This window comes from Mobula birostris, chromosome 15 (genome assembly GCF_030028105.1).
Source record: "Mobula birostris isolate sMobBir1 chromosome 15, sMobBir1.hap1, whole genome shotgun sequence".
In the NCBI taxonomy this organism is placed as follows: Eukaryota; Metazoa; Chordata; class Chondrichthyes; order Myliobatiformes; family Myliobatidae; genus Mobula; species Mobula birostris.
The window spans coordinates 27,353,081-27,425,169 of NC_092384.1; the positions used below are offsets into that span (position 1 = coordinate 27,353,081).

The 72,089-nt window shown below is 41.7% G+C and overlaps 1 protein-coding gene across 4 annotated transcripts; it reads left to right on the plus strand.

Moving 5' to 3' along the window:
- Positions 1-5,212: 5,212 nt before the first annotated feature.
- Positions 5,213-58,903, plus strand: acd (ACD shelterin complex subunit and telomerase recruitment factor). Of its 4 annotated transcripts, none has more exons than XM_072279506.1 (13): positions 5,213-5,400; positions 7,526-7,650; positions 8,840-8,930; positions 16,609-16,688; positions 16,773-16,817; positions 17,861-17,904; positions 24,432-24,613; positions 30,942-31,020; positions 32,799-32,879; positions 45,014-45,094; positions 47,695-48,695; positions 52,522-52,601; positions 58,289-58,903. In XM_072279506.1, exons 1-13 carry the CDS (start codon positions 5,293-5,295, stop codon positions 58,353-58,355), a joined length of 2,064 nt encoding a protein of 687 aa, XP_072135607.1. In that variant the 5' UTR covers positions 5,213-5,292; the 3' UTR covers positions 58,356-58,903. The 4 variants fall into 4 exon arrangements, with proteins under 4 accessions (XP_072135607.1, XP_072135609.1, XP_072135608.1 ...); XM_072279508.1 differs by having other exon boundaries at positions 47,719-48,695; XM_072279507.1 differs by having other exon boundaries at positions 45,017-45,094.
- The last annotated feature ends 13,186 nt before the right edge of the window (positions 58,904-72,089 follow it).

The window sequence follows — 72,089 nt, forward strand, 5'->3', positions numbered from 1 at the left end:
CACTATGTATCTGAAGGTGTGTTTCCCCAAGGCGAGCTGGAGGTGGTGTCTATTGAAAAACCTGCCGGAGACGCGGTACAGGTGCAGCTTGAAAAACTGAGACTCGAGCACGAGTTCTGGGTACGGCAGTTGGAGTGAGAAGAGAAGGAGAGAGAGATAGAAAGGCAAGAGAAAGAGAAAGAGATAGAAAGGCAGGAGAGAGAGAGAGAGAGAGACAGTGGGAGCGAGAGGAGAAACAGAGGGAAAGGGAATTCGAGCTGGAGAAGTTAAGGATAAGGGCAGAGCAGGGGCCCGTGCCGAACCAAGGTGGAGGGTTCCGGGCGACCCAGGAGGTTAGGCTGGTTCCCCCATTTGACGATATCGACGTGGATCGGTACTTTCTCCATTTCAAAAAAGTTGCTACAAGTCAGGACTGGCCGAGGGATAAGTGGGCTGTTTTGCTTCAGAGTGTACTGAAAGGGAAAGCCCAAGAAGCTTACTCAGCTTTGTCCGTGGAAGATGCCTAGAAGTATGAGGTAGTGAAAGAGGCCATCCTCAGGATTTATGAGTTGGTCCCGGAGGCATACCGGCAGAGGTTCCGGAATGCGAGGAAGCAGTGGGACCGCACGTATTTAGAGTTTGCCCGTGAGATGCAGACATATTGTGAGCGTTGGTGCGCCTCGAAGGGGGTAGAGGGGAATTATGACAGACTGCTACAGCTGATCCCGATTGAGCAGTTTAAAGGTTGTGTCCCTGAGGGTATGAGACCCTACCTAGATGAGAAAGAGGCAGCCACGTTAGCTGCAACTGCTAAGTTAGCAGATGAGTATGCGTTGACGCATAAAATGAAGTTTGCTCCGAGTAAAGGCTACCAGAAGGGTAGTCAGGACGGCGGGGAGAGTCCGCCAGAAAAATCAGAAAGTAAGCCGGGGACTAGTGAGAAGGATAAGGTAGACCGGGAGCAGTCTGGTAGGAAGTCTCCTGGGATCGTCTGTTATAATTGCGGGAAAGTTGGACACTTTGCGTCCAGGTGCTTTGCCCCAAAGAAGGAGATGGGAAAAGGAAAAACGGTGATTTTGACTGGCTGTATCGAGCTGGTAAACGAACCGCTAGGAGAGGACAGGTCTGCCAAAGTTCAGGAAGGGCGCGAGAGGTTTATCTCGGCCGGATTGGTGTCAGTGAAGGAGGGGTTAAAACCAGTTCCAGTGTGGATCTGGAGAGACATGGGAGCGTGTCAGTCACTGATACTGAAGAGTGTATTAGAGTTTAGCTCAGAGACCCAGACTGGGGAGGTAAAGGTCAAAGGTGTTGGGGAAGGGACAGAGTCAGTCCCTTTGCACCAGACACACTTACAAAGCAACCTGGTCTCTGGACTAGTCACGATCGGGGTGAGGTCCAAATTACCGATGAAAGGCGTGAAAGTCTCGGTAATGACCTCGCCGGGGGAATCGTGTTCGAAGCGGTGAGATTGACAGGTCAGCCTGCCAGCATTGAGGCCCCACCCATGGACTCACAGGTTCATCATGTGTCTGCGGTAGTAAATTTAGCTGAGACGTTTTTGCCAGCCTTGTACGAGAAGGGGGTAGAAAGTGAAAAGAAGTAGTGAAACAAGAGGTAGTGAGGGAGCTGAGACAGACTTAGCATTAGCCAGGAAAGAAATTGTGCAGGCGCAGGAGCGAGACGAGGGGCTGATGGTTTTGGCAGAGACAGCTCTCTCTGACACAGAATTAACAAGGGAACCAGTAGGCTATTGTGTGGAGGAGGAAGTGCTAAGGAAGAAAGGGAGACCAAGTACAGTACCCGCAGATGAGGAATGGGGGGTGGTGCAAAAGAGTTATGGGGATGAGATTTTTAACCTGGCCCACAAGGTGGACATTTTGCGGTGCTGGAGGGAACAGTTGGTGGAATCATGAAAGAGGTTTACCGGCTGAACCGGAGGAAGGATGTTATTGATCATGGCAGACGCGAACTGAGACGGTCACAGACTTTTGATATGCTAACAAACCTAGTCGGTGTTAGCGCGGAAATCAATGAAGCTAGGGTCCCCCTGATAAGAGAAAAAAACCATTTTGAAAAGATGAGTATGGTATCGACCAGATGGGAGAAGGCTATTGTTTTGGCCAGCTCTGCTGATAAGGTCTCTCCCTTAATCCCCGAACAAAGCGACTCTTTAGGAGAAGTAATTAAACGACTCGCACACGTGTGTTTGATTGTCCCGAGGCGATGCAAAGAACTGGGACGTTGGGTGGTGTCTGTTATAATAGGTCAGCCTAGTGAGCAACATCCATATAGAATGAGTAATTCAGTGACTAAAGGGCTGACGAACACAGAGGTGTGTATTGGCGATGTAATACGGCTGTCTGAAGCCAGCTTGATAGTGAACCTTGAAAGAAATGAGTTCAGCCACACGAAGGTCACTTACCTGGGAATTGTGGTGACACAGGGACAGCTGGCAGCGATGCAAGCTAAAGTGCGGGCTATCTCTGACATCCCAACCCCGACAGACAAGAGGGCCCTCAGAAGGCTCTTGGAGATGGTGGGGTACTGTAGGAAGTTTTGCAATAACTCTGTGGTCACTACCCCTCCCCCTCCTACTAAGCCCTTGCGAAAGAAAACTAAGTCGGAATGGGACGACCCTTGTTATTGTGGTCCGGGACAAAACCAAATGAGAGGTTACATTGATCGCAATTCATCAGTGTTTTTGGCCACTATGAAGTTTGCTAAGTTGGAGCCTGGTCTAAGGGATTATTAATAACATATAAAAGGAACAGGAAATGTGATGGCTGACTGTCTGTCAGGTGTTGACAACTTCAAACTTGCTGTATTAGCCAAATAGCTGATAAAGATGTACATTTGTGGGTATCAAATAATGTATTCATGTTTGTAATTTTTACCCCCGGTAAAAATTCTTAAAGGGGGGAAGTGTGACAAGAATATACATAGATTAAGATGTAGCTGTCCTGTGCTGGCACCAGTGGGATCAGCAGTTGGTCTGCCACTTGTCTTCAGGAGAGAGAGAGATAAGGAAAACAATGGAGCAGCATTTGGAGATGTTAATGAAGGGACGGGAGAGAGTAACGGAAGGAGAGAGCTGTCAAGATCAGCTCCCCCTTTGAACCCTGAACTGTTTGAAGTGATGGACAGGTGATACCCCAGCAGGGGGATAAAAAGGGACAGGTTCGCTAAGGCAAGACACACACGACACCCGAGGTAACGAGACCCTGGAAGCGGTGCGTCTCTCACAAGTCGGTGGGAAGTTTTGGAAGGCCGGTTGCGGGACCAGGCCATAGACGCACAGGGTGGAAAGGCATGATCGGCGGGAACCTGGTGTGTGTCCACCCTTGCCTGGGTGCCAGGTTCACCGCAGGGAAACGATCGTATCTGGAAACGGAGGGGTCACGGTCAGTGACCTCAGATGACATCTCAAAGGACTCGCCCGAAAGCTGACTGCTAAGGTCTGTGTGGAAGCCTTGAATATTCATTCGTTTTGCTCTCTCTCTCCTTCCCCCCACTGTCCATCGCCACGGCAGCGATTACTGCGAACTGAACTGAACTAAATTGAACTGAACCTTGCGTCACTTTGAAACTGGTCGTTTACCCCTAGATAACGATAGAGCTTGATTGATCCTGTTATCTTAATTCTGTGTACATGTATGTTTATCATTGCTGAACTGTTGCATTCATGATCTTTTTGATTAGAGTACTGTGTTGCTTGTTTCTTTAATAAAACTTTCTTAGTTCTAGTAATCCAGACTCCAACTGACTGATCCATTTCTGCTGGTTTGGCAACCCAGTTACGGGGTACGTAACATTCTAAAGAAAAGTGCTTGGTTTGATAAATTTGGATGCATTGGTTAAGTTATTGAAGCAGAAGTCCAGCTGCCCAAGTGTAAACCCCACCATCACGGCTGTGAAATTTAAACCCAGTTAAAATTTGCAAAGAGAAAATCAGGCACTAGTATGGCGACCACAAAATTACTGGTTTGTAGTAGAAACTGATCTACTTTAATAATGTGCTTCAGGGAAGGAAAGGTTCCAAAGTTGTCAAGCTGAGGAGTGGTAATGGGGACAAGCTCCCACTACCTAAAAATGCTCCTCACGGCATGCGCCTCAAATAGCCTCTGACAACCAAGTCCACCTCCTGGCCTTCCCATGTGGTTTAGCCTCTAAGTCCTGTGGAACTGTTTCTACTGACAGGAGAAGGGGCGAAGGTGGGTCCTGGCGCCTTAAAACCAGTGCTTCGGGTAGATGGAGCTCGTCAGCCTGGGAAGGCAGTCCATCTAAGAGAGGGAAAACTCTGATTTCAACCCTCCGCTGCCTTGTGGCCATACTCACTCATGGGAAAGGCTTTGGGAGTAAACCCTGAGGACAAATCCAGAGCTGGAGTCCCTAAGGCAGTCCAACGTTGTTTTCAACCTCGCTCTGGCAACTCCTGCGATGTCACCGGTGCCAAACTGTTTTAACCCTTGCCCTTCCCTTGGCCAACATCAGTGTCATGCAGAGGGGAGACTTGCTGCTTGGGCAACTGCCGTTCTTCCATACAACCTTGCCCAGGCCTGCGTCGTGGAGAGACTGAAGCAAGACTTTCCAGGCGCAGATCCATGGTCTTGTGAGACTAACAGATGCCATTCAGGGAAGGAAATCTGTCACTCTTGTCTAAATGTTACTCCAGAACCATCAATGTTGTGAACTCTTAATACCCTCTGAAATGGCATGCCTCTGAATTCAAGGGCAACTCAGGACGGATAATAAATGCCTTGCAGTCAATCTCATTTCTGATAAATGATTTTTTTTTAAAGTCTTCTCTCGCGTCAACATTGAGCTCAACAAATTGAAAATGCGTCCTGACGAAGGGTCTCGGCCTGAAATGTCGACTGCACCTCTTCCTAGAGATGCTGCCTGGCCTGCAGCGTTCACCAGCAACTTTTATGTGTGTTGTTTCAATAAATTGAAAATGTTTTTTTAAAAAAACCCTGCAGATACTTGACATCTGAAATAAAATAGAAAATGCCTGAAACTGTCATTGGGTACTTTCTCACTCATTTTCTCTTTTCAAAGATGTTGTCAGATTTGTTACTAGGCTTAAGTTATCCTGAATCCTTTATATTCAGTGGAATCTTACAGGTGAAACACAATAAAACTTGTCTGGAAGTTCGTTTTCCGACCTGCAAAATGTTCATCTGAGAGTCAGGAACACGCATGCGTACTAGCTCGGCTAGCTGCGCATGCGCAGTGGAGGTGGGGGCCTGGTGGTGAGGCGTGAACGAGCGGCCTGAGGCAGGGTTCCTGTGGAGACGATGTCTTTTGTTGAGTATGACATCTCACAGAGAGCACGTCCGCGGGCCTTGGATTGCAGAGCTGCTGCTCGAACAGAGATCCGGCTGGAGTTGCTATAAGTCGGCCCCGGTTCAAGTCACAGAGGTAAAGCAGCCGAGACTTGCAAGGGGAACCCTCTTTGTGGCCTCAGTTTCTAACAAGCAACTGATTATAAATGCTACACAGCAGATATCTCGCCCGTTAACAAGATGTGTTTAAAATAATCGGAATTTCACCTGAATGTTTTAAAATTCTACGCACTGTTTGCTTAGAATACATCCTTGGGTGCTGTGTTAGGTCCGGAGTGCAGTGCGAAGCGACATTAGCAGAAGAACGGACTGGACCGCATTAGATTGAATCTTATGTATTGTTACGTGGGACTTAACGATCCTTTTGGATTGATTTAATGAAACTGGTATAAAGTTGTTGAGAAATTGACTTCTCCGGCAAAAATTGCTAGTTTCCTGATTATGATGTGATTTTTTAGAGTATTTGTTTAAGTCATGCCTTCCTGGGTTTAGCAACGTTTCCAGCAATGTTCCTGTGAGCGAACAATGCTTGAGATACCAAGCAATCAAGACTTGTGCAGAATATACAGACTTATTGATTTTAGTCATAAATTGTGGCAAAAAGATAAAAGGCATAAGTTACATTTTAAAATGTATCTTTTTTTCTATTGGATTAAATAATTGAGTGTGATTCCGTTTTGAGATGTAGTGCTCGAAATACATGTATGCAAATTTTGCTTGTCTCAATCATTTATTTGACAATTTGGCTCTCGTTTGGAGATCAAGGTGAGTTAAGGTTGTTTGAGAAAATGTCACTGCTCTTTTAAAAAAATGTCAATTTGATTATTGCAATGTGAATTTTACCAAAATGATTTTTTGGTAATTTATTTTTTTATTGAAGTTCACCATCAAACAAACATTTCCATAAGATGTATTTCAGATACTGTACATATATATCATATCATTTATCACAAATCTCCACATAATATTTATCTGAGGTACTGTATACACTTATAGAAAGGAGAGGAAAGAAAGAACAATTGAAAGAAAAATCTGTGTACAAAGTAGGGAGTGTTTTTTTTAACAACGTACTCATTGACTTGTGAGAATAAAATCAGGCCTATGAGGTGTTATGTAGTTAAACCAATTTTCCCCAGTATGAATAAAATTGTTCCAACTTATGATTAACAGATGCTGTTATCTTCTCCATTTTGTAAATGTCCACTGGAATTTCCATCCATACATTTAACGTTGGGCTCTCCTGTGATAACCATTTCCTGGTAAGGGTCTTTTTACCAGCCACCAGCAGTATATGAGGCCCCATGTGCCACCTAGGCACTAAGGGTTCAGACGACGACAACCAGCAGTATATTCATTAAATATTTATCTCTTTTCAACCATTCTTGAGGTATATACCCAAAATATATGGTCTTACTCTCTAAGGGAATTTCACACTTAAAGATGTCTTGTAGGGCATTATGTATCCCACTCCAATAGTCTTTGATAATAGGGCATTTCCAGAAAATATGATAATGGTTTGCATTTTGATTTCCACAATTTCTCCAGCAAACAGGGGGGTTACTATCATAATGGGATTTTTGAGAGGGTGTAATAAAATATCTTATCAAGTTTTTCCACCCGAACTCCCTCCATTTCTGTGAACTGGTACACTTCCATTGATACCTCCATATTATTATCAGTCTTCCTCAGATATTATTATCTGTCTTTCCTTCTCCCATTTTGTTTTAATGTATGAAGTTGAATGTTTTTTAAGATTTGACAAACGTTATACATGCTTGAAATGATTCTACTAACGTCTGAATTATATGCTTTTCTAAATAACACTATCAGACATATACTTGCCTTGGTTACATTTTTAACCGTCCTATTAACATACTGTCGCATCTGTAAGTACTGGTAAAAGTCTTGTTTTTCTAATAAGTGTTTCTCTTTGAGCATTTCAAAACTGAACAGTGTTCCTTCTTTCATTATATTGCAAATAGCTGCTTTTTCTTTAGCTGTTCAGTCCTTAAATCAAGCATCCAGTTTATTCGGCGTAAAATCCGAGTCATATGCACACCATTTAAGAACTGCAATGTCTCTCTCTAGTTTATATTCTTTTATAATAGTTTTCCATATTTTAAGAGTCCATTTCACCCACGGATTATCAATAGTATTTATATAACTTTACCAAAATGCTGATATAAGGAATTCTTTTACAGCTTATTCCACTTGAGAACTGGATTAAAGAAGCTGGATATGAATCTGCTGTTGTTGTCTACATATCTGATTTAAAGTACAGAATTAAGGCTGTGCTGACAGCAGAAGCGGGATATAACCTTCAGCAGTAAGTAAAAGTGAAAAAGTCTAATTTGTACGTCGTAATTGCATTTTTGGTAATCCCAGAAAGAGCAAATCCTTGGCCCATGGCCATACAGAAACACCTAGGGACAAACCTAGTTATCTTCTTGTTAGAATGTATCTGAAATATTAAAGTGTTATTTCAATTTCTACATAAAATTGTAGGTTAAAGTAGTACTTGATTGAAATACCATATTCAAGGCAACAATTAACAATGGTTATCAACCAAGAAGCAGAAGGATTTTTTCTATTAAAAAAAAAGGAAATAATAAAAACGCTTAGTTGACGTCAATATTACTTTCATTGATAACATGTCCAGTAATGAAATGTCTTTTTATATGAATTTGGAATATTCCTTTAATGGGACTTGTGAATGTAACATTTTTGCCACTTTTATGACTGGTAAATAAAAATGATCCAAGAGATAATTGTGTAATCTGGCTTCAGAACACAAGTGCTTTAATTAGGCTCATGGTCTAATGTTGCACCTGGGCAATGATGTGCAATTGGGAATACTGTATTTTGAACCCGTGATGAATCAAGGCCTCTTTTGCTTTTCAGGTGACTGTTAAAAATATTAACATCATGCTTTGACATTCTTTTGATATTGTTCTATCAATTAATGTCAGAGTAAATATCATAATTATTTTTGGGTGGATGTCATATCTATGGGTGATTTTTGAATCAGGACAGCCTGCAGATAATGAACACTGAGTTGGACTGTGCTGAAATATGCCTTTTGATTTTGTGTTTTAAATTCTGTGTTTTTGCTTGAGATTTGTGCTTTTTTTTGGTTGTGTTTTGATGTTTGATATTTTCCTTTGACTGGGATGCTTCCATGGTTCTTTGTTTTGTGACTGTGGGGAAGCTGGATTGCAGGGTTGTATACTGCATACTTTGAATCTTAGATAATTGCTACATGTAAAGTGTTCATGATGTTAAGGTGCTTTGATATGTTTGATGTGATAAAGGCATGTAATGCATATGTAAATTCTGGAAAATTATCTGATTTGTGCAAGCTTTTTAAAAAAATTGTCCTATAATTCTGATAGATTAGTTTACAAATTAATAGGGATTTTTGTTGTGGACTGTTTTGCCAAAACTGCACTCGTTGAATATACCTTTAGAGAAAATTTGTAGATCAGCTTCTCTTATTTCTATTTTTTAATTTTTAGGGAAGAGGAGAACTATACACTCAGTCAACTCAAAAGCAAAGTTATTATTTTGAAAAAATTCAATATTCAGGTCAGATTGGAGCTGGAATTGGTAAGTATTTAGAGTTGTAGAACACTACAGCACAGAAATAGGCCTTTTGGCCATCTAGTTTGTGCCAAACCATTAATGTGCCTGGTCCCATCAATCTGTACCTGGACTATAGCCCTTCATATGCCTCCCATCCATGTATTCCCAGATCATTAGTGCCCTACCACTCACTGAGTAAGACCTACTCTGGCTGGTCCTCTGAAAGTGCAACGCCTTGCACTTGTCTGCTTTAAATTCCATCTGCCATTTTTCCAGCCAGTCTAGATCCAACTGCAAGCTTTGATAGTCTTCTTCGCTAATCTCTACAGCCCCCAGTATTGGTGTCATCCATAAATATGCTAATCTAGTTTATCACATTATCATCCAAATCGTTGATATAGATGACAAACAACAATGGACCCTGCACTGATCCCTGTGGCATGTCGCTAGTCACAAGCCTCCAGTCAGAAAGACAACCACTCTCTGGCTTCTTTCATGACGCCATTGTTTAATCCAATTTACTACATTATCTTGAATGCCAAGTGAGTGATTCTTGACCAGCTTTTCATGCGAGACTTTGTCAAAGGCCTTGCTAAAGTCCATGTAAGTAACAGTCTCACCCTTGCCTTCATCAACTCTCCTGGTAACTTCTTCAAAAAACTGGTTAGATGGGACTTGCCACTCACAAAGCCATGCTGATCAGTCCCTGTCTATCCAAATATTTGTATATCCAGTCCCTTAGAATACCAACCAAAAAATTCCCACGACTGATGTCAGGCTCACTGGCTTATTCTTAAAGCAACAACATTAGCTATCCTCCAATCCTTGCACACCTCATCTGTGGCTAGGGATGTTTTAAATATTTCTGCTAGGGTCTTTGCAATTTCTACACTTGCTTCCCACAGGGTCCAAGGGAACAGCTTGTCAGGTCCTCCTAAACACCACCTCCTGTAATCTGTATAGGATCCATGACTTAGCTGCGCATTTCCATATATCAATAAACTCTGTATCCCAAGTAAATACAGATGCAAAAAATCCAATTAAGATCTCCCTCATCTCTTTCAGTTCCATGTATAGATTAACACTCTGATCTTCCAGTGGATCAGTTTTGTCCCTTGCTATCTTTTTGCTCTTAATTTATCTGTAGAAGTCCTCAGGATTCTACTTCACCTTGTCTGCTAGAACACCCTCATGTTTTCTTGTGGCCCTCCTGATTCCTTAAGTGTTATCTTGTATTCCTCATTTGTTCCTGCCTGCCGATACCTGCTATGCACCTCCTTCTTTTTCTTAACCAGGGCCTCGATCTCTCTTGAAAATGAAGGTTCCATAAACCTGTTATGCTTGCCTTTTTATTCTGATAGGAGCATACAAACTCAGTGCACTCAAGATTTCACCTTTGCAGGCCTTCCATTTAGCAAGTACACCTTTGCTTGAAAAAGATCTACCGTGATCCACACTTGCCAGATCCTTTCTGCTACCATCAACATTGGCCTTTCTCCAATTTAGAATCTCAACCCAAGGACCAGACCTAATCTTTTCCATAGTCATCTTGAAACTAATGGCATCATGATCACTAGATGCAACGTGTTCCTCTACACAAACTTCTTCACCTGCCTTGTCTCTTTCCCTAGCAGGAGATCTAGAATCACACTCTAGCTGGGACTTCTATATACTGATTAAGGAGACTTTCTAGAGCACATTTGACAAACTCCCATCCGGCTCTTTTACAATATGGGAGTTCCAGTTAATATGTGGAAAGTTAAATCACCTACTATCACAACCTTGTGTTTCTTGCAGCAGTCTGTGATCTCTATACAAATTTACTCCTCTAAATCTTGTGGATTGTTGAGTGGTCTATAATATAATCCCATTAACATGGTAGTATTTTTCATATTCCTCACTTCTACCCATAATACCTCACTAGTTTGACATGACTGAGCACTGCCATGTCATTTTCCCTGACTAGTAATGCCACCCTTTAGCCTTTAGTCCTTCCTACTCTATCATGCGTAGAGCAACAGAACTTGAGCTGTCGGTCCTGCCCCTCCTGCAAGCAAGTCGCACTAATGGTTACAATGTCATAATTCTTGGTGCTGATCCATGCCTTAAGCTCATCTGCCTTTCCTACAATACCCCTTACATTGAAATATACACAACTCAGAACATTAGTCCCTAATCGTTGAAAATGTGTCAGTAATGTTTTAGCATTGCTACTGTAGTAAAAGTAAAATGATATTGGAGTGTTTGAAACTTACCAAAGTTTTTTTTTCATTGTGTGCATGTAATGATTGTTAAAGAAAAATAAATGAAAATAAGTCAAGCAACATTTCTGGAAGTCATTGCAGAAAATGGTTAAGCCATAATATTGGGAACTCTAATAACAGCAATCACAGGTTCAAGATGCCATTGATATAATAAGTGCCCCAAAATGATAAGATGCAAAGTACAAACAAAATTAATAGGCCATACTATTTTTGATACTTATTTTGCTGTTCAGAACTTCTATTACAAAATCAATGGCATTCCAAAACTATGCATCTCTCCTTGAATATAATTAATAATTTATGCGAGAGACTTCTGAAGTTTTACAACTTTCTGAAAGAAGAAATTCCTTTTTATCTTGTTGTTATCGTGTCTAGGACACGACCCACCCAGCCAACACACTTTTCGTCCCTCTTCCCTCCAGGAGAAGGCTCAGGAGCTTGAAGACTCGTATGGCCAGATTTAGGAACAGCTTTCCAACTGTGATAAGACTGCTGAACAGATCCTGACCCGGATCTGGGCCATACCCTCCAAATATCCGGACCTGCCTCTTGGTTTTTTTGCACTACCTTACTTTCCATTTTTCTATTTTCCATTTATGATTTATAATTTAAATTTTTAATATTTACTATGGATTTGTAATCCAGGGAGCAGAAAGTGCAGAATCAAATATCGCTGTGATGATTGTACGTTCTAGTATCAATTGTTTGGCGACACTAAACTATAAAGTAAAGTAAAGTTAAGTGGTTGAGCCTTTTTTTTTCAGTTGTCACTAATCCATCTAATTGGTTAGAAATTCCAATAATTCCACATCTGCCCTTCTAGAACTCCATTTCCTGCACTCCCCTCGAACTTTGTGTTCACCAACATAATTATTATACAACATAGGGTCTAAAAATTTAATTAAAAGTCTGTTGGTATATTAATTGGAGTAATATTCATTAGGCCAGGATATCTACTAGTTTAACACTACCAAGTATGCCAAATTACTGGAAGTTTAATGTAATTCATCAATTCCTCACCATGGGAAATATCTTTAGAGTCTACTGTCTTTTCCTCACAGAATCCTGTTTTCATAAACTAGGCTTGTATTATTCTAATTCCTAAAGTGGTACCGGCCGATTTGACTTTATCCTTCTGAATGAGACAGTTCACTCACTCCAGGAATCGACCTAGTAAACCTTTGCTGTGTTGACTTCTGATAATTGTATCCTTTAAAACATGGAGACCAAATCTGCAAACTATCGCCATGTGTGGTCTGCCACAAGTTCTGTGAAGTTTTAGCAGAATTTCCTTACTTTTGTGCTCAGTCTCCTTCGTGTTCAGGATCTGTATTCTTTTTGCTATTTTAATTATTTGACATAACCTACTGATATTCTAATTTTTATATGAACTTCTACAGAACAGAGAGTTTAATAAAGGAGGTGCTGCAGATGTTACCTATATAGAGCATAGGACAGTCCAAGCCCTTCAGCCCATGGGTTGTGCTGACTCTTTAACCTACTCCAAGATCAATCTAACCCTTCACTCTTTAAATATTCCAAATGTATGTGCCTCTGCCACCACCCTTGACAGCAAATTTCTCACACCTACCATTAAACCATAGAAACCATAGAAACTACAGCACAGAAACAGGCCTTTTGGCCCTTCTTGGCTGTGCCGAACCATTTTCTGCCTAGTCCCACTGACCTGCACACGGACTATATCCCTCCATACACCTCCCATCCATGTATCTGTCCAATTTATTCTTAAATGTTAAAAAAGAACCCACATTTACCACCTCGTCTGGCAGCTCATTCCATACTCCCACCACTCTGTGTGAAGGAGCCCCCCCTAATGTTCCCTTTAAACTTTTCCCCCCTCACGCTTAACCCATGTCCTCTAGTTTTTTTCTCCCCTTGCCTCAGTGGAAAAAGCCTGCTTGCATTCACTCTATCTATACCCATCATAATTTTATATACCTCTATCAAATCTCCCCTCATTCTTCTACGCTCCAGGGAATGAAGTCCTAACCTATTCAACCTTTCTCTGTAGCTGAGTTTCTCAAGTCCTGGCAACATCCTTGTAAACCTTCTCTGCACTCTTTCAACCTTATTAATATCCTTCCTGTAATTTGGTGACCAAAACTGAACACAATACTCCAGATTCGGCCTCACCAATGCCTTATACAACCTCATCATAACATTCCAGCTCTTATACTCAATACTTTGATTAATAAAGGCCAATGTACCAAAAGCTCTCTTTACAACCCTATCTACCTGTGACGCCACTTTTGGGGAATTTTGTATCTGTATTCCCAGATCCCTCTGTTCCACTGCACTTCTCAGTGCCTTACCATTAACCCTGTATGTTCTTCCTTGGTTTGTCCTTCCAACATGCAATACCTCACACTTGTCTGTATTAAACTCCATCTGCCATTTTTCAAACTATTTTTCCAGCTGGTCCAAGTCCCTCTGCAGGCTCTGAAAACCTTCCTTGCTGTCTACTACACCTCCAATCTTTGTATCATCAGCAAATTTGCTGATCCAATTTACCACATTATCATCCAGATCATTGATGTAGATGACAAATAACAATGGACTCAGCACTGATCCCTGTGGCACACCACTAGTCACAGGCCTCCACTCGGAGAAGCAATTCTCTACTACCACTCTTTGGCTTCTTCCATTGAGCCAATGTCTAATCCAATTTACCACCTCTCCATGTGTACCTAGCGACTGAATTTTCCTAACTATCCTCCCATGCGGGACCTTGTCAAAGGCCTTCCTGAAGTCCATGTAGACAACATCCACTGCCTTCCCTTCATCCACTTTCCTGGTAACCTCCTCGAAAAACTCCAATAGATTGGTCAAACATGACCTACCACGCACAAAGCCATGTTGACTCTCTCTAATAAGTCCCTGTCTATCCAAATGCTTGTAGATTCTGTCTCTTAGTACTCCCTCCAATAACTTACCTACTACTGACGTTAAACTTACTGGCCTATAATTTCCCAGATTACTTTTCGATCCTTTTTTAAACAACGGAACAACATGAGCCACTCTCCAATCCTCCGGCACCTCACCTGTAGACAGCGACATTTTAAATATTTCTGCCAGGGCCCCTGCAATTTCAATAGTCTCTGTCAAGGTCTGAGGGAACACCCTGTCAGGTCCCGGGGATTTATCCACTTTAATTTTCCTCAAGACAGCAAGGACCTCCTCCTTTTCGATCTGTACAGTTTCCATGATCTCACTACTTGTTTCCCTTAGTTCCATAGACTTCATGCCAGTTTCCTTAGTAAATACAGACGCAAAAAACCTATTTAAGATCTCCCCCATTTCCTTCGGTTCTGCACATAGCCGACCACTCTGATCTTCAAGAGGACCAATTTTATCCCTTACAATCCTTTTGCTCTTAATATACCTGTAAAAGCTCTTTGGATTATCCTTCACTTTGACTGCCAAGGCAACCTCATGTCCTCTTTTAGCCCTCCTGATTTCTTCCTTAAGTATTTTCTTGCACTTCTTATACTCCTCAAACACCTTATTTACTCCCTGCTTCCTATACATGTCATACAACTCCCTCTTCTTCTTTATCAGAGTTGCAATATCCCTTGAGAACCAAGGTTCCTTATTCCTATTCACTTTGCCTTTAATCCTGACAGGAACATACAAATTCTGCACTCTCAAAATTTCTCCTTTGAAGGCTTCCCACCTACCGATCACATCCTTGCCAGAGAACAACCTGTCCCAATCCACGCTTTTTAGATCCTTTCTCATTTTTTCAAATCTGGCCTTCTTCCAGTTAAGAACCTCAACCCTAGGACCAGATCTATCCTTGTCCATGATCAAGTTGAAACTAATGGTGTTATGATCACTGGAACCAATGTGCTCCCCTACACAGACTTCCGTCACTTGTCCTAACTCGTTTCCTAACAGGAGATCCAATATTGCATCCCGTCTAGTTGGTCCCTCTATATATTGATTTAGAAAACTTTCCTGAACACATTTTACAAACTCTAAACCATCTAGACCCCTAACAGTATGGGAGTCCCAATCAATATATGGAAAATTAAAATCCCCTACCACCACAACTTCATGTTTCCTGCAGTTGCCTGCTATCTCTCTGCAGATTTGCTCTTCCAATTCTCATTGACTATTGGGTGGTCTGTAATACAATCCCACTAATGTGGCCATACCTTTCCTGTTTCTCAGCTCCACCCAGAAGGACTCAGTAGACAAGCCCTCCAATCTGTCCTGCCTGAGCACTGCTGTAATATTTTCCCTAACAAGCAATGCTACTCCCCCACCTTTCATTCCTCTGCCTCGATCACATCTGAAACATCGGAACCCTGGAATATTAAGCTGCCAGTCCTGCCCCTCCTGTTGCCAAGTTTCACTAATTGCTATAACATCATAATTCCACGTGTCAATCCACGCCCTCAACTCATCTGCCTTCCCCGCAATACTCCTAGCATTGAAATATATACACCTCAGAAGATTTTTACCACCACTCACAACCTTTCTATTAGCAGATTTGCTTGAACTTTTAACATCATTTATTTTCACCCCAGCCACACTGTCAGCTCTAGCACTCTGGTTCCCATCCCCCTGCAAATCTAGTTTAAAGCCTCCCCAATAGCATTAATAAAGCTTCCTGAAAGGATATTGGTCCCCCTGTAGTTCAAGTGTAACCCGTCTCTCTTGTACAGGTCCCACCTGCCCCAGAAGAGGTCCCAATTATCCTGAAAATCTGAAACCCTGTCCCCTACACCAGTTCCTCATCCACTTGTGCATCCTCCAGAGCATTCTATTCCTACCGTCACTGGCATGTGGCACAGGTAGCAATCCTGAGATTACCACCCTATGTAAAAATAAAAGCTGCTTCTGACATCTCCCCCTATACTTTCCTCCCAACACCTTAAAGGTATACCCTACTTGTATTAGCCATTTCTGCCCTGGGAAAAAGTCTCTGGCTAATCCAATCAATCTATGCCTCTTATCTTGTACACCTCTATCAAGTCACTTCTCCTCCTCTCCAAAGAGAAAAGCCCTAGCTCACTCGACGTATTTTCATAAGACATATGGGTTTAAGAACTATCTATGGGAAACAGGAATATCTGCCTTAAAATAAACTGGCAACCATAGTCATTTCGTGCTCAAGGGTAAAGTGATCACAGATTGAAAGGCTTAGCACTGTGATATATCTAATGAAGGATCCAGATGCAAGGTCTTGACCTAAAATGCCGACTGTTCATTCCTTTTTCACGGATGCTGCCTGACCAAGTTCCTCCAGTAGTTGTTTTTTGCTCCAGATTCTAGCATCTGCAGTCTCTTGTGTCACCATGCTTTATTTGTTATCTTTGTGACTGTCAAAGGGATCCAGGCATTGCACTACCATTAATGTCACTACAGTCTTTTGCAGCAGGTGTTATTATTTATTCTCTTTTCACTTTCAGAAAGATTGTGAATTCTATCTTGTTGTTCAAGATTTGAAGATTCTACCAGGAGACATGGGTTTCTATGATGTATACTCCTGGTAGGAAGAATTTTATGTCCTAAGTTTATCGATTTTACTATTGTTTTTGCTGAATATCTAAAATTTCAAACCTCTTTATTTCAGTAACAAGGATCTTGCTGTGCAGAAGAAGTTGAGAGAACTCTGGGAGTAGGTGCACATTATTTTTTAAGCTTGTGAACTTTTTTTTAAAAGTTGAAAAATTAGCAGACCCATTTATTGCTTTGAGTTGCTGAGGTTAGTTCCATACCCACTGGGATGAGTGACATCTAAGTTTTCTTTGGAATTCTTCCCCCCCCCCCCCCCCATTGTCCCAAATTTTTTTCCTTGCCTTCAAAAGGTTCCTCACAAATTAACTCTGACCCACCCTTAAATCACCAGTCTTTATCATAGGACTTTGAAAGTATGTTTGTACTTTTTTTTAAAGCCACTTTGGCCGTTTTGTCCCATTAATGTGGTATGAAAGTACATAGTGTGTCACCATCAGTATGCTTCCCATTTTTTTCTTAAATGGCCAGGCTGGACTGAATAAATGAGTCATACGTCGGAACATTGTGAAAAGATACAAAACCTTTTATCACTGGAATTGATCGATGGCACTATGTAATTGAAATATATTGATTGTTATTCGATTGCCTCACTTTTGGCAATCCTCTAAGGAGAGAATTAATGTTTTACTGTGAGCATAGATTATGCTTTTAAAATCTTAGCACTTTTATTCTTTTATCTCCTTTGTATTTTATTTCCTGATTCGGGGCAAAGATCAACTGATTTTAATGTCCTAGTAAGGAGATGTGTTCCCGGGGCACAGTATACTGATGTGCAGTGTACCTTGCAACACTTGGCACCATATTTTTAAATGTGGTACCACATGTGCAAGATGTACAGATACACGTTGCAAGCTATTACTTGAGACTGAGATTTCTATTTTTGAATTGAATACCAAAATTAAGGGATAAACAGTCCCGGAGTATTCCTGCATTGTGTCTGTTGATCTTTTATTAAATGTGATTGACAATTGTCCTTGAAGTTGGAGGAACCCTGAATAGCAGAAATGTAAGGCTACTAATATTGTTAAATCCTGGCCATTCTATTTCTGACATCAAATTTAGTGTCTTTATTTTCATATAAGATAATTTAAAGAAATTAAGATTATGGATGAATTGTAACAATGTTCTCGTACTATTTTACAGAAATTATTTAAATAACATGATAACACAAGAGAAGACATTTTCTGGTAAACTTTCCCTTGATTTTTACTCTTGTATATGCACCTGTGATCTTTGTAAATTTTAAAATATGTCGCTAATGACAAAAAGATTAAATATGTCAATAACAACAAAAACGCTAGTGTCAAAATCCACATCAAGTAGTGATCAGTTTAATCGTTGAACCTAGAAATATGATCTCAATTCCTTCATCATTACTGGTTCAAAATTGCAGAATTTTCTCATGGTTGGTTTACCTTCAGTGCCAAAGTTACATGGTTTTAATGAGGGCTTCCCAGAAAAATCGTAGGGGGGCATTTGACCTAGCTAGTGATCATATTGTCTCATAAAGTAATTAAATAGAACACATAAAAAGACTAGTTCTTAACCAAGAACTAAGCAAGTAACTTGCATCTTGTAACTGATTCTAAAACAACTTTGCCAGAAATCTTGTAGTAAGCCACAAACACCCTTATAACCAGCAAAAATATATAATAGCTTGGCAATATAATTTTGTTTTGCAATGTCATGATGTATTCTGTATAGTCCGAAGGGTATAGCCCGTGAGCCCTGTTAGTATCATAAGGTTCATAGAGTAAGGTATTTGGCAAGGTCCCTCATTGTTGGTTCATTCAGAAGGTTAAGATACGTGGTAACTTTATCATTTGGATACAAGATTGGTTTGAAGATAGAGAGTAGCGGTAGATGGGAATTATTCTGGATGGAGGTTTTAGACAGTGTGTTTCACAGGAATCCATACTTGAGCATCTGTTGCTTATGATTTTATATATACATGTTTGTGAGTTTGCAGATGATACAAAGATTATGGATGGTGTGGATAGTGTAGAAGTTTGTCAAAGGTACAGCAGGATATAGGTCAATTGCAGATATGGTTGGAGAAATGGCAGAAGGAGTTTAATCCAGACAACTGTGGGCTGTTGTATTTTGGAAGATCAAATGTAAAGAGTGCACAGTTAATGACAAGGCCCATATGTACATCAATGTACAGAGGCAACTTGGGATCCAAGTCCATAGCTCACTGAAAGTGGTTATACAAGTTGATAGGGTGATAATAAAGCCACTAGGCATTCTTGCTTTTACTAGTTGAGGCATTGAGTTCAAGAGTGAGGAAGTTTTTATAAAACAATGGTTAAGATGCATCCAGAGGATTGCATTCAATTCTGGACCCTCCCTATTAGAGGAAGGATGTGGAGGCATTGGAAAGGGTGCTGAAGAGGTTTACTAGGACACTGCCTGGATTAAAGAAGCTAAAGGGAAATCTGATATAAAATTTATATGATGACAAGAGGCATAGATAGACAGTTGATATATTTTTCCCAGGGACAAGATGTTTAATACTGGAGAGCATCCATTTGAGGGGAGAAGGGATGTTCAAACAAGTATTTTGCAGGGTGACGGATGCCTGGAATTCACTGTCATTATTGGTAGTAGAGACAAATAAGATGGAGGCGTTAAAAAGGCCCTTAGGTAGGCATGATTGTGCAATGAACGGAAGGATATGGACATTGTGTAGGCAGAAGTATGGTTATTTATGTGTTTACTTATTTGTTTAATTAGTTTGGCACAACATTGTGGGCTGAAGGGCCTATCCTGTGCTGTACTATTCAGTATTATGTGTTTGGTAGATACATTGAACAGGAGAAGAGAGGAGAAATCTCTGATGCTTTTACTCCTGAGTTTATGTGACTTGGACTAAGGAGCCCTGAGCTCAAATTTGTTGCCAGCAGTGAGCTGTCCATATTTGCCACCGACTTTGTGGTGTGTTCTGATTCAACTTTTCTGCATTCATTGATAAGGTTCTACACCATGAACACAAATAGATAGGTTTTTTCTGAACCACCTATGAGATGGCATTCAGGAACAGCTTCAGGAAGCAGGGCCATCAACGGATCTGCAGAAAATTTGAAAGCAGGCAAAGCCACACCTCAAGCCTTAACTGACTGTCTTAACATGTCGTGAATTCTGAATGAATAGCTCTGACAAAAAAATGTTGAGAAACTATCAGAATCATGTTTAATATGACATGTATTGTGAAATTTGTTGTGGATGAATCAATACAGTGCAAGGTGTAAAATTACAGGTTACGCTAAAAAGTAAAAGTAATACAGAAGGGGAATCATGAGGTAGTGTTCATGGACTATGAAGAAATTTTGATGTTGGAGGGGAAGTAGCTGTTCCTAAAGTGTTAAGAGTATGTTTTTAGGCTTCTATACCTTCTCCCCAATGGTAGTAATGCAAAGAGAGCATGTCCCAGATGATGAAGGTTCTTAGTCGGTGTCCTTGAGGCACTGCATTTTGAAGATGTCCTCGGTGGTGTGGAGGCTTATGCCTGTGTTGGAGTTGGCTGAGTCAATGATTCTTTCAATCCTGTGCATTGGAGCCTCCATGCCAGGCGGCGATGCAAGTAGTCAGCGTGCTCTCCAAGGTACATCTGCAGAACTATTAACAATCTAGAAAATAGTTAAACATATTTCAAAGATTATTAAACAGTATATTTGTTTACCTATGACTCTTGTTAGTTTGTTTAAAAATATTTAAGGAAACTCAGTTTGTTCCAAAAAACATCAAAATTGCCGTATGATTCCCAACATCACATTCCTATCCATTCAAATCAATAAACGTTCTCTTCCTTTATCAGTATAACTTGGAACATTGCAGAGAGTTGACATTCTTCATGAAGGCAGTAGAGGAATTTTCAGCAAGAGAAGACCAGCAAATTTGCAACTTGGTGAATGCACCATCTTAAGTGTTGGCACTTAGGGTGACACATGCTGTCAGTTCATCATGGAAATGCCAATGTTTCCAATCAAGTGTTTCTTTAGCACTTGCTACTTCATGATGCTCTTATAAATAAGCTGAATAAAACTCAATAATGAGTATACAGTTTTAGATACTGTTGTGGGGATGACCTCCCAGAGAATGCCACGGAGATCACATTACTGGCACTGAACATGGGTCCTGGTGCAGAAGGGAAAGAGGGTGTAGAGGGAAGCAGTAGTGATAGACTTGGTAGGGGAACAGAAAGGAGATTCTGTGGATGTGAATAGGATACCCGAATGCTGTGTTGCCTTTCAGGTGCCAAGTCAGGGACATCTCGGATTGCATCCATAACATTTTGGAGAGGGAGGGAGTGCAACCAGATGTCTTGGCACATATCAGTACTAATGATGTAGGAAGGAAAAGCAAAGAGGTCCTGAAAAGAGAATTTAGAGATCTAGATAGAAAGCTGAGAAGCAGGACCTCCCGGATAGTAATTTCTGCGTTGCTGCTTGTACCACACACAATTGAGGGTAGAAACAGGATGATTTGGCAAGTTAATGCATGGCTGAGAAGCTGGTGCAGGGGGCAGGGCTTCAGGTTCTTGAATCATTGAGATCTCCTCTTGGGGAGGTATGACCTGTTTAAAAGTGACATGTTGCACCTGAACCTGAGGGAAACTAATATTATGGCTGCCAGGTTTGTTAGAGCTGTTGGGATGAGTTTAAACTAATTTGGCAGAGGGGTGCGAACTAGAGTGAAGGGACTCAAGATGAGACAGGTGGTAAAAAAGCAAAGATAGTGTGCAGTTATACTGTCAGGGAGGACAGGCAGATGACAGGACATAACTGCAGCCAGCAGGGTGAGTATCAGTGCAATAGTGATGCATAATCAAAAGGGGTAGCAAATGCAGCACTCAAGTGTTATATCTCAATGCTCAGAGTATAAGAAGTAAGGTGGATGGTTTTGTTTTACTAATACAGATTGTCAGTTATGATGTAGCCATCACTGAATTGTAGCTGAAGTATGGTTGTAGTTGGAGCTGAATGTCCAAGGTTACATGTTATATCAAAGGGATAGGAAGGTCGGCAGAGGGAGAGGCATGACTCCGCTGGTAAAGAATGGTATCAAATCAATAGAAAGATGTGACATATGATAGGAAGGTGTTGAATCCTTATGGGTTGAGTTAAACTGCAAGGGTTAAGGGACCCTGATGGTAGTTATATACAGGCATTTTAACAATAGCTGGGATGTGGACCACAGATTACAACAGGAAATAGAAAAGGTGTGTCAAAAGGGCAATACTATGATAGTCATGGGAGATTTTCACATGCACGTCGTTTGGGAAAATCAGGTTGGAAATGGATCTCAAAGGAGTGAGTTTGTTGAATACCTAGGAGATGGCTTTTTGTTGTTGAGCCTACTTGGAGATCAGCTATACTGAATTCGGTATTACGTAATGAACTCTAAGTGATTGGGGAGCTTAAGGTAAAAGAACCCTTGGGAGACAGTGATCACAGTATGATTAAGTTCAACTTGAAATTTGATAGGGAGGAAGTAAATACTGACGTAGCAGTATTTCAGTGGAGCAAAGGAAACTACAGTAGTATGAGGGGGGGAGTTGGCCAAAGTAAATTGGAAGGAGATGCTGGGAGAGATGACAGCAGAGCAGCAATGATGTGAGTTTATAGGAAAAATGAGGAAGGTGCAGAATAGAAGTATTCTAAAAACAAAGAAATTTTCAAATGGCAAAATAGTACAACTGTAGCATACAAGGGAAGTCAAAGCTAATGTAAAAGCAAATGAGAGGGCAAACAACAAAGCAAAAATTAGTGGGAAGATGGGATTGAGAAGCTTTTAAAACCTTACAGACAGCAACTAAAAGAATCATTAGGAGGGAAAAGATGAAATGTGAAAGCAAGCTAGCAAACAATAGCAAAGTGGATAGTAAAAGCGTTTTCAAGTATGTAAAAATAAACGAGAGATGAGAGTGGATATAGGACCACTAGAAAATGAGGCTGGAGAAATAATAACAGGGGCCAAGGTGATGGCAGATGAACTAAATGACAATTTTGCATCAGTCTTCACTGTGGAAGACACTGGCAGTGTGCCAGATGTTGAAAGGTGTGAGGGAAGAGAAGTGAGTGCAGCTACTATTACAAGGGAGAAGGTGCTCAAAAAGCTGAAAGACCTAAATCACCTGAGCCAGATGAACTGCACCCTTGGGTTCTGAAAAGTAGCATTAGAGACTGTAGTGGCATTAGTAAGGATCTTTCAAAAATCATTGGACTCTGGCATAGTGCCAGAGGACTAGAAAATTGCAAATGTCACTCAACTCTTTAAGAAAGGAGGAAGGCAGTAGAAAGGAAATTATAGACCAGTTAGCCTGACCTCAGGGGTTGGGAATATTTTGGAGTCTATTGTTAAGGATGAGGTGATGGAGTACTTGGTGACACAGGACAAGATGACTTCAACATGGTTTCCTTAAGGGAAAATCTTGCCTGACGAACCTGTTAGAATTCTTTGAGGAGATTACAGTTAGGATAGATAAAAGGATAGATAAAGGGGATGCAGTGGATGTTGCTTATTTGGACTTTCAGAAGGCCTTTGACAAGGTGCCACACATGAGGCTGCTTACCAAGTTAAGAGCCCATGGCATTACAGGAAAGTTACTGGCATAGTTAGAGCATTAGCTGATTGGTAGAAGGTAATGAGGAATAAAAGGATACTTTTCTGGTTGACTGCCAGTGACTAGCGGTGTTCCACAGGGGTTGGTGTTAGGACCACTCCTTTTTATGCTATATATCAATGATTTAGATGATGGAATAGATAGCTTTGTCACCAAGTTTGTAGGTGATACAAAGATGGGTGGCGGGGCAAGTAGTGTTGTGGAAACGAGAGTGACAAACGAAACGCAGTGTTGGAAAATGCATGGTCATGGACTTTGGTAGTAGAAATAAATGAGCAGACTATTTTCTAAGTGAGGAGAAAACCCAAAAATCTGAGGTGCAAAGGTACTTGGGACTCCTTGTGCAGAACACCCTAAAGGTTAACTTGCAGATAGAGTCAGTGATGAGAAAGGCAAATACAATATTAGCATTATTTTCAAGAGGTCTAAACTACAAGAGCAGGGATGTGATGCTGAGGCTTTATAAGGCACTGGTGAGCCCTCACCTTGAGTATTGTGAACATTTTTGGGCTCCTCATCTAAGAAAAGATGTGCTGGCATTGGAGAGGGTTCAGAAGAGGTTCACAATGAAGGTTCTGGGAAAGAAAAGGTTGTCATATGAGGAACATTTGATAACTCTGGGTCTGCACTTGCTGGAATTTAGAAGGATGGTGGGGGGGAAATCTCACTGAAACTTTTTGAATGTTGAAAGGCTTAGACAATAGGTGTTTCCCATGATGGGGAAGACTAGGACAGGAGGGCACAGCCTCTGGATAGAGGGGCATGCATTTAAAACTGAGACGTGGAGAAATTTACTTAGCTGGGGGTATTGAATTTGTAGAATTATTATCACGAGCAGCTGTGGAGGCCAGGTCATTTAAGGCAGAGCTTGATCTGTTCTTGATTAGACTCAGCATCAAAGGTTATGGGGAGAAGGCTGGGGAGTGGGGCTGAGGAGGGGGGGAGAAAAAGGATCAGTCATAGTTGAATGGCAAAGCAGACTCACTTGTCCAAATGGCCTAATTCTGCTCCTATGTGTTAAAGTCTTATAGAAATTCATCATTTTATTGGTAAACAATGACAAAATTAATCTTTGTTTTAAATCTTTAGATCTCGGTTTATCAAATATGATTAATGCAGCAGAGGAAGACGAAATTAGAGTGCTGAAACATGCTGCTGAACTTTGCCTTGATCCAAATGTTGATTCCAAAGCTTCAACATCCACAACACCGTTTTTGTTAACATCACTGAATCAACCTTCAGGATGGAAAGCTATGAGAAGGCAAAATAAGGTACCATGGGTTTAATTGTTTTCTCAGGTATTTGCAGTTAATGCTGTCATTTGTATTGTGTGAGGAGGATTAAAGTTCATTATGCTTTCAGTAAGTTATAAAGCTTACTGTAACCTTCATGGTTTATCTGAGTTGATAAAAATGAACATTTTTTCTAGGACTCTTAGAATGGGGTTTTCAAGTGAGATCCATGTTGCGTTTCCTATCTTCATGCTGCGCCACAGTCCAAAAACACGTCGACTCCAACACATACCCAGACGGTACTCAGTCGGCTGCCCACTGTCACAATCTAGAGCGTGTATCAACCTCTGTTTAATGGTTCAAATGATTTTACAATTGGGCAAAGCTTGTGGAAAACTTCCAGCTGCGCCATGCAGAACTGCTGACATTTTCCCACATCAGTGGCAGAAATAGAAAGATTTATGCACATGTGACATACAGGCAGAATTAGAGCAATCAACTCATCAAGTCTGTTCTTCCATCACGGCTGATTTATTATCCCTCTCAACCCCATTCTTCTGCCTTTATTTCTGTAAACGTTGATGTCCTTACTAATCAAGAAACTATCAATATTTGCTTTAAATATACCCAATAACTTAGTCTTCACAGGCAAATGTGGCAATGAATTCCACAGATTCACCACCCTCTGGCTAAAGAAATTCCTCATCTCTGTTCTAAAGGGACTTCCTTCTATTTTGAAGTTGTGCCCTCTAGTTCCAGACTTCCTCACTTTGGGAAACGTCCTTTCCACGTGTACTCCAGCAAGTACAGGCCCAGAGCCATCAAATGCTCCTCGTACTGTAACTCTTTCATTCCTGGGTTCATTCTCATGAATAACCTCTGGATCTTCTCTCATGCCAGCACATCCTTCCGGAGATAAGGGGTCCAAAACTGCTCACAATATCCCAAATGCGGTAAGACCGATGCCTAATAAAGCCTCAGCATTTCATCCCTGCTTTTATATTCTAGTCCTCTTGAAATGAATGCTAACATTGCATTTACCTTCCTTACTACCAACTTGACTTGTAAGTTAACCTTTAGCGAATCCTGCACGAGGACTCCCAAATTCTTTTGCACTTCTGATTTATGATTTTCTTCCTTGTTTAGAAAATAGTATACACCTTTATTCCTTCTACCACAGTGTTTGACCATGCACTTCCCTACATTATATTCCGTCTGCCACTTGTTTGTCCATTCTCCTGATCTGCCTAAGCCCTCTGCAGACTCTCCCCACTCCTTCGACACTTTTCCTCCAACTATCTTTGTATCATCTGCAATCATGGCCACTATGACATCAATTCCATCATACAAATCACTGACATTGTGAAGAGAAGCAGTCCCAACACTGACCCTTGCGGGACACCATTAATCACCTACAGCCAACCAGAAAAGGCCTCCTTTGTTCCCACTCTTTGCCTCCTGCCAATTAGCCAATCGTTTATTCATGCTTGTATCTTTCCTGTAATACTGTGGCTTCTCATCTTGTTTAGCAGCCCTATGCGTGACACCTTGCCAAAGACAACCTTGGCATTCTCTCTGAATATTCACAACTATTCCTGGTTTTTTGGAAACCTCTTGAGATATTACAGATATTAGATTGAGTCTTTTCTATAGGTTTCTATGTAAGTCTATTATCATTATCTATTCACTTGATATACTGATCTATTATTTATTTCTGAAAGATTTGCAACAATCTCTCAGAAACAAATAATAGATTTGCTATTTGATCCATGGTCAGACTGACACACTGCTCAATGAATTATTTATATATGTTTGCTCATTGTTAATTGTTGCAAACTGCTTGATTATCTCCCCAGTATGATGTTGGCAGAGCCACCTGATAGATGGGTGCATTTTAGTTATAGCACATTTAAAATGCCAGATCATCATTATTGCTAATGAATTAAATCAAAGAAATGTTTATGGATGGTGCTATATATAATCAGTTTGTGGGGAAAAATGTTGAATATTTGATGATATAAAATCATATCATGGAAAGCGGCCAGTGCGTGAGTGGGCCAGTGAAGGAGTGGAGCTTTGAGGCTTTGAATCAAGAGATTCTGGCAGTTTTGGCAGTTGGTTTGTGCAATCAAGTCAATCAAGATTTGAATAGATCAGCAGAAAGCTGTTGATTAGACAATCAAGATTTGAGTAGCTCAGACTCAGCAGAAAGCAGCTGATTGGGCAGTCGAGGTCAGGTGACCAAACATTTTGAAAAGCTCAAGCAGATAAATAGAGGGATAGCTCAAGCGAAGCGGCCAGTGCGTGAGTGGGCCAGTGAAGGAGTGGAGCTTTGAGGCTTTGACTCGAGAGATTTCGACGAGAAGAGGCGGAGGACAAGCTAGCTCGCAGTTAGTTTTTACAATGTCTGCTGAGATGGTGATGTGCCTCTCATGTGAAATGTGGTAGTCTTGGGAGAACGCCCCTCTCCCGCAGAGTCACATCTGCCAGAAGTGCATACGGCTGGGCGATCTGGAAGACCATGTAAGGAATCTGGAGCAGCAGCTGGATGACCTTTGACTCATAAGGGAGAATGAGGCAGTCATAGATGAGAGCTACACGGAGGTAGTCACACCTAGGCTGTCGGAAGCAGGTCGTTGGGTGACGGTCAGAGGGGGGAAGGCGAAGGTGAGCAGACAGGTAGTGCAGAGCACCCCTGTAGCCATTCCCCTGAATAATAAGTTTACCATCCTGGATACTGTTGGCGGGGACGACCGACCAGGTGTGAGCCACGGTGGCAGAGCCTCCGGCACTGAGTCTGACCCTGTGGTGCAGAAGGGTGGGACGGAGAAGAGGAGAGCTGTCGTCATTGGAGACTCTATAGTCAGGGGAGCAGACAGGAGATTTTGTGGACGTGAGAGGGGCACCTGCATGGTTTGTTGCCTCCCGGGTGCCAGGGCGCGGGATGTCTCTGACCGGGTGCACGATATCCTGGTACGAGAGGGAAAGCAACCAGAAGTCGTGATACATGTTGGGACCAACGACATAGGCAGGAAGAGGGATGAGGCCCTGAAGTGTGAGTTGCGGGAATTAGGCAGAAGGCTGAAGAACAGGACCTCAAGGGTGATGTTCTCAGGATTGCTGCCAGTGCTACGTGACAGAGATGGTAAGAATTGGAGGAGATGGCAGTTGAATGCGTGGCTGAGGAGTTGGTGCAGGGAGCAGGGTTTTAGATTTTTAGATCATTGGGATTTCTTCTGGGGAAGGTGGGACCTGTACAGATTGGATGGGTTGCACCTGAACTCGAGGGGGAGCAATATCCTTGCAGGTAGGTTTGCTAGCACGGTTCGGGAGGGTTTAAACTAATTTGCGAGGGGGATGGGACCCAGAGCGATACAGCAGTGAAAGAAGTGCATGGAGTAAAGCCAGATCTAACATACAGAGAGGCTTTGAGGAAAGAGAAGCAGAATAAATGGTGTAAAGAGAGTAAGGTAGAAGGGCTGAAATGTGTGTACCTCAATGCAAGAAGCATCAGGAACAAAGGTGATGAACTGAGAGCTTGGATACATGCATGGAATTATGATGTAGTGGCCATTACAGAGACTTGGCTGGCACCAGGGCAGGAATGGATTCTCAATATTCCTGGATTTCAGTGCTTTAAAAGGGATAGAGAGGGCGGAAAAAGGGGAGGAGGGGTGGCATTACTGGTCAGGGATACTATTACAGCTATAGAAAGGGTGGGTAATGTAGCAGGATCCTCTTTTGAGTCAATATGGGTGGAAGTCAGGAACAGGAAGGGAGCAGTTACTCTACTGGGGTTATTCTATAGGCCCCCTGGTAGCAGCAGAGATACAGAGGAGCAGATTGGGAGGCAGATTTTGGAAAGGTGCAAAAATAACAGGGTTGTTATCATGGGTGACTTTAACTTCCCTAATATTGATTGGCACCTGATTAGTTCCAAGGGTTTAGATGGGGCAGAATTTGTTAAGTGTGTCCAGGATGGATTCCTGTCACAGTATGTGGACAAGCCAACCAGGGAGAATGCCATACTAGATCTAGTACTAGGTAATGAACCGGGTCAGGTCACAGATCTCTCAGTGGGTGAGCATCTGGAGGACAGTGACCACTGCTCCCTGGCCTTTATAATTATCATGGAAAAGGATAGAATCAAAGAGGACAGGAACATTTTTAATTGGGGAAAGGCAAATTATGAGGCTATAAGGCTAGAACTTGCGGGTGTGAATTAGGATGATGTTTTTGCAGGGAAATGTACTATGGACATGTGGTCGATGTTTAGAGATCTCTTGCGGGATGTAAGGGATAAATTTGTCCCGGTGAGGAAGATAAAGAATGGTAGGGTGAAAGAACCATGGGTGACAAGTGAGGTGGAAAATCTAGTCAGGTGGAAGAAGGCAGCATACATGAGATTTAGGAAGCAAGGATCAGATGGGTCTATTGAGGAATATAGGGAAGCAAGAAAGGAGCTTAAGGGGCTGAGAAGAGCAAGAAGGGGGCATGAGAAGGCCTTGGCGAGTAGGGTAAAGGAAAACCCCAAGGCATTCTTCAATTATGTGAAGAAAAAAAGCATGACAGGAGTGAAGGTAGGACCGATTGGAGATAAAGGTGGGAAGATGTGCCTGGAGGCTGTGGAAGTGAGCGAGGTCCTCAATGAATACTTCTCTTCAGTATTCACCAATGAGAGTGAACTTGATGATGGTGAGGACAATATGAGTGAGGTTGATGTTCTGGAGCATGTTGATATTAAGGGAGAGGAGGTGTTGGAGTTGTTAAAATACATTAGGACAGATAAGTCCCCAGGGCTGACGGAATATTCCCCAGGCTGCTCCACGAGACGAGAGAAGAGATTGCTCAGCCTCTGGCTAGGATCTTTATGACCTCATTGTCCACGGGAATGGTACCGGAGGATTGGAGGGAGGTGAATGTTGTTCCCTTGTTCTAAAAAGGTAGTAGGGATAGTCCGGGTAATTATAGACCAGTGAGCCTTACGTCTGTGGTGGGAAAGCTGTTGGAAAAGATTCTTAGAGATAGGATCTGTAGGCATTTAGAGAATCATGGTCTGATCAGGGACAGTCAGCATGGCTTTGTGAAGGGCAGATCGTGTCTAACAAGCCTGATAGAGTTCTTTGAGGAGGTGACCAGGCATATAGATGAGGGTAGTGCAGTGGATGTGATCTATATGGATTTTTGTAAGGCATTTGACAGGTAGGCTTATTCAGAAAGTTAGAAGGCATGGGATCCAGGGAAGTTTGGCCAGGTGGATTCAGAATTGGCTTGCCTGCAGAAGGCAGAGGGTGGTGGTGGAGGATTGTGACTAGTGGTGTCCCACAAGGATCTGTTCTGGGACCGCTACTTTTCGTGATTTTTATTAACGACCTGGATGTGGGGGTAGAAGGGTGGGTTGGCAAGTTTGCAGACAACACAAAGGTTGGGGGTGTTGTAGATAGTGTAGAGGATTGTCAAAGATTGCAGAGAGACATTGATAGGATGCAGAAGTGGGCTGAGAAGCGGCAGATGGAGTTCAACCCGGAGAAGTGTGAGGTAGTACACTTTGGAAGGACAAACTCCAAGGCAGACTACAAAGTAAATGGCAGGATACTTGGTAGTGTGGAGGAGCAGAGGGATCTCGGGGTACATGTCCACAGATCCCTGAAAGTTGCCTCACAGGTGGATAGGGTAGTTAAGAAAGCTTATGGGGTGTTAGCTTTCATAAGTCGAGGGATAGAGTTTAAGAGTCGCGATGTAATGATGCAGCTCTATAAAACTCTGGTTAGGCCACGCTTGGAGTACTGTGTCCAGTTCTGGTCACCTCACTATAGGAAGGATGTGGAAGCATTAGAAAGGGTACAGAGGAGATTTACCAGGATGCTGCCTGGTTTAGAGAGTATGCATTATGATCAGAGATTAAGGGAGCTAGGGCTTTACTCTTTGGAGAGAAGGAGGATGAGAGGAGACATGATAGAGGTGTACAAGATAATAGGAATAGATAGAGTGGATAGCCAGCGCCTCTTCCCCAGGGCACCACTGCTCAATATAAGAGGCCGTGGGTTTAAGGTAAGGGGTGGGAAGTTCAAGGGGGATATTAGGGGAAGGTTTTTTACTCAGAGAGTGGTTGGTGCGTGGAATGCACTGCCTGAGTCAGTGGTGGAGGCAGATACACTAGTGAAGTTTAAGAGACTACTAGACAGGTATATGGAGGAATCTAAGGTGGGGGCTTATATGGGAGGCAGGGTTTGAGGGTAGGCACAACATTGTGGGCCGAAGGACCGGTACTGTGCTGTACTATTCTATGTTCTATAAAATATCAATGTTCCAAGCTTTCTAGTAAAGAAAAAAAAATGATCATTTTAATTTTTACTATTTTTAATAGAAGGGAAAAAATTTCACTGTACCAGAAGTAATGCTAATGATTTCTTCTCAACAAGAAGAAGCCTTAAATAATATAAAAGGTGAGCAATTTCAGCATTCATATTTTTCCAAGTGAATTATCAAGTCTTAAAAACTTCAGCCTTTTGAAATTGTTTCTTAAAATATTTTGCCTGGTACATTCATTTCTATTGGTGTGTTTTTCTGCTCAGTTGCAAACAAATACAGTGGATTCCAGTTAATGGGGACATATCGGGACATGTACATTTTTGACCAAATTAAGCAGCTACCCCAATTAGCTGAAGATTCATGGAAATAGTTAAAATGATATTAAAAAAATACAAACTACCATTTCACTGAGTAACAAATTATGTCTTTAAATTAAAATACAGAACAAATTAGAGTACTTCCAACTGGTGGTTGTCTGTGGTATCTGATGATGACTGGAAACTGGTGTGGGAGAGTTTTTAAAGTATAAAGCCATTGCCCTGGACCGTTCCACTCTCTAGAAGTTGGAAGTCTGGGTCCAGTGGGGTGAGTAGATGTCACAACTTGGGTCTTCACTGGTTGTGCTGGATGAGCATGACTTCTGTGCCTGGTCATGCCCTTCGCTCTCCACGTGGCGTTGCATAACCACCTTCCTACCTTCTTGGCTGTTGGATCTCACTGTAGATCTCATCCACCCAGTCCACCAGAGCTGACTTTGCATGTGAGGACAAACATGTCCTCGTCTCACCGGGTGTGAGATCCACTGGCTGTCCTCACCTGGTTTAGCCTGTCTGCCTAAGCCACATTCTGGGGTGTGGCCGCTGTCGCATGCAAGCAGCTGCTTGGAGCCACAGGTGTTAGTTGAGTGTATGCTGGGGGCCAAAGGTAAGATTCAAGATGGTGGTTGATACCTTCAAATTCTTCGTAGTGTTCCTAACTTGTTGAAGTAGTGATATTGTTTCCTTTTCACTCCCAGCCATTTCTGGCATTTCCAAGTCTGAATTCTTGACACTGCGGTGAGCAAAGCAATTCTTATTGCTTATTTCTTGGCAGCTATCAGTGACAAAAATCATTGCTTTTTGAACACAAACGCATGTAACTGATATTATCTTAAAACTGTTCGCTGTGATCACGATGTAGAGTCTGTCACCCACACGATGTGCACGTGACCAACGCTAGTTAGAAAATGTTTGGCAAAAGTCTCATACCTGAAGTAGGTGGCATATTAAAGTGAATCTGGCTGTTTTCTCGATTTGTTTTTGTTTTTTTTAAAGAGTTGTTCCAAATAAGCGGCTGCTCCGATTAACCAACAGCCCAATTAACCAGAAGCCACTGTATTGCTGTAGTTGCAAATTTTATGTTGCTTCTGTTTTAAACCATTATTGCAGATTGGGTACAAATAGGGGGAAAATGGAGGAGATGATTGTTTGGGAGATGTGATTTCTATTTGAATAAAGTAATTAAGCTACCGGACCATTGTCCTGTTTGTAGTTTGTTTTAAATGTGCAAAGATATCATCCATATAAGACTTTATAGTGAAAGAAATGATTGAAGAGTAAAAATACAAATAAAAAGTCTGTGCATTTATTCAGATTACTGCTGAACATTAAAAGAAACCAACAAGTGTTACTTTAGCGCATCTCCAACTTTTCAAGTTTTAATTTTTTTTAAAAATTGTTTAGATTATAGTTCATAACTAAGTCCATATTAATTAGATAATTTTGGAAAACATGAACTGAGATTGCTTGTTTTGACACTCTTTTCAATTTTTATGCTGTCAGATTCCAAGCTTCTCCTTTGTCTTTATTTTATAAATTTAAATAAACAAAAAAGCAGAAATAATTTTGTTTGGAAAACACTTTTTTTCCATTAGAATGGAAGGATGATTTTGTATGCACTGAAGATCCAGAATCTGGGCATAATGGCTGTACAGATAGGTCCATATGTATTACAGGTATGTTTAAACGTAATAAGAACATAAGACTTTAGAAAATCAAGTTGAAACATTGTTTAAAAGGAATGTGGACTCACTTTCAGGGAATTTGTGGTTCATGCTCTATTATTTGTTGACTTTTTATTGCTTGCATGATTTGTTTGAGTTATAGAAAAGTACAGCACAGAAATAGGCCATTCTGCTATAAGTCCATGCCAAACAATTTAAGCTGCATAGTCCATTCAATCTGTACCCGGACCACTGCTATCCGTACTCCTGCTATCCATGTAACTATCCAAATTTCTCTTATAACCATATAACAATTACAGCATGGAAACAGGCCATTTCGGCCCTTCTAGTCCGTGCCGAACTCTTACTCTCACCTAGTCCCACCGACCTGCACTCAGCCCATAACCCTCCATTCCTTTCCTGTCCATATAGCTATCCAATTTAACTTTAAATGACAACCATCAAACCTGTCTCAACCACTTCTGCTGGAAGCTCGTTCCACACAGCTACCACTCGCTGAGTAAAGAAGTTCCCCCTCATGTTACCCCTAAGCTTTTGCCCCATAACTCTCAACTCATGTCCTCTTTTTTGAATCTCCCCCACTCTCAATGGAAAAAGCCTATCCACGTCAACTCTATCTATCCCCCTCATAATTTTAAATACCTCTATCAAGACCTCCCTCAACCTTCTACACTCCAAAGAATAAAGACCCAACTTGTTCAACCTTTCTCTGTAACTTCGATGAAACCCAGGTAACATTCTAGTAAATCTTCTCTGTACTCTCTCAATTTTGTTGACATCTTTCCTATAATTCGGTGACCAGAACTGTACACAATACTCCAAATTTGGCCTTACCAATGCCTTGTACAATTTCAACATTACATTCCAACTCCTATACTCAGTGTTCTGATTTATTAAAGGCCAGCATCCCAAAAGCTTTCTTCACCACCCTATCCACATGAGATTCCACCTTCAGGGAACTATGCACCATTATTCCTAAATCCCTCTGTTCTACTGCATTCTTCAATGCCGTACCATTTACCATGTATGTCTTATTTTGAATAGTCCTACCAAAATGTAGTACCTCACATTTATCAGCATTAAACTCCATCTGCCGTCTTTCAGCCCACTCTTCTAACTGGCCTAAATCTTTCTGCAAGCTTTGAAAACCTACTTCATTATCCACAACTCCACCTATCTTAGTATCATCTGCATACTTACTAATCCAATTTACCACCCCATCATCCAGATCATTAATATATATGACAAACAACACTGGACCCAGTACAGATCCCTGAGGCACACCACTAGACACCGACCTCCAATCTGACACACAGTTATCCACCACTACTCTTTGGCATCTCCCACCCAGCCACTGCTGAATCCATTTTACTTCTTCAATATTAATACCTAACGATTGAACCTTCCTAACTAACTTTCTGTGTGGAACCTTGTCAAAGGCCTTACTGAAGTCCATATAGGCAACATCCACCGCTTTACCCTCGTCAACTTTCCTAGTAACCTCTTCAAAAAATTCAATAAGATTTGTCAAGCATGACCTTCCACGCACAAATCCATGTTGACTGTTCCTAATCAGACCCTGTCTATCCAGGTAATTATATATACCGTTTCTAATAATACTTTCCATCAATTTACCCACCATTGATGTTAAACTCACAGGCCAATAATTGCTAGGTTTACTCTTAGAACCCTTTTTAAGCAAAGAAACAACATGAGCAATACGCCAATCTTCGGGCACCATCCCAGTTTCTAATGACATTTGAAATATTTCTGTCAGAGCCCCTGCTATTTCCACACTAACTTCCCTCATGGTCCTAGAGAATATCCTGTCAGGACCTGGAGACTTATCCACTTTTATATTCCTTAAAAGCAGCAGTACTTCCTCTTCTTTAAGCATCATGGTTTCCATAACTACCCTACTTGTTTCCCTTACCTTACACAATTCAATATTCTTCTCCTTAGTGAATACCGAAGAAAAGAAATTGTTCAAAATCTCCCCCATCTCTTTTGGCTCCGCACATAGCCGTCCACTCTGATTCCCTAAGGGACCAATTTTATCCCTCATTATCTTTTTGCTATTAATATAACTGTAGAAACCCTTTGGATTTATTTTCACCTTACTTGCCAAAGCAACCTCATCTTCTTTTAGCTTTTCTAATTTCTTTCTTAAGATTCCTTTTACATTCTTTATATTCCTCGAGCACCTCATTTACTCCAAGCTGCCTATATTTATTGTAGATCTCCGTCTTTTTCCGAACCAAGTTTCCAATATCCCTTGAAAACCATGGCTCTCTCAAACTTTTAACCTTTCCTTTCAACCTAACAGGAACATAAAGATCCTGTACCCTCAAAATTTCACCTTTAAATTACCTCCATTTCTCTATTACATCCTTCCCATAAAACAAATTGTCCAAATCCGCTCCTTCTAAATCCTTTCACATCTCCTCAAAGTTAGCCTTTCTCCAATCAAAAATCTCAACCCTGGGTCCAGTCCTATCTTTCTCAATAATTATATTGAAACTAATGACATTGTGATCACTGGACCCGAAGTGCTCCCCGATACATACCTCTGTCACCTGACCTGTCTCATTCCCTAACAGGAGATCCAACACTGCCCCTTCTCTAGTTGGTACCTCTATAAATTGCTGCAAAAAACCATCTTGCACACATTTCACAAACTCCAAACCATCCAACCCTTTTACAGAATGGGTTTCCAAGTCTATGTGTGGAAGATTAAAATCTCCCACAATCACAACCTTGTGCTTACTACAAATATCTGCTATCTCCTTATAGATTTGCTCCTCCAATTCTCGGTCCCCATTTGGTGGTCTATAATACACCCCTATAAGTGTTACTACACCTTTCCCATTCCTCAGTTCCACCCAAATAGCCTCCCTAGACGAGTCCTCTAATCTATCCTGCCAAAGCACTGCTGTGATATTTTCTCTGACAAGCAATGCAACACCTCCCCCTCTTGCCCCTCCGATTCTATGACACCTGAAGCAACGAAATCCAGGAATATTTAGTTGCCAATCACACCCCTCCTGCAACCATGTTTCACTAATAGCTACAACATCATATTTCCAGGTACCCATCCATGTAAGCTCATCCACCTTCCTTACAATGCTCCTAGCATTAAAATAGATGCATTTAAGAAACTCTCCACCTCTTACTCTCTGTTTATCCCTAATGGTGCAAACAGCTTTGTTATCTTTTTTTTTTCCTTGTCCCCTACATCTTTGGTCTGAGTGCTCCTGATCTCTGTTCCCTGCCTATCCTCCCTCACACACTGTCTACCTGCTTTCTCTATTTGTGAACTAACCTCCTCTCTCCTAGTCTCTTTAATTTGATTCCCTCCCCCCAACCATTCTAGTTTAAAGTCACCCCAGTAGCCCTCACAAATCTCCCCGCCAGGATATTGGTCCCCCTAGGATTCAAGTGTAACCTGTCCTTTTTGTACAGGTCACACCTGCGCCAAAAGAGGTCCCAATGATCCAGAAACTTGAATCCCTGCCCCCTGCTCCAATCTCTCAGCCACGCATTTATCCTCCACCTCATTCCATTCCTACTCTCACTGTTGCGTGGCACAGACAGTAATCCCGAGATTGCTACCTTTGCGGTCCTCCTCCTCAACTCCCTTCCTAACTCCCTATATTCTTCTTTCAGGACCTCTCCCCTTTTCCTACCTATGTCATTGGTACCTATATGTACCACGACTTCTGGCTCCTCACCCTCCCACTTCAGGATATCATGGATGCGATCAGAAACATCCCGGACTCTGGCACCAGGGAGGCAAACTACCATCCGGGTCTCCTGACTGCGTCCAAAGAATCGCCTATTTGACCCCCTAACTATCAAGTCCCCTATTACTACTGCCCTCCTCTTCCTTTCCCTACCCTTCTTAGCTACAGGGCTGGACTCTGTGCCAGAGGCACGGCCGTTGTTGCTTCCCCCAGGTAAGCTGTCCCCCCCCCAACAGTACTCAAACAGGTGTACTTATTGTCAAGGGGCACAGCCACTGGGGTACTCTGTAGTACCTGACTCTTCCCCTTCCCCCTCCTAACCGTGACCCACTTGTCTGCCTCCCGTGGCCCCGGTGTGACCACCTGCCTGTAACTCCTCTCTCTCAGCTCCTCACTCTCCCTGACCAGATGAAGGTAATCGAGCTGCAGCTCCAGTTCCCTAACACAGTTCCTTAGGCACTGCAGCTCAGTTCACCTGGCGTAGATGTGGACGTCCAGGAGGCTAGGAGGCTCCAGGACCTCCCACATCCGACACCAAGAACAGCAAGCTGCCCTCACACTCATACTTCTTCCTTTCCTCAAATTACAGGGAAAATTGAAAACTAAACCTACTTTGCCTCGCTCGGTTCTGCCTAAGCCCTTTGAACCAAAGCCCTTAAGCCTTCACTCTGCTCCCGGCTCACTCCGCTGCCCGCTGTATATGGCTGTATTCCTTTTGAATCTTCCGCGCTTCACTGCCCAACGTCACACGCCTGCGCAGTCCGGCCTCTCTTAACTCCGATGAGAAAGCGAAAAAATCAAAATGGCTTCCACCGCACTCCTGCTCCGATTCTCAGACTTCCTCCTCCGAATCTTGAAATCAAGCTGTCATGCACCACTTGCATTGGCAGCTTGTTCTACACTCATGACCCTCTAAGTGAAGAAGTTTCCCCTCATTTCCCCTTAAACTTTTCATCTTTCTCCCTTAGCCCATGATCTCTAGTTGTAGTCCCACCCAACCTCAGTGGAAAAAGTCTGCTTGCAGGTGCCATACCCAGTTTGAGCTTTGGCTGCCATGGCCCACACACTCCTGTTTCAGGTCAAGTGGATCAATTCATTGGTAGTATTTCCAGTTCTCTGGGGCTGCTGTCTCCATCATCATTTGTCTTTGTCTTCTTGCTTTCTTCCTTTCAATCTTTCCCATAATTACCATGCATTCTAACTCCTCTTTCCTAATCACATGTCCATTGAAGTTACGTTGCCTTTTCATGATCTCATACATTATTTCTTTTTTTGTGTTTGCTCTGTTCATGACATCCTCGTTAGATATTCGTTTTGTCCATGATATTCTTTGCATCCTCCTCAAAAACCACATCTCTGATGCTACGATTCGTTTCCTCATGTTACTAGATATTGTCCAACATTCTGAGCCATATAACATAACTGGATAAATGTAACATTTCAGTACTCTGAGGCGGGTTGTCATGCCTAGTTTAGTATTGGTCAATATACTCTTCATTCTCGTAAAGATGTATTTTGCCATCCCTATTCTTCTTTTGATGTCCATGTTGCACCTGCCATCTGATGTCACCCAGCTTCCTAAGTAGCAAAAGTTCTGTACTTGTTTTATGTCTTCTCTGTATATTCTCAGCCTACAGATAGGATTCTCCTTATTTTTGGATATCACCATACATTCTGTCTTTTTGCAGTTGATAGATAGACCCATTTTTTCACTTTCTTCAACAACTATATCAATTAAGTTTTGTAGTTCTTCCTCCGTACTTGCAGTTAACACAGTGTCATCCGCATGTCTGAAATTATTGATGTTTTCACCGCCAACTTTGATTCCCAAGACATCCCTTATTTTTTGTAATACTGTTTCACTGTACACATTAAATAAATCAGAGGAGAAAACACCCTTGTCTAACGCCTCTCTTGATTTTCGTAAACTAACTTTCTTCTCCATCTATTCTTACAGCGGCAGTTCCCAGTACAGATTTCTGAATAGGCGGATCTATACCCCTCCATAATTTTGTATACCCGTATCAAGTCTCCTGTCAATCTTCTACGTTCCAAGGAATAACGTTCTAACCTATTCAATCTTTCCTTATAACTCAAGTCCTCCAGTCCCGGCAACATGCTTATAAATTTTCTTTGTACTCTTTCAACCTTATTTACATCTTTCCTGTAGGTACGTGATCAAAACTGCACATAATACTCCAAATTAGGCCTCACCGACATCTTATACAACTTCAACATACTTCCCATCTCTTGTACTCAATACTTTGACTTATGAAGGCTTATGTGCCAAGAGCTTTCTTTACGACCTATCTACCTGTGCGACCACTTTCAATGAATTATGGACGTATAATCCAAGATCCCTGTGTTCTACCACATTCCTCAGTGCCCTACATTCACTGTGTAAGACCTAACCTTGCTGGGTTCTACCGAAGTGCAACACCTCACACTTGTCTGCACTAAGTTCCATCTGCTATTTTTCCAGCTGGTCCAGATCCCCGCTGCAAGCTTTCATAGTTACTGTCTGTTCCGCCCCAAATCTTGGTGTGATCTGCAAATTTGCTGATAACCACATTATCATCCAAATCATTGATATAGAACCTGAACCCGAAGGGGACCAATATCCTGGCGGGAAAGTTTAATAGAGCTGTTAGGGAGGGTTTAAACTAATTTGGCAGGGGGGTGGGAACCGGAATGATAGAGCGGAGGAAGGGGAAAACAGAAATAAATCTAAGATAGTGAGCAGTAAAGATGTCAGGAAAGACAGGCAGGTGATGGGGCAAATGTGTAGCCATTGGGATGAGTTGCAGTGCAATAAAGTTGCAGTGAAATCAAAGCAAAAAGTATCAAGTACTGGTCTTAAGGTGTTGTACTTAAATGCACGCAGCATAAGAAATAAGGTGGATGATCTTGTTGTACAGCTACAGATTGGCAGGTATGATATTGTGGCCATCACTGAGACCTGGCTAAAGGATGCATGTCTCTGGGAGCTGAACGTCAAAGGATACACAGTGTATCGGAAGGATAGGAAGGTAGGCAGAGGGGGAGGCGTGGCTTTATTGGTAAGAAATGATATTAAATCATTAGAAAGAGGTGATATAGGATCGGAAGGTGCAGAATCTTTATGGGTTGAGCTAAGGAATAGCAGGGGTAAAAGGACCCTGATGGCAGTTATTTATAGGCCTCCAAACAGCTGCAGGGATGTGGACTACAAATTACAACTGGAAATAGAAAAGGCTTGTCAGAAGGGCAGTGTTACGATAATTGTGGGGGATTATAACATGCGAGTAGATTGGAAAAATCAGGTCGGCACTGGATCTCAAGACAGAGAATTTGTAGAATGTCTGCGAGATGGCTTTTTAGAACAGCTTGTTGTTGAGCCCACTAGGGGATCGGCTGTACTGGATTGGGTATTGTGTAATGAACCGGAGGTGATTGGAGAGATTGAGGTGAAGGAACCCTTAGGAGGCAGTGATCATTAACATGATTGAGTTCACTGTGAAATTAGAAAAAGAGAAGCCGAAATCTGATGTGTCGGTGTTTCAGTGGAGTAAAGGAAACTACAGTGGCATGAGAGAGGAACTGGCCAAAGTTGACTGGAAAGAGACACTGGCGGGAAAGACGGCAGAGCAGCAGTGGCTGGAGTTTATGCGAGAAATGAGGAATGTGCAAGACAGGTATATTCCAAAAAAGAAGAAATTTTCGAGTGGAAAAAGGATGCAACCGTGGTTGACAAGAGAAGTCAAAGCCAAAGTTAAAGCTAAGGAGAGGGCATACAAGGAAGCAAAAATTAGTGGGAAGACAGAGGATTGGGAAGTCTTTAAAACCTTACAAAAGGAAACCAAGAAGGTCATTAAGAGAGAAAAGATTAACTATGAAAGGAAACTAGCAAATAATATCGAAGAGGATACTAAAAGCTTTTTCAAGTATGTAAAGAGTAAAAGACAGGTGAGAGTAGATATAGGACCGATAGAAAATGATACTGGAGAAATTGTAATGGGAGATGAGGAGATGGCAGAGGAACTGAACAAGTATTTTGCATCAGTCTTCACTGAGGAAGACAGCAGGATACCGGACGCTCAAGGGTGGCAGGGAAGAGAAGTGTGCGCAGTCACAATTACGACGGAGTAAGTACTCAGGAAGCTGAATAGGCTAAAGGTGGATAAATCTCCTGGACCAGATGGAATGCACCCTCGTGTTCTGAAGGAAGTAGCTGTGGAGATTGCGGAGACATTAGCGATCGTCGATAGATTCTGGCATGGTTCCAGAAGACTGGAAGATTGCAAATGTCACTCCGCTATTTAAGAAGGGGGCAAGGAAGCAAAAAGGAAATTATAGACCTGTTAGCTTGACGTCGGTGGTTAGGAAGTTGTTGGAGTCGATTGTCAAGGATGAGGTTACAGAGTACCTGGAGGCATATGACAAGATAGGCAGAACTCAGCATGGATTCCTTAAAGGAAAATCCTGCCTGACAAACCTATTACAATTTTTTGAGGAAATTACCAGTAGACTAGACAAGGGAGATGCAGTGGATGTTGTATATTTGGATTTTCAGAAGGCCTTTGACAAGGTGCCACACATGAGGCTGCTTAACAAGATAAGAGCCCATGGAATTACAGGAAAGTTACAGCGTTGGCTGGTTGGCAGGAAACAGAGAGTGGGAATAAAGGGATCCTATTCTGGTTGGCTGCCAGTTACCAGTGGTGTTCCACAGGAATCAGTGTTGGGGCCGCTTCTTTTTACATTGTACATCAACGATTTGGATTATGGAATAGAGGGCTTTGTGGCTAAGTTTGCTGATGATACGAAGATAGGTGGAGGGGCCGGTAGTGCTGAGGAAACGGAGAGTCTGCAGAGAGACTTGGACAGATTGGAAGAATGGGCAGAGAAGTGGCAAATGAAGTACAATGTTGGAAAGTGTATTGTTATGCACTTTGGCAGAAAAAATAAACAGGCAGACTATTATTTAAATGGGGAAAGAATTAAAAGTTCTGAGATGCAACGGGACTTGGGAGTCCTCGTACAGGATTCCCTTAAAGTTAACCTCCAGGTTGAGTCGGTAGTGAAGAAGGCGAATGCAATGTTGGCATTCATTTCTAGAGGAATAGAGTATAGGAGCAGGGATGTGATGTTGAGGCTCTATAAGGCGCTGGTGAGACCTCACTTGAAGTACTGTGGGCAGTTTTGGTCTCCTTATTTAAGAAAGGATGTGCTGACGTTGGAGAGGGTACAGAGAAGATTCACTAGAATGATTCCGGGAATGAGAGGGTTAACATATGAGGAACGTTTGTCCGCTCTTGGACTGTATTCCTTGGAGTTTAGAAGAATGAGGGGAGACCTCATAGAAACATTTCGAATGTTAAAAGGCATGGACAGAGTGGATGTGGCAAAGTTGTTTCCCATGATGGGGGAGTCTAGTACGAGAGGGCATGACTTCAGGATTGAAGGGCGCCCTTTCAGAACAGAAATGCGAAAAAATTTTTTTAGTCAGAGGGTGGTGAATCTATGGAATTTGTTGCCACGGGCAGCAGTGGAGGCCAAGTCATTGGGTGTCTTTAAGGCAGAGATTGATAAGTATCTGAGTAGCCAGGGCATCAAAGGTTATGGTGAGAAGGCGGGGCAGTGGGACTAAATAGGATAAAATGGATCAGCTCATGATAAAATGGCGGAGCAGACTCGATGGGCCGAATGGCCTACTTCTGCTCCTTTGTCTTATGGTCTTATGGTAATCTGTATAGGCTCCATGACCTTGCTGTGGCTTTGCCTCATTTCTATAGACTCTGTGTGTGTCTCCTGAATTCCTTTTGGCTCCATACATAGATTACCATTCTGATCTTCTAGAGGACCTATTTTGTTCCTTGCAATGCTTTTGCTTTTATCGTACAGTATCTGTAGAAACCTTCAGGGTTCTCCTTTACCTTGTCAGCTAGGGCATCTTTTAGGGCATTTCTTGTACTCAAGTATCTTGTTTGTTCCTACCTGTCTATACTTGCTATGCACCTTTTTTTCTTAACCAGGGTCTCAATATTTCATGAAAACAAAGGCTTCCTAAACCTGTTATCTTTACCTTTTATTCTGACAGGCAGATGCAAGCTTTGTGCTCTCAAAATTTCATTTTTGGAGTCCTCCCACTTACCAAGTACACCTTTGCCAGAAAACAGCCTGCCCCACTCCACACTTGGCAGACCCTTTCTAATACCGTCAAAATTGACTTTTCTGCAATATAAAATTTCAACCCACAGACCAGACCTATCCTTTTCCATATTTTCTTTGAAACTAATGGCATTATGATCACTAGATGCTAAATGTTCCCCTACACAATCTTCTGTCACCTGCCCTGTCTCAGTCCCTAATAGCAGATCAAGTATCGAATACTCTCGTTGGGACTTTTATGCACTGATTAAGGAAACTTTCCTGAACACATTTAATAGACTATCCCATCTAGTCCTTTTACAGTAGGGGAGTCCCAGTCAATAGGTGGAAAGTTAAAATCACCTACTAAACAATCTTGTGTTTCTTGCAACAGTCTGCAATCTCTCAACAAATTTGTTCCTCTATTCTGTGGACGGACAGGTAGTATATAATATAGCCCCATTAACCTGCTCATACCTTTCTTATTCCTCAATTCCACCCATAAAGCCTGTCCAGATGAATTCTCCAATCTGTCCTGACTGAGCACTGCCGTGCCATTTTCCCTGACTAGTAATGCCACTTCTCCCCTTTTAATCCCTCCTGATCTGGTGCATCTAAAACAATGGAACCCCATAATATTGAGTTGCCAGTCCTGCCCCTCCTGCGACCAAGTCTCAGTAATGGTTACAATATCATAATTCCATGTGTTGATCCATGCCCTGAGTTCATCTGCCTTTCCTACAATACCTCTTGCATTGAAATATATGCAGCTCAGAACATTAGTTGCACCATGCTCAATCTTTTGATTCCTGACTTTGAGGTCTTACCAACCTCAATTTCTCCATTATCTGTTCTGGCACTCTGGTTCCCATCCCTCTGTAGCTCTAGTTTAAACTGCACCCCCCCCAATTAGGATATTAGTCGCCTTCCAGCTTAGGTGCAAACCACTTCTTCTGTACAGATCTCGTCTTCTGTGGAAGAGAGCCCAATGATCCAAAAATCTGATGCCCTCCCTCCTACAGTAAGTTCCTAGCCACGTGTAACTGTATGATCTTCCTATTTCAGGCCTCACTAGTACAAGGATCCTGAGATCACAACCTGGAGATCCTGTCCTTTAACTGAGAACCTAACTCCCTGAACTCACTTTGCAGAACTTCATCCCTCTTTCTACCCATGTCTTTGGTGCCAACGTGGACCATGATATCTGGCTACTTGCCCTCCCACTTAAGAATGCTGAGGACTCAATCGAGATATCCCGGATCCTGGCACCTGGGGGCAACATACCATCTGGGAATCTTGTTCACAGAACCTCCTTTCTGTTCCTCTAACTAATGAATCCCGTCACGACAGCTCGCCTGTTCTCCCCTCTGAGTCACAGAGTCAGACTCGGTACTTGAGACCTGACCGCTGTGGCTTTCTTCTGCTAGGTCATCCCCTCACAACAGTATCCAAAGCTGTTGTTGAGGGGGATGGCCACAGGGCTACTCTGCACTGGTTGTTAACCCCATTCCCCATCTTTATTGTCACCCAGTCTCCTCTGTCCTGCACCTTTGGTGTAACTACCTGTATATTTGTCCTATCTGTCACCGCTTCAGCCTCCTGAATGATCCAGAGTTCATCCAGTTCCAGCTCCAACTCCTTAACACAGAGTATTAGAAGCTGCAGATGAATGCATTTTTGCAGGTAAAATTGTCAGGGATACTGGAGGTCTCCCTGCTTTCCCACATCCCTCAAGAGGAGCTTTCAGCTATTCTGCTTGGCATCACTACTGTTCTAACTATGCAAATGTAAAGAAGGAAATAATAAATAAACTGGAGGAAAAAAATCTGCCTGCAGCTTTTTCGCTTTCTCTCACTCAAGCCTCTCCTCACTGCAGCTTCAAAGAGAAAAGTCTCAAATAACCACTCTAATACTGTCCACTCCAGCAAAGGCCACTCCAACTCTTGTCTTGCACATTGGATGTTTGTCGACTTTGGTTATGTTTTTTTTTTGTGGATTCTATTGTGTTTCTTTGTTTTGTAGCTGCCTGCAAGAAGATTAATTTCAAATTTGTATGTGGTATACTTTGAACTTTGAATTTTGGAGGTCGGGCAGAAATTTCAATTTCTACATGAACACGTTGGTTCCAAGTGTTTCTAATGATTTCTCCTGAGTCCAGATTTTTCAACGTTCCACCTCTCCCTCACATGCTCTCTATTATAGTTTAAATTATCATCATAAAACATAAATACAATTGGTTGTACTGTATTACAGTAGAGCAGGAGGTTCGATCTTCACAGAATCCTTGGAATGCAGTATCCCCTGTGTGCCTTGGTGGAATTCCATCTTCTGGAGGTGAGTAATATGTTGATTGATCAAACATTTTCAGATTTGAGATGCAAGTTCAAAAAAAAAAAGAATTACTTATTTACTCCAGCTATCTCTGCAGCAAAATCAGATTTAAATATTTTCTTATGCTGAGCAGGGGGCATTTAGGAAGCATCTGCAAAGAGCAGTGTGAAATTCTATAGGCTATCAGTTAGTTGCAAATATCACTTGTTCCTGCAAATGTTATCATTTTGGATTTAACTAGAGTGTTCAAATGTTGGAGAGGATCCAACATTTAGCAAGTAGGCTTTCTGAATCAGGATTGTTATAACCATATAACAATTGCAGCACGGAAACAGGCAATTTTGGCCCTTCTCGTCTGTGCCGAACTCTTACTCTCACCTAGTCCCACCGACCTGCACTCAACCCATAACCCTCCATCCCTTTCCTGTCCATATAGCTGTCCAAATTAACTTTAAACAACAACATCGAACCTGCCTCAACCACTTCTGCTATAAGTTTGTTCCACACAGCTACCACTCTCTGAGTAAAGAAGTTCCCCCTCATGTTACCCCTAAACTTTTGCCCTTTAACTCTCAACTCATGTCCTCTTGTTTGAATCTCCCCCACTCTCAATGGAAAAAGCCTATCCACGTTAACTCTATCTATAGCTTCATAATTTTAAATACCTCTATCAAGTCTCCCGTCAACCTTCTACATTCCAAAGAATAAAGACCCAGCTTGTTCAACCTTTCTCTGTAACTTAGGTGATGAAACCCAGGTAACGTTCTAGTAAATCTTTTCTGTACTGTCTCAATTTTGTTGACATCTTTCCTATAATTCGGCGACCAAAACTGTACACAGTACTCCAAATTTGGCCTCACCAATGCCTTGTACAATTTCAACATTACATCCCAACTCCTATATTCAGTGTTCTGATTTATAAAGGCCAGCATACCAAAAGTTTTCTTCACCACCCTAACCACATGAGATTCCACCTTCAGGGAACAATGCACCATTATTCCTAGATCCCTCTGTTCTACTACATTCTACAGTGCCCTACCATTTACCATGTATGTCCCATTTTGATTAGTCATACCAAAGTGTAGCTCCTCACATTTATCAGCATTAAACTCCACCTACCATCTTTCAGCCCACTCTTCCAACTGGCCTAAATCTCTCTGCAAGCTTTGAAAACCTACTTCATTATCCACAACGCCACCTATTTTAGTATCATCTGCATACTTACTTATCCAATTTACCACCCCATCGTCCAGATCATTAATGTATATGACAAATAACATTGGACCCAGTCCAGATCCCTGAGGCACACCACTAGTCACCGGCCTCCAATCTGACAAACAGTTATCCACCACCACTCTCTGGCGTCTCTCATCCAGCCACTGCTGAATCCATTTTACTACGTTTGTACTGCAATATTAATATCTTAACGATTGAACCTTCCTAACCAACCTTCCATGTGGGACCTTGTCAAAGGCCTTACTGAAGTCCATATAGACAACATCCACCACTTTACTCTTGTCAACTTTCCTAGTAACCTCTTCAAAAAATTCAATAAGATTTGTCAAATATGGTCTTCCACGCACAAATCCATGTTGATTGTTCCTAATCAGACCCTGTCTATCCAGATAATTATATATACCATCTCTAAGAATACTTTCCATCAATTTACCCACCACTGACGTCAAACTCATAGGCTGATAATTGCTAGGTTTAGTCTTAGAACTCTTTTTAAACAATGGAACAACATGAGCAATACGCCAATCCTCCGGCACCATCCCCGTTTCTGTTATGTTATGACCCCTTGTAGAATGATGTTTCTACAGCATCAGATAAGTTTCATGGTAGCTTACTAGCACTTGCAATCTGGCTACAGGTATTGGAGAATATTTATAGATTTAGTAGCTTCATCAGTGAGTGTGAATGTGCAAAGAACAATGGAAAATAACTTCATATTTTATAATGAAGAAGCTAGCAAAGTCAATCCTTGGTTTTTTTAGTTAGATCTTATGAATCTGTAGATTATATTCAGGGCAGGCTCTGATAGATTTCTGAAGTTGCAAAGTAAATATGATTGTGATTTTATTTTTCTTTCAGTCATGTAATTTGCAATGTCATTAAGAGGCATATTTGCAAATGATTACACATATTTTCAAAGCACTTGTAAGTGACAGTAGACCTTCAGGGCACCACACGTGGGAGCAAATCATGAATGTAATTTTCAAGTGAAATGGGATCAGAAGACAGGAGAAGGGGCATCATAAAGTAGGAATTCAATTTTGAAGTCATATTCTATCTGCAGTTTGTATTTTTATAAATCTCTTGGGTTGCTTTGAAATAGAAACTGCCAATTGCACTGCAGGCAAGATCCTAATTTATCTGTTATTTATAGGATTTGTTGCCATGAACAGATTGTTATTGTGTTAATATTAAGAATGGCAATAATTTGTTATGCTTTAATCATACCCATCTCCATTGATGGCATTATAGCTACCATTATAAGTTATAACAATGAAGAAAGTTGATGTGAAAGATATGAGATTAGTGTTTTAATGTATGAATTGAATCAAGTAGCACAATTAATGGAGCTGATTATTTAATTTCAGAAACTTGTATTTCATGTACTTCAGAACCTTGTAAGAAGCACAATGGCAAATGTGGTGTCCTTTGCTCGACGTTCGTTGATGCTCCTGGTTCTAGTGATCTAGCTGTTGAGCTTCAGCTTCCAGACAACAGTACACAAGATGAGCCAGACAAATCAGTAGAGTTGTATACAGAAGAGTCCCAACATTCAGAAGGCCATTGTAGTAAAGGTTCGTTACTCTCACCAGCCACATCATCAGACAATGAAAGAGACAGAATATATGTGTCAGAACCTAAAAAGACCAACAGAGCAAAATCTATGAACTCTAATCCGGCTACCTGTGACCGTTTGTTTAAAAGCCTGTCTCCTCTATCAAGTACAATTGTTAATTCCGATGGCTTGAATTGTGTGGGCTCAGCCAAAAACTTACCCCCTATGTCAGCAGTTAAAAATGATGGCCAATGTAGACCAATCATGGCTTTGTACGATCATGCAGCAGAAACTCAAAACAGTGTCTCGGAAATAGAAGAAACACAGTTAAAAGGTAGCAGAGAGAAGGAACGTTACGAGAGCCCAAGAGCTGCGAAAAGGAAATGGCAGTGTGGGAGCACAGAAAATCAATTGGACAGAAACCATGTTGATCAAGGCACTTTCTCGATGCAGACGAGAGCTGAAATTGAGGATGGGGACTCCATGAACTTGAGTAGCAATGAGACATTCATTGATGCAGATCATTATGAAGAGATAGCTGATGGTTATCAGATGAACAACATTACTGGCCAGAAAAAAGAAGGTAGAATGAATAAAATGCTTAAAGATACTGATTTGAATAATTTGCCACAAAGCAAAAAAGCATTGTCAACAAAGTATAATCAATTAGACTTTGTTTCCAAAAGACCATCAGAAGTTCATAATTGTAAAGGGCAGGGATCGGTAGTTACTCCAGCTGGCCAGAACACGGAGGATGAATGGATGCATGCTTTGCAACAACATAATGCTAACCAAACCAAAGATGAACCTCAGGTAAGTTCTCTCAAAAATGATAATGAGAAACAAATCAATTTTTACAGAATTTTTTTGATTCTTTGAATTCCAATGTAATGCTCCAAGTTCTCATTTAAAGTGCTTCTGAGTTGTGTAATGGGTTTTACTAGAAGGTGCCAGAATTTGGTGATCACATCCACAAATTGGCACCAGTTGGATTGCAGGCTTATAGGTGTGTTGGAGTTGCAGCCATTTTCTGTGTACTGAACTTTTTGTACAATGTAATCTGGTTCACATTATATGCAGAAACTTGTTATAACTTCTTTATACAGGTGCCACTTTAAAAATAAGAAAAATTGATGTTTCTATACACTACAAATCTTAGAGTGCTATCTTGTAACAGTTTGCTATTTCTGTCAAATGTCAGTGTATGAGGTAATTACAAAGTTTGGAGAGATTGGAATGGGTTTATGATGAATTAAGCAAATTATACAAAGTAAGGCTGGATCCTAGATACTGCATTAAACTACATCCTCATGTATGTAGGGAAGCTGTGAGCAACAACCCACAAAAATTCTGATTATAATCATTTATTGAAAGCATTTTGTTTTCTTAAAAAAGGATAATGATACAAGTGATTCACAGTATTATTGATAGATTATAAGTAACAACAAATCAAATTAGTAATGAAAACAATGTGCAGATAAATTTAAAATGCCTGAGAAGATTTGTTTCTGACTATATTTCTGATGTGGAGTAAGAACACAATAAATGATGGTGTTCAAATTTTGCACTTTGAGTGGAATGAATCATTGATGATTTCTTTGTAAAGGCTAATGACACAAATGTCTGCTCAGATATAGAATTGAAAACATGATCTAAACTTCACCTAAATGTGGCCAATTTGGGCATACACCAACTGGTCACAATTTGTTGCCAATCCAACCTGACTATCACCATAAAGGTCTCAGATATGGTTATCTGCTATCACAAAAGAAATGCCAAATATAGGTCAGAAACCAAATACAAAGTAATTCATTCTGACATGGATGAAGTACTGAGCTGACCTAACCTGATTATTTTATTAGAACATACAGTATACTCAATATGGTGTGAACTTCACACATGTAGTTGGTTCGTGTTGGGCATTGGGTCAGGTAGCCAGGCTCTGCAATGACGTAAGACCATAATACATAGGAGTAGAATTAGGCATTCAGCCTGTCAAGTTTGCTGTGCCATCTCATCATGGCTGATCATTTCCTTGTCAACCCCAATCTCCTGCCTTTTCCCTGTAATCTTTCACACTCTGACTAATCAAGAGCCTATCAACCTCTCCCTCAAATGCACTCAGTGACCTGGTCTCCATAGCCACCGGGGGCAGTGAATTCCACAGATGCACTGCCATCTGGCTAAAAAAAATTCCTCCTTATCTTTGTTCTAAGTACACGTCCTTCTATCTTGAGGCTGTGCCCTCTAGTACCAGCCCCCTCCCCCCACCAAAGGAAACATCCTCTTCACGTCACTCTATTTAGGCCTTGCAGTATTCAGTGGGTTTCAGTGTGATCCCCCCTCATTTTTCTAAGTTCCATTGAGTACAGGCCCAGAGCCTTCAATTGCTGCTCATAAGATAACCCCTTCATTCCCAGCATTGTACTCGTGAGCCTCCTCTGAATGCTATCCAATGCCAGCACATTCTTTCTTAAATAAACAGCCCAAAACTGCCCTCAGTACTCCAAGTGAGGCCTCACTAGTGCATTAAATAGCCTCGGCATTACATCCTTGCTTTTATATTCAGTTCCCTTTGAAATGAATGCTAATGTTGCATTTGCCTTTCTCACCACCGATTCATCCTGCAAATTAAGCTTTAGGGAATCTTGTCCGAGGGCTGAAGAATCCCTTTGCATCTCAAATCTTTGAATTTTCTCCCCATTTAGAAAATAGTCTGTGCTTTTATTCTTTTTGCCAAAATGCATAACCATACATTTCTCAACACTGTATTCCATCTGCCACCTTTTTACCCATTCTCCTAATCTGTCTAAGTACTTCTGGAGCCTCTCTGCTTCATCAACACTACCTGCCCCTCCACCTGTCTTCATATCATTCACAACTTGGCCACAATGCCAAGAATTTCATCATCCAAATCATTGACAATGTAAAAAGAAGTGGTCCCAACACAAACTTCTGTTGAATACCACTAGTCACCAGCAGCCAGTCTGAAAAGGATCCCTTTATTCCCACTCTTTGCCTTCCACTAATCAGCTAATGCTTTATCTATGCTATTATCCTGTAATTCTTTGCGCTGCTGTTCTGCAGCCTTATAATGTAGCACCTTGTCAAAGGCCTTCTGAAAATCCAAGAATGCAAGTCAACCGATTCTCCTTTTTCTATCCTGCTTGTTATTTCTTCAAAGAATTCTGACAGATCTGTCAGGCAAAGTTTTTCCTTAGGGAAACCATGCTGACTTTTGCCTATTTTGCCATGTGCCTCCAAGCACCCTGAAATCATGTCCTTAACAATCGATTATAACATCTTCACAACCACTGATATCAGGTGAACTGGCTGATAATTTCCTTTCTTCTGCCTCCCTCTCTCCATTGAAGAGTGCCATTTGCCATTTTCCAGTCCTCTGGAACCATGCCAGAATCTGTTGATTCTTGAGAGATCATTACAAATGCTCCAAATTCTCTTCAGTTACCTCTTTTAGATCCGTGGGGTGTAGTCCATCAGGTCCAGATGACATGGCCTATCTTCAGACCTTTCAGTTTCCCAAGCACCAACTTCCTAGTAATAGCAACTGCATTCACTTCTGCCCCCTGACACGCTAGAACTTTCACCATATTACTAAGGGCTTCCACAGTGAAGACCGGTGCAAAGTACTTATTCAGTACGTCTGCCATTTCCTTGTCCCCATTACTATCTCTCCAGCATCATTTGCCAGTGGACCGCTGTTTACTGTTGCCTCTCTTTTACTTTATATAGCTGAAAAAACTTTTGGTATCATTTTTATTATTGGCTAGCTTACCTTCATATTTCATCTTTTCCCCCTTGTGTGTTTTTGTTTAGTTGCCTTCTGTTGGTTTTTAAAAATGCCCCAATCCTCTAACTTCCCACTAATATTTGCTCTATTATATGCCCTTTCTTTTGCTTTTATCTTGACCACGGTTGCGTCATTCTGCCTCTTCCTCTTTGGGACGAATCTATCCTGTGTCTTGCTCCCAGAAACTCTTAGCCATTGCTGCTCTGCCATCATCCCTGCTAGTATCCCCTTCCAATCAACTTTGGCCAGCTCCTCTGTCATGCCACCTTAATTACCTTTACTCCACTCTAACACTGATACTCTTGACTTTAGTTTCTCCCTCTCAAACTACAGGGTGAATTCTAACTTCTGATCACTCCTTTGATGTTACTCATCCCTGTTACTCAAGTAGCTTTGACGTTCCTCATCATGCAGTTCTAGCAAATAATAAGTGCAGTCATCTTAAAGTAAATTAAACTCCCAGAGTTCAGAGTGTCCTGTAACAAGGTAGACAATTGTCATAGATGGTCCCATTTCAGTCAAAGATTCTTAAAACAAAATAATGCTGCTGTTGAAGTCTATTAGCTTTCAGTTAATGTGGAAAAAGTTAGGGCATTTAATATTGATGTTGCACTATTGTTGGGGACAAAAAACTTCATCAAACATGCACTTAAGTATTAAGTTTTGTTTGGTGATAATTTATTAGCCAATTCTTTCCATTGCTGCCAAGTATGCCAAAATGTTGGATAAATAGGCGTGCTTGTAAATAAAACACTTTACAACAGACATTTCGGTAAGGCTTTGGGTTTCTCGAATGATACGAATCAAGTTTCTTTCTAATTTTTGCAGAGACATCCTGATGGAAGCAGATTTTTATACAACTATCCAGCACCTACTGCTGAGCTAATTGCTCAAGTGAACTCCATAAGGTCTGTTCACTGTAAACGTGTCCTTTTAAAAAATGTCTCTCTTTCTCAATAAGTGTTTCCATAAATACTGTCAATGTTGGAGCCAAGAAAATTTGTAGCACGAAAACAACCTTCTGGGGCCCATGAATCTGTGCTAACATTTAATTGTCTATTTACATTAAACTGTCATTTTTTAAAAAATCAAATTACCTGTATTCTACCACGGTGAGAGGAAACTCAAATGGCCATGGAGGGAATGTGCAAACTCCACGCAGACAGCATCCAAGGTCAGGATTGAATCTGGGTCTCTCGCACTATGAGGCAATGGCTCTTTTAAGCACAATTCTCTACTGTCTGTAAAAGTCTATGGGTTAACCCAATTGCATGTGTACATGCAGCTTCACAACCAATCATTTAACTTCTCAGATCGCCTCTTAAAAGGTTATTGCACCTCTTTTTGAGTATTTTAATTAATTACAAGTCAGAACATAGTGTTTTTTTACAGCATAACAGAGCTCACTGACCTAACCCTACCCCCCATCTATATTTATTTGGCCTTTAAATCAAATGTTCATCCAAAAACTATTTAATGTGAATTTTTTGCATTTACTATCCTTTTAGATCCAAATCAACATTATCTTCTTTCAACACTGTAAGATTGTGATTATCCTCAATCATCACCACTCTAATTCTTAACCCATTATTTCTACCAAACATCTTAAGCTCCTGGTTGCCTAAAATAAACAGTCATCAAAGTTGTACTCTGTCCTTAACCCATGTATTTCCAAGAGACTGCTAATTGTGTTTGAATTTTTCCCAGTATTGACTTGGAACATATTGGCTTGTAACTCAACTCTATTGCTTTCTCCCTCTTAAGTACAATAATATGTTAGCAAGTTTCCTGCCTTCTAACTCCATGCTTTTAGTGAAAGTGGATTGAAAATAGTGATCAGACTCAATATTATTTCCTTTCATATATCTCTTCCAGTGACACTCCAGGGTATTCTTGGAGCTAACGATTTACCTATTTCAAAGATTCAAAAGCCCTTGTTGTTCCCTATTCCATGTTTTTCTGATCGTTGTTGGCATGTTTCCTTTTTCTTTTTGAAGCCAGTAAAGTGCATTTTGCATACACTGGTATTCTACCTGCACCATTAGCTTTCTTCACTGCAAGCATGCAGGTACAGCAGGCAGTGAAGAAAGCTAATGGCATGCTGGCCTTCATAACAAGGGGAATTGAGTATAAGAGCAAAGAGATCCTTCTGCAGCTGTACAGGGCCCTGGTGAGACCACACCTGGAGTACTGTGTGCAGTTTTGGTCTCCAAATTTGAGGAAGGGCATTCTTGCTATTGAGGGAGTGCAGTGTAGGTTCACAAGGTTAATTCCCGGGATGGCAGGACTGTCATATGTCGAAAGATTGGAGCGACTGGGCTTGTATACTCTGGAATTTAGAAGGCTGAGAGGGGATCTTATTGAAACATATGAGATTATTAAGGGATTGGACACACTGGAGGCAGGAAGTATGTTCCCGCTGATGGGTGAGTCCAGAACCAGAGGCCACGGTTTAAGAATAAGGGGTAGACCATTTAGAACGGAGTTGAGGAAAAACTTTTTCACCCAGAGAGTGGTGGATATATGGAATGCTCTGCCCCAGAAGGCTGTGGAGGCCAAGTCTCTGGATGCTTTCAAGAAAGAGATGGATAGAGCTCTTAAAGATAGTGGAATCAAAGGTTATGGGGATAAGGCAGGAACTGGATACTGATAGTGGATGATCAGCCATGATCACAGTGAATGGCAGTGCTGGCTCGAAGGGCCAAATGGCCTATTCCTGCACCTATTGTCTATTGTCACATAGGTTACCAGTTTGGCCTTTCATAGATTTACTCTTTTGTTAGAATTCCTCATGTTCTTTTTGTTCAAAGAAAAACTTTAGGCTTTCTATATCTTACTTGCCAATACATTTCCAATATCTTCCTATTTTCCTTCATAATTTCCATCAGGAAAGGATGCCAGTTTGGAAGGATCCTATTTTTCACTATGTGTATAATCTATGCTTCTGCTCAGTATGTTAACAAAAGCTCTATTTCTTATTTTGGAGGGACTCAGCAGGTTAGGTTGCTAGATGAAGGGTCTTGACTCGAAGCATTGACACTCAATTTCCCTCTGTAGATACCGCCTGACTTGCTGTGTTGCTTCAGATTCCAGCATCTGCAGTCTTTTGTCTCCATTTTGTTACTCCACTGTGAAACCTCTTCATTGTATGCCCACTTTGAAGAAGTTTTCTTCCTCTCTTCGACCGGAGATCTGTGAGACCCTCTGTCTCTGCTTCCTCTATGATTTCTGCTTCTATCCTTTGACCACACTGTCACCTAGGCTCACTGTCCAGATGAAGGGTCTCAACTCAAAAGAACTGTCCATTTCCGTCTATGGATGGTGCCAGACCTGCTGAGTTACACCAGCATTTGTGTGTTACTCTATATTCCCAAGCACCTGCAGTCTCCTGTGTCCGAATTTCTTTGGTGCTGTTCAAGTTTAGCAAAATATAAGTTTAGCTACTGAATTTTGTTCAGGAGGAACAAGAATGATTGGAAGATTCACTAAGCTAGAATTTTAAGGAAGATTTAAAAAGTAAGAAAGAAAATAAACTGGTGTGAGGTCCAAGAGGGTTAGAGCATTAATGTTACAGTTAAACTATTATTGGCAAATAGAGAAATTATGATAACACCAATGCTGGAATAAAAAACAGTATGTATGCAGTGATGTGCAATTTGGATAAAGAACAGAAATCTGATATTGTAGGCTCAGATTGCTTTGGAAGTTATTGTAAAATCTGGGAATGTGGGCAAGCTTGAGGTAACAATGTAAGTTGATTGATCCTGGGTGAGGATATGGAGGTGTGATTTTGAGACTAATGAAATAACAGATAAAGGTTTTGATTTTACAAGGAAGTTGAAGAGATGTGAAAGCAATGATTTCAAATGTATGGTATGAACAGCCAATTTCAAGAATGATCTGGATGGGAAAAGAGAAATTGAACTTGGGGCAAAAGCTGAAAGCATAAGATATAGGAACAGAATTAAGCTATTAGGCCCATCAAGTCTGTTCCACCATTCCATCAAATCTGATTTATTTTCCTTCTCAACCTACTTCTCCTTTCTTCTCTCCATAACCTTTGATGCCTTACTAATCGAGAACCCATCAACCTCTACAATGAATATACCTATTGACTTGGCCTCCACAGCCATCTGTAGTAAACAGTTTCACAAATTCACCACCCTCTGCCTTAAGAAATTACTCCTTATCTCTGTTCTGAAAGGACATACTTGTATTCTGAGGCTGTGTCCTCTTGTTTGAGACTTGCCCACTATGGGAAACGTGCCTATCACATCCATTCTATCCAGGCATTTCAATATTTGGTAGGTTTCATTGAGATCCAGTCGCAACCTCCCAACTCCTCTCTCCCCCCTCCCCCCCCCAGCCATCCTTCCAAATTCTAGTGAGTAAAGACAGAACTATCGAATGCTCTTTGTACATAAACCCTATCATTCTTGTAAACTTTCTCCGGACCCTTTCCAATGACAATTCATCCTTAGATATGCGGTCCAAAACTGCTCACAATACTCTAGATGTGGTCTGGCCAATGCCTTATAAATCCTCTGCATTACATTCTTGCTTTAATATTCTAGTCCTTCTGAAATGAATGCTAGCATTGCATTTGCCTGCTTTACTACCAACTCAAGCTACAAGTTAACATTTAGGTGATCCTACAGTAAGATTCCCAAGTCCCTATGCACCTCCAATTTCTGAATTCACTCACCACTTAGAGAACTAGTTTACCCCCTATTCCTTCTACCAAAGTATATGATTATACACTTGCATTCACTGTATTCCATCTGCTATTTTGCCCATTCTCCTAATCTGTTCAGGTTCTTCTGCAGACTCCCTGCTTTAACACTACCTCTCCTTCCACCTATCTTTGTGTCATTTGCAAACTTGGCCACAAAGCCATCAATTCCATCATCCAGATCATTAACAGATTACTTAAAAAGTAGCGGACCCTATACCAGACCCTGTGGAATACTACTAGCCACAAACAACCAACGAGAAAGTGTTCCCTTTATTCCCACTGTTCGCCTTCTGCCAATCATCCACTCTTCTGTTCATTTAAGTATCTTTCCTGCGATACCATGAACTTTTATCCTGTTTAGCAGCCTCGTGTGTGGCACTTTGTAGAAGGCCTTCTAAAAATCCAAGTAAGCAACATCTACTGACTCACCTTTGTCTATCTGCCTGTCATTTCCTCAAAGAATTCCAACAGATTTGTCGGGCAAGATTTTCTCCTAAGGAAACCATACTGACTTCGGCTTATTTTATTGTGTGCCTTCAAGTACCCTGAAACCTCATCTTTAATAATGGACTCCAACATCTTCCCAACCACTGAAGTCAGGCTATCTGGCTTATAATTTCTTGTCTTTTGCCTCCCTCCTGTCTTAGAGTGGATGACATTTGCGATTTTCCAGTTCTTTGGAACCATTCCAGAGAATCTAGTGATTCTTGAAAAATCAGTACTGTTGCCTCCACAACCTTTTCAGCTACCTCTGTAATTACTCTGGGGTGTAGTCCATCTGGTGCAGGTGACTGATGTACCTTCACCTTTTCCTTGGTAATAGTGACTGCATTCACTCTGTCCCCTGATACTCTTGAATTTTGGGATACTGCTGGTGTCTTCCACAGTGAAGACTGATGCAAGATACTTATTCAGTTTGTCTGCCCCTTCTTTGCTCCCCCTTACTATCTCTCTAGTGTCATTTCTCAGTGGTCTGATGTCCATTTTTGCTTCTGTTTTACTTTTATACATCTGAAAATAAGTTTTCATATTCTCAGTTATTATTGGCGAGCTTACCTTCGTATGTCGTCATTCCACTCTGCTTCTCTTTTAGTTGCCTGCTGTTAGTTTTTAAAAACTTCCCAATCCTCCAGCTTCCCACTATTTTTTGTTATATTGTATGCCTTCTCTTTTGCTTTAATGCTTCTTTGACTTCCCTTGTCAGCCATGGCTACCTCATTCTCCTTTTGGAATGCTGCTTCTTTGGGATGAACTGATCTTGCATCTTCGGAATTACTTCCAGAAACTCCTGCCATTGCTACTTTGCTGTCATCCCTGCAAGTGCCCCCTTCCAACTAACTTTGGCAGGGCTCCTCTCATGCTTCTGTATTTACTTTTATTTAACTGTAATACTTATTTTTGCCTTCTCTCAAACTGCAGGGTGAATTCTATCAAATGATGATCACTGCCTTACCTTAAGCTCCCTAATCAAATCTGGTTCATTACACATTCGGTATTGCCTTTTCCCTGGCAGGATTGGCATTGTCTGGTGGGAGTTAGCTGTATTCAGAAATCCAGTGAATGGTAGTAACACAGCCAGGTAGGAGGAATGATAGGTTATAGTAAATGTGATAAATTGACCTGCTGAGAGTAGTTTACAAAGTGTTGCCACACTCCGGTGTCATCGTAGCAGAGGTCTTAAGCTCTGTGGCAGAAGCAGCAACACATACCATGTATCATGCAGAGAAATAAGATGGGGCTGTTGGTGTAGGGAAAAAAAATCACCAAATGAGCATTGGATGTGGTGATTGAGGGAATATATATATAAAAAAAAATAACCAGTTAGGGTATAAAACTAATAACTTTCTTCATATTTTTCAGGGTTTCAGGTGATCTTCTGAAATGGGCAGTTTCATATCTCTCTGGACCAAGTTTGAAACAAGATTGACTGCTGCTCAGTGCTGACGTAATTAACTGGTGCTTGAATTTTTTCAAGGCATTTATTAAATTTGAATGCCGTTTTCCTTTGATTTCAGTGATGGTTCTATTACAAGTGTTACTCTGTTAATTCTGCAAAATACCTGTATGGTTTGTTGTAGAAGCTTTCATGTAGAAGTAATAAAATCAACATTGGAAGAGTGGAAAAACAGGTATTACACTACTTTCATGGGCTGTTCTTGGCAATTTTTACTGTTGACTTAGATCAGTTTTGCCTTTGGACAGGCAAGTACCCTGGAAGACCTGAAGAACTGGAAAGAGATCAAAGAAATTTCTTGCTCTTGCCAAAAAGTGTAATTAAATTTCTGAGGGGAATTTTGCAGCATGCTTATATTTGGCCATTATAGAGGTCTATTACTATTGTAATGAAAGGATTATATCTGTCTTTACCGTTTCTGTTTTTGTCTTCTTGTCATCAGCTTAACTCCAAATTCGGAGCTGTACTTTTGGTATGTGCAACATTTGGAAAAAAGCCTTTATTGTTTGTTAATAAATAAAAGTCTAATATTTTTCTTTCTGTGTTTAATTTTAAGCTAAATTTGTTGTCAAGTGAGAGTTTGTGCTGAAACATGATATACATTTATTCACAATCATGCTTACTAAATCCAAATATCCCAGTGGTGTAGTGTTTTGGATTGGAAATGATCCAAAAAAAAAATGAGGTAAAGATATTTTGAAGTCTTACAAAGGGAATACAAAAGTTGGAAGGGACCAGATTATAGAAGGACTTTAAAATCGGTAAGAATTTTAAAATCATTGTGTTGCTTGAAAAAAGGTATCTTCTTAAGGCCGTTACCTGGAACTCTTAAAACCACATTTGAGTATATACAGCATTAACACTTCTTTCATCAAATGAGCTAACATTTGTAGTGAGAGAAACGGGGTGTATGTTCAAGGCTAACTGAAAATAATTATGGTTTAAAAACTACTTTTCTGTATGTATGTAGCTGGGTAATAGTGAGCATCAATTGGTGATTGAATCAGTTCTACCTGGGATACTAGTTACACTTTTAGTCAATACGGTTGTTGTTTTTTAAAATTTAATTTAAAGATACAGCATGGTAACAGGCCTTCCGGCCCAATGAACCCATGCCACCCAGTTACACCTATGTGACTAATTAACCTACTGATCCGTACGTCCTTGGGATGTGGGAGAAAACCAGGGCACCCAGAGAAAGCCCATGTGGTCACAGGGAGAACATACAGGCTCCTTGCAGACAGCAGCCGGAAATGAACCTGGGTTGCTGGTGCTATAAAGCGTTGTGCTACTATACCACCCTTATAATTTGTTTTCTTCCAGTTTGTATTGGTTAATAGTCAACCATCCATTTATAATTAGAAAGGTAATTTGGCATTAATACAGACTATTTTACTCTTCCTGGTATTCTGCTGGTGAATTCACTTTACTTAAGTAAGACAAGTCCAGAGGTGGTTCGCAAGAATGATTCCAGGAATGAAAGGATTAAATATAAGGATCATTTGATAGCTCTGGGCCTGTATTTGGAGTTTAGAATAATGGATGTTTGTGGGGGGGAGGGGGGGTCTCTGAAGTGTATTGAATGTTGAAAGTCTGGATAGAGTGGATGTGGAGAAGATGTTTCTTGTACTGTAGTGGGGGTGTTCAGCACAGGAGGGCACAACCTCAGAATAAAGGGATGCCCATTTAGAACATAGATGAGGAAGAATTTTTTTTAGCCAGAGGGTAGTGAATCCGTGGAATTCATTGCCGCAGATAGCTGTGGAGGCCAAGCCACTGGGTGTATTTAAAGTGAAGGTTGACAGGTTCTTGATTAGTAAGAGCCTGTAAGGTTATGGGGAAAAGGCAGGTGAATGGGGTTGAGAGGGATAGTAAACCAGCCATGATCAAATTGTGGAGAAGACTCGATGGGCCAAATGGCCTTGTTTTGCTACTATAATCTTATGGCATGGACTTGGTGGGCCAGAGTGCCTGTTTCCATGCTGTATGGCTGACTGTTTGTTGACTGGTCAGTAAATTAAAATTCTCACTGACCTCTCACATGAATTTGCAATTCAATAGTATTGAGCTGTTAGAACCAGTGACCAGCACTGGCAGACGCAGCAATTTTAAACTGATGCTTTCATTAAAAAAATAAAACTAAATGCAATTATATTAAGTCTTATTTTATCTTTTTAGAACATCTGTACATTAATAGTAAGTTTAACTGGTTTCTATTAACTACATTTCAGAAGATATTTCAATAAACTTTGTATGTACAGTAAGAAAAGTACTTAATGTTCAAATTGGAACTGCCACTCAAGGACATTTTCCTTTGTGTCCACAGGCCAAACTGATTAATTCCTCAGTAACTGTAGTTCAGAACTTCAATCAGCAAAAGAAAAATCATTACTGACTCCGTTATTATTTCTGGTGTAATAGGCTTCTTTTGGCATGAAGGCTTTGTTATACCTATATATCTTCACTGGGGCTATTTCCAGTTCACTACCCCAAGACAACAATGCAGTGCAAAATTTGCAATATAGGTAAAAGGGAATATTTACTCCAGAAATTCATTGCAGAGAATGGTAATTGGTGTGGTACATAACTTTTCTAATATTCTGGGAATACAGAAAAAGAATCATGGAATTGCTGTGGCATGTCAAGCCATTCAGCCCACTGAGACAGTGCCAGCTTCGATTAGAGCTATTTGGTCAGTCCTGTTCCCTTGCTCTTTCCATTGGCCCTGCATATTATTCTTTTTGCCAGTGTGTATCACTGCACATTGTGTTATCTTTTACTTGGCTAAGCAATTTAGGCAGCCCTTCAATGTTACCTTGCTATCTTTCTTATTATTTGCTTTAGTTCCAAGCTTTGCATCAGCTACAAAGTTAGAAATCTTAATTTGCATATTCATGGCTGAATCACAATGTGCACAAGAGAAAGCTTGACACCCAGAGTGCATGCTGCCATCTTCAATATGAAAAGCAGAGTTTCCCACTGGTTCCTAAGCCTTGAATCTATTGTCCATAATACTACTTAGCCTTTAATGTCATGGGCCTCAACTTCGCTAATCAGCCAGCTTCTGGAAATACAGGTTAAAAAAAAACACCTATGGTATTCCTTTGGTCAGCCTCTGTTACTTTATGCATAAGAGTTTTATTTTTAGGTGGAATATGCTTATATATTTTGGAGATTTTGTACATTTTTAGTAAAGGATTCTGCGATACCTGTAGGTTTTTTAAAAAATTAAGTGCAGTCGTGAACAATAGCCAGATCAGAAATGCTGATCAAATCAACTAGTTCCCAAAGGGAACCCTTGATAAGCCAGTCAGATGGTTCACTGCTGCTCAGTGATAGAACACAAAAAAATCATATGTAGGTTGAATTGCAAAAAACCTATGCATAAAATCTGTACAATCTCATCAATGGTTTTTCGAGATACCCCCACCACCATTTCTTTAGTGCGTGGATGTAAATATGATTTTTTTTTTCTGGGTTGTCAGAATTGCTTTGCCCAGAAATGAAATGGATGCTGATAAAAGCCCTAGACCAAGCTGGAACTACATAATATTTAAACTTTCAAAAGCATCTAGGAACAACCAGAAGCTTTTAATCTTTTATATCTTTAAACAAATCTAAATTAACAAAGTCAGTTCCAATTTAATAGTCTCAGGGCTTTTTAATTAACAAGTTTTTTTAAAAATCTGTTATCTGGGCCTCTTGCCATAGTTGTTTTCAATCATATTCTTCTGCTTACATGAAAAATTCTTGTGCTGCTTTAGACCTGGTGGAAAATTGTTGGATGAATTACTTCACAAGAACTTTGCAGTTAATCCCATGTTTTTATTTCAGCATTGAACTTGTTATTTTCAATGGACCTGTCTACTGTACAGAAACTGATGTGGAATTTAGAGCACACAACTTAAGTTATTTTACTGATACTTAGATTTGTCAAATATGTTCATAGAGTCCGTAGAGAAATACAGCACAGAAACAGGCCCTTTGGCCCATCTAATCTAGTTCATGCTGAAAACCCATTTAAACTGCCTACTCCCATGGACCTGCACTGGGACCATAGCCCTCCAAAACCCAATTACCCATGCAGCTATCCAAACTTCTCTTAAATGTTGAAAATGAGCTTGCATGGACCACTTGTGCTCGCAGCTCATCCCACACTCTCACAGCCCTCTAAGTGATGAAGTTTCCCCTCATGGCCCCCTTAAACTTCCCACCTTTCACCCTTAAACCATGATCCCTGGTTGTAGTCCCACCCAACTTCAGTAGGAAAAGCCTGCTTGCATTTACCCTGTAATTTTGTATACCTCTGAATAGGTTAGAACTGTATTCTTCAGAACTTAAAAGATTGAGAAGATATTTGACAATCTTTCTCTATAACTTGGGTCCTCCAGACCTGGCAACATCCTTGTAAATTTTCTCTGCACGCTTGCAACCTTGTTCACGTCTTTCCTGTAGGTAGGTGACCAAAACTGCACACAATACTTCAAATCAACCGTGGCAATGTCTTAAGCAACTTCAACATAACATTCCATCTTCTGCACTCATTATATTGATTTATGAAGGCCAAGGTGCCAAAAGCTTTCTTTATGATCCTACCTACATGTGACACCACTTTCAACGAATTATGTACCTGTATTCCCGGATCCCTTTGTTTTACCACATTTCTGAGTGTCCTACCAATCACTGTAAGACCTACCCTGACTGGTCCTACCAGTGTAAAACCTCACACTTGTCTGCATTAAATTCCATCTGCCATTCTTCAGCCGATTTCCCCCCCCCCCCAACTGATGCAGATCCCTCTACACGCCATAATAGCCTTCTTCATTGTCCACAACTTGCTGATCTAATTATCGACGTTATCATCCAGATCATTGATATAGGTGACGAAACAATGAAGGACCCAGCACCAATCCTATTAGTCATAGGCCTCTGGTCAGAGTGGCAACCCTATACAGCCAATCTCTGGCTTCTTCCACAAAGCCAATGTCTAATCCAATTTACTACCTCATCCTGAATGTCAAGTGACTGAACCTTCTAGACCAGCATCCCATGTGGGACCTTATAAAATGCTATACTAAAGTCCATGTAGAGAAGATCCACTGCCTTGTTTTCACCTGCTTTCATGGTAACTTCCTCAAAAAAACTCTGTAAGACTTGCCATGCATGAAGCTACACACATCAAAGTTGCTGGTGAACGCAGCAGGCCAGGCAGCATCTCTAGGAAGAGGTACAGTTGACGTTTCAGGCTGAGACCCTTCGTCAGGACTAGCTGGAAGAAGAGCTAGTAAGAGATTTGAAAGGGGGAGGGGGAGATCCAAAATGATAGAAGCAGACAGGAGGGGGAGGGATGGAGCCAAGAGCTGGACAGGTGATTGGCAAAAGGGATATGAGAGGATCATGGGACAGGAGGCCCAGGGAGAAAGACAAGGGGGGGGGACCCAGAGGATGAGCAAGGGGTATATTCAGAGGGACAGAGGGAGAAAAAGGAGAGTGAGAGAAAGAATGTGTGTATAAAAATAAATAACGGATGGGGTACGAGGGGGAGGTGGGGCATTAGCGGAAGTTAGAGAAGTCAATGTTCATGCCGTCAGGTTGGAGGCTACCCAGACGGAATATAAGGTGTTGTTCCTCCAACCTGAGTGTGGCTTCAGCTTTACAGTAGAGGAGGCCGTGGATAGAAATGTCAGAATGGGAATGGGATGTGGAATTAAAATGTGTGGCCACTGGGAGATCCTGCTTTCTCTGGCGGACAGAGCGTAGGTGTTCAGCAAAGCGGTCTCCCAGTCTGCGTCGGGATTTGCCAATATATAGAAGACCACATCGGGAGCACTGGACGCAGTATATCACCCCAGCCGACTCACAGGTGAAGGACTGTCTTGGGGCCCTGAATGGTGGTAAGGGAGGAAGTGTATGGGCATGTGTAGCACTTGTTCCGCTTACAAAGTTAAGTGCCAGGAGGGAGATCAGTGGGGAGGGGTGGGGGGACGAATGGACAAGGGAGTCGCGTAGGGAGCGATCCCTGCGGAAAGCAGAGGGGGGGGGGAGGGAAAGCAGTGCTTAGTGGTGGGATCCCGTTGGAGGTGGCGGAAGTTTCGGAGAATAATATGTGGAACCCGGAGGCTGGTGAGGACCAGGGGAACCCTATTCCTAGTGGGGTGGCGGGAGGATGGAGTGAGAGCAGATGTGCGTGAAATGGGGGAGATGCGTTTGAGAGCGGAGTTGATAGTGGAGGAAGGGAAGCCCCTTTCTTTAAAAAAGGAGGACATCTCCCTCGTCCTGGAATGAAAAGCCTCATCCTGAGAGCAGGTGCGGCGGAGACGGAGGAATTGCGAGAAGGGGATGGCATTTTTGCAAGAGACAGGGTGAGAAGAGGAATAGTCCAGATAGCTGTGGAAGTCAGTAGACTTATAGTAGACATCAGTGGATAAGCTGTCTCCAGAGATAGAGACAGAAAGATCTAGAAAGGGGAGGGAGGTGTCAGAAATGGACCAGGTAAACTTGAGGGCAGGGTGAAAATTGGAGGCAAAGTTAATAAAGTCAACGAGCTCAGCATGCGTGCAGGAAGCAGCGCCAATGCAGTCGTCGATGTAGCGAAGGAAAAGTGGGTGACAGATACCAGAATAGGTTTGGAACATAGATTGTTCCACAAAGCCAACAAAAAGGCAGGCATAGCTAGGACCCATACGGGTGCCCATAGCTACTCCTCTAGTTTGGAGAAAGTGGGAGGAGCCAAAGGAGAAATTATTAAGAGTAAGGACTAATTCCGCTAGACGGAGCAGTGTGGTGGTAGAGGGGAACTGATTAGGTCTGGAACCCAAAAAGAAGCGGAGAGCTTTGAGACCTTCCTGATGGGGGATTGAAGTATTTAGGGACTGGACATCCATGGTGAAAATGAAGCGGTGGGGGCCAGGGAACTTAAAATCATCGAAAAGTTTAAGAGCGTGAGAAGCGTCACGAACATAAGGTAGGAAGGGATTGAACAAGGGGGATAAAACCGTGTCGAGGTATGCAGAAACGAGTTCGGTGGGGCAGGAGCAAGCTGAGACAATAGGTCTGCCAGGACAGGCAGGTTTGTGGATCTTGGGTAGGAGGTAGAAACGGGAAGTGCCGGGTGTGGGAACTATAAGGTTGGTAGCAGTGGATGGGAGATCCCCTGAGTGGATAAAGTCGGTGATGGTGTGGGAGACAATGGCCTGGTGCTCCTTAGTGGGGTCACGATCGAGGGGTAAATAAGAGGAGGTATCCGCGAGTTGTCGCTGTGCCTCGGCAGGGTAGAGGTCAGTATGCCAGACTACAACAGCACCCCCCTTATCGGCAGGTTTAATAATAAGGTTAGGATTAGTGCGGAGGGAGTGGAGAGCAGAGCGTCCCGAAGGAGTGAGGTTGGAATGGGGACAAGGTGCGGTGAACTCGAGACGGTTGATATCCCGTCGGCAGTTAGCAATAAAGAGATCCAGAGCAGGCAGAAGACCAGAGCGGGGTGTCCATGAAGAAGAGGAGGGTTGAAGACGGGAGAAGGGGTCATCGGTGGGGGTGGAAGAGTCCTTGCCGAAGAAGTACACTCGAAGACGGAGCCGGCGGAAGGAGAGTTCTGCATCAGGCGAACACGGAACTCGCTGAGGTGTGGGCGAAGGGGGACAAAGGTGAGGCCCTTACTGAGGACAGAGCGTTCTGCCTCCGACAGTTGAAGGTCGGAGGGGATGGTAAAGACCCGGCACGGATGAGAGCTGGGATCAGAGGGGGGAGGGGGGAGGCTGGGGGTGTCAATGGAGAGGGGAGGGTTGGGGTGAGAGAAAGATGGAGGCTCTGAGGACCCAGGAGCTGACGATGGGATCTGAGGGAGACGGGGTTGCAGAGTATTGGTGGGGGAAAGGGAGACGGGAGTCACAACAGCAGCACATAAAGACTCGGCCCGGAGTTCAAGGCTGGAGTCGCAGTTGGTGGTTGCGCAATCGCAGTGAAGGTGTCCATGGTCGTTGCTGGAGTCCGGGTTTTGAATATGCCCTGAGGTGTTGGAGCCGGCGAGATCAATGGCAGAGGCAATCTGAAGTTCATGCCTGCTAGCGTCAGGGCCAACAGGCTCTGGCGTCTGCATATGTAAGATCTTGCGATCTTTGCCTAACATGACAAAGTCAAAAAAGACGGCGATTGCAGGCATGGATCCGACGGAGGATGAAATAACGGGTAGGACCATTACAGACAGCGAAGAAAGTGTCCCGAAGGTGTGGAAGGGTCTGGGATAGGGACACCAAATACCTCTTCATGGCGGAGAGAGTCGCCTTCAGAGCTTGACGGGAGAAGCGGCGAGAGGCAGAGTCAATAAAATGTGAGTACCTGGGATCCTCAAATTGAGAGGCTCAAAAACGAATCCTAAAGCCAACTGGAGTAAGTTGGCGACGGAGGCACGTTCCAAGAAAGGATATATGGCTGTGATAGCGAGTCTGAGTCAAAATGTGGTCGAAAAGTTGAAGAGCCGAAGAAATTACAGACGGGGAGCAGTGAGAGATGGTTTCACTTAACTCCCGTCGAAGAGAGGATCTAAAGTTCAGTGTAGGCATCACGGGAAGAGGCTTCGCAGTAGTGAATTTTAAAACGCAAACAACAGGAATTCTGCAGATGCTGGAAATTCAAGCAACACACATCAAAGTTGCTGGTGAACGCAGGGTCTCGGCCTGAAACGTCGACTGTACCTCTTCCTAGAGATGCTGCCTGGCCTGCTGCGTTCACCAGCAACTTTGATGTGTGTTACTTGAATTTCCAGCATCTGTAGAATTCCTGTTGTATGCATGAAGCTATGCTGACTATCCTTAATCAGTCGATCCAAATATATCTGGTCCCTTAAAATACCTTCCAGTAATTATCCCACAACTGATGCTAGACCCACCGGCCTATAATTTACTGGTTTAAGTTTAGAGCCTTTTTTTAAGCAATGGAACAGCATTGGCTATCCTCCAATCCCCGGTACCTCTCCTGTTGCCAAGGATGTTTTAAATATCTCTGCTAGGGCCTCAGTAATTTCTGCACTTTCCTCCTGTAGGATCTGAGCAAACACCTTGTCAGGCCCTGGGGATTTATCTCAGGGCAGCAAACACCTCCTTCTCTGTAACCTGCACAGGGTCCATATGTTGGTGCAGCTTTGCCTCACTTCTATTGACTATATCTATTTCCCAAATAAAGACAGATGCAAAGCAATGCATTTACAATCTCCGCAGTCTGTTTTGACTCCACACATGGATTACCATTCTGGTCTTACAGAGGACCAATTTTGACCCCAGCAATCCTTTTACTCGTAACATGCCTGTAGAATCCCTTAGGATTCTCCTTCACCTTGTCTGCCAGAGCAACTTCATGCCACCTTTTAGCCTTCCCGATTTCTTGTTTTAAGTGTTCTCTTACATTTCTTGTAACTCTATAAGCACACCATTTGTTCCTACTTGTCTCTACTTGCTCTCCTTTCTTCTCTTAACCAGATATTTTCAATATCTCTTGAAAACCCAGGTTCCCTACACTTGTTATCTGTGCTTTTTATTTTGACAGCCACAGGTTTTGTCATCTTAAAATTTCATTTTCCAAATACACCGTTGTCAGAAAACAGCCTGTCCCAATCCACACTTGTTAGATCATTTCTGATACGATCTAAATTGACCTTTCTCCAATTTAGAATTTCATACCAGTGGACCAGTCCTATCTCTGCAAAGTTTTTCATGCAGCATTACAGTTCATTCTCAGTGGGATTGATTTGCCTCAGTGTTTTGAAGCACCATATTATCTGAGAGATTTGGGGAGCTTATTGTTTTTGAAATAGTTTAAAAAAAGATCCAAACATTATTCTCCAGTTCAATCACTGTTTCAGAATCTTGTTATCCTTTTGCAACATTGGTAGGCGTTTTTTATTGTGGTTATTTTTAATGTTCAGTGCTTGTTAGTTAGACCAAGATTTATAGCGAAGCAAGAATCTACATAAAAATCACCACCCTAATTTATTTGCGGAGATGTTTGTATTAAAAATGGTTCATTTGTATAGCCATGACAGTGAAAATAATGTATAATACCCTCTAGTTTCATATCTAATGTACAATAGCTCTACCATTAAAATGCTGATTTTGGTTACAAAGGAACAAGACCTTAATCATAAAATAAGGGAAATGATGGTGCACATACATCTGTAAGCAACATGGTTCACATTTTGGATTGTGGTGTCCTTTGTGAGAAGATATTGCAGAATGTGTTCACTCTCACCGGTGAGATCAAGTAAACTTAAGCATGAGTACATTGACGTTCATAATTTAAAATTATCTTAAATTCTTCATGCACATGTTTGAATTAATAATGCAGAGTTAATCACACTAGAAGTTAGAAGTATCTGTGAACCTCCATCTTATTATCCTATAAACAGATGACTGGAACCAGGAAATTTGTAAGACCAATAAGATACAGGATCAGAATTAGGCCATTTGGCCCAGCGAGTCGGCTCTGCCATTTCATCATGGCTGATCCATTTTTTTCCCCCTCACCTCCAATCTACCTTCTCCTCATGTTCCTTTGTGTCCTGACCATTCAAGAATCTATCATCCTCAGCCTTAAATATACGTAAGGACTTAGCCTCCACATATCCCTGTGGAAATGAATATGACCGAATCACCACTCTTTGGCTAAAGAGATTCCTCTATTCTAAAAGGACACCCACTATTCTGAGGTGGTGTTCTCTGGTCCTTGACTCTCCCACCATAGGAAACAGCCTTTCCACATACACTCTTTCAGGGCCCTCCAACATTTGATAGGTTTCAATGAGGTCACCTCTCATTCTTCTGAATTAAATTTGTTTAATTGTCATTATGTAATACATGAGTATTCATGAATACAGCCAAATGAGACATCCAGTGAATACAGGCCCAGAGCCATCAATCATGTTTCATATGACAAGCCATTCAATGCTGGTATAATTTTTGTGATCCTCTTTTGAACTCTCTCCAGCGTCAGTACATCCTTTCTAAGCTAACAGGCCCAAAACTGTTCACAATACTCCAAGTGAGGCTTTGCTGGTGCTTTATAAGACCTCAATATTACATTCTTGCTTTTATATTCTGGTCCTCTTGAAATGAATGCTAGCATTGCATTTGCCTTCCTCAACACGGACTCAACCTGTAAATTAATCTTTAGGGAATCCTGTTTAAGGACTCCCAAGTGTCTTTATGCCCCTGAGTTTTGAATTTGCTCTCCATTTAGAAAATAGTCTACCCTTTTACTTCTTCTACTAAGATGCATGACCATATGCTTCCTGACACTGTATTCCATCTGCCACTTTGCCTTTTCTCATATTCTGTCTGTCCTTCCTCAAAACCACCTGCACCTCTACTTATCTTCGTATCAATTCCATCATCCATTGACATAGAATGTAAACGTAAGTGGTTCCAACACACACCCCTGTGGGACACCACTAGTCTCCGGCAACCAACCAGAAAAAATGCACTTTATTCCCACTCTTGCGTCCTGCCAAATTAGTCACTTCCAGTATCTTTCCTGTAATGCCATGGGCTCTTGTGTTGCTCCTTGTCAAAGGCCTTCTGAAAATCCAAGTACACAGCATCCACCAATTCTCCTTTTTCTATCCTGCTTGTTACTTCAAAGAATTCCAACAGACATGCAGGCAAGATTTTCCCCTGAAGAAACCATTTTGATTACGGGCTGTTTACCATGTGCCTCCAAGTACCCCGAAACGACATCATTAACAATTGACTCCAACATCCTCCCCACCACTGAGGCCAGACTAACTGGCCTATAATTTCCTTACTTCTGCCTCTCTCCATTCTTGAAGAGTGGAGTGACACTTGCAATTTTCCAGTCTTCCAGAAACATTCCAGAATCTAATGCCTCCACAATCTCATCAGCACCTTTTTCAGAACCCTGGGGTACACCATCTGGTCCAAGTTTCCCAAAAACCTTCTCCCTAGTAATGACCCTGACACTTTGGAACTTGCACCATACTGCTAGTGTTTTTCACAGTGAAGAGTGATGCAAAATACTTCTTCAGTTTGTCCACCATTTCCACCTCTCCAGCATCATTCACCAGTGGTCTGATATCCACTCTCGCCTCTCTCTTACACTTTATTATCTGAAAAAACTTTTAGTTGACTAAGTTAATTTCATATTCCATCTTTTCCTTTTTAATGACTTTTTAAAGTTGTCTTCTGTTGGGTTTTAAAAGCTTCCCAATCCTTTAACTTCCCACCAAGTTTGCTCTATTATATGCCCTCTCTTTGGCTTTTATGCTGGATTTAACTTCTCTTATGCCATCTTGCCTTTAGAATAGATCGTTCTCTTTGGGATATATACTGTTACAGTATTTCTCCACTGTAATACTGATACATCTGACTTTAGCTTCTCCTTCTCAAATTTCAAAGTGAATTTGATCATATTATGATCACTTATCACTAAGCGTTCTTTTACCTTGAGCCCGCAAATCAATTCTGGTTCGTTGCACAACATCCAATGCAGAATAGCTGGTCCTCTAGTGGGCTCAACCACGAGATGCTTTAAAAAGCCATCACATAGGTACTCTAGAACACCCCCCTCTTGGGATCCAGCACTAATTGATTTTTCCAATCTGCCTGCATATTGAAATCACCCATGACAATTGTAAATTGTCCTTTTGGCATGCATTTTCTATCTCCCATTGTAATTTTGTAAACCTCATCCTTACTACTGCTTGGGAATCTGTAAGTAACTCCCATCATGGTCTTTTTACCCTGCAGTTCCTTAGCTTTACCCACAATGATTCCACACCTTCTGACCCTATGTCACCTCTTTCTAATGATTTGATTTCTTTTTTTTACCAACAGAGCCACATCACCCCCTCTGCCTACCTGCCTGTCCTTTTGTTACAATGTGTATCCTTGGACATTAAGTTCCCAATTATCTTTCAGATTTGATTCAGTGCCAACGTGCCAATATATGCTAATCTGTACCTTGCTACAAGTTCATCTACCTTATTGCGTATACTGTGTCCATTCAAATATAACTTGTCCTCATAGTCACCTTTTCAATTTTGTCTGCCCTTATATTGCAACTCATCCTGTTGACTGCAATTTTGCCCTATCATCTGTCTCTGCTTGCTAGCAGTCTCACTGCATGTTGGCACGGATTGTAAACCAACTATCTCACCTTCAGAACTATCCACTTCAGTTTCTGTGCTTCTGCCAAATTAGTTTAAACCTTCTCGAACAACCCCAGCAAACCTGCCCTTAAGGATATTCAGTTCAGGTGTAATCCATCCCTTTTGTACAGGTTGTAACTTTCCCAGAATCGATCCCAATGATCCATAAATCTGAACCCCTGCCCCCTGCACCAGATCCTCAGCCACGCATTCACCTGCCAAATCATCCTATTCTTACCCTTGCTGGCACATGGCACAGGCAGCAATCCAGAGATTACTACCCTGGAGGTCCTGTTTTTCAGCTTTCTACCTAGCTCCCTAAAATCTCTCTTCAGGACCTCCACACCTTGACTACCTATGCCACTGTGACTAAGAGGTATTGGAAGCATTGTAGAATCGCTGGAGTCAAGGAGGAAAAGACGTTCAGATGGAAAGAACAACTTCTGTGCTTCAAGACCAAAGTGAAATAAAGTGTGTAATCAGGAATTTCTTTTAGTGGATCTGCATAAGTAAGTAGAAGTGGGTTGACGGAGGACTGTGACTTAGATTTAGAT

What these genes read in the sequence shown, in the direction of transcription:
- acd (XM_072279506.1), top strand. Translation starts at nt 5,293, where the DNA reads ATGACATCTCACAGAGAGCACGTCCGCGGGCCTTGGATTGCAGAGCTG. An exon ending in GCGGGATATAACCTTCAGCA is followed by an intron (nt 7,651 to 8,839) that starts GTAAGTAAAAGT and finishes TTTAATTTTTAG; the next exon opens with GGAAGAGGAGAACTATACAC. An exon ending in ACAAGAGAAGACATTTTCTG is followed by an intron (nt 17,905 to 24,431) that starts GTAAACTTTCCC and finishes TTAAATCTTTAG; the next exon opens with ATCTCGGTTTATCAAATATG.